General features: G+C 47.5%; 2 protein-coding genes across 2 annotated transcripts; both read right to left on the reverse strand.

The window, feature by feature from the left end:
* Nucleotides 1-28,308: 28,308 nt before the first annotated feature.
* On the reverse strand, nucleotides 28,309-32,126 carry LOC123069138 (uncharacterized). Its single transcript, XM_044491907.1, has 4 exons — nucleotides 31,878-32,126; nucleotides 29,427-30,594; nucleotides 29,180-29,347; nucleotides 28,309-29,033 (listed from the first exon to the last, which is right to left on the reverse strand). Exons 1-4 carry the CDS (start codon nucleotides 32,084-32,086, stop codon nucleotides 28,653-28,655), a joined length of 1,926 nt encoding a protein of 641 aa, XP_044347842.1. The 5' UTR covers nucleotides 32,087-32,126; the 3' UTR covers nucleotides 28,309-28,652.
* Nucleotides 32,127-32,335: 209 nt separating this feature from the next.
* LOC123069139 (ubiquitin carboxyl-terminal hydrolase 2) lies at nucleotides 32,336-35,723 on the reverse strand. Its single transcript, XM_044491908.1, has 3 exons — nucleotides 35,531-35,723; nucleotides 33,560-34,998; nucleotides 32,336-32,754 (listed from the first exon to the last, which is right to left on the reverse strand). Exons 2-3 carry the CDS (start codon nucleotides 34,977-34,979, stop codon nucleotides 32,342-32,344), a joined length of 1,833 nt encoding a protein of 610 aa, XP_044347843.1. The 5' UTR covers nucleotides 34,980-34,998; nucleotides 35,531-35,723; the 3' UTR covers nucleotides 32,336-32,341.
* Between the last annotated feature and the right edge of the window lie 36,366 nt (nucleotides 35,724-72,089).

The raw sequence follows: 72,089 nt of genomic DNA on the forward strand, positions 1-72,089 counted from the left end.
GCGATATCATTACGCGCTGAAGTTGTGTTTGATATTTTTGGCCTAGTGAACAAGGGCAGAGATGCCATGAAAGCTTTAGGTAAAGGGGGGCTGAAGGCAAAAGTGAAGGTGCCGAGTCGTTTCATAGATTCGAGTACGAATGAAATAATGATAGACCAGCTTATACAGGACATCACTACTAGTGGATTGTATGATGATGATTTCCTGCGTCGAATTGTGTTGGTTCTTCTAGGCACTGTTCTTGCACCACACTCCATGGTAGAAGTTCCTAATGCTTTTTACAAGCTAGTGGAGGATGTGGAGAGCATTAAATCATTTAACTGGAACGCGTTTACTTTACGTGTTTGCGTCGATGGCATCACGAAGACTGTATCAGATCTTACAAAATTTACATGGCCAGTGGGAAACCTTGCCCTCATACAGGTAAATTGTATGTTATATATTTTATTTCAAACTATAGGTTGGACTGTTAAGATTGCTAATATATTTCATGTTCATGCAATACTTCTTTTGGGAGAAAGTGCAGCCACTTGATGACTAGACATTTGATCCACTGGCGTATGAGTATCCGCTGATGCTTAACTGGCCAGAAGTCGAGGCTATGAAGCGTGATGCGTACGACACATCATATGGCCGCGGGAATGGGAGGGTAAGTATTTATGGTTTGCATGAATAGAGTTATGGAACATTTTTCATGGTGAATAATTTAAAATGATTTAACATGGCACAGGCTGATGACATAATAAGAGAGAAGCACAAACAGCTGATAATTTGTAACACCCACGATGCGGCTATATCTCCCACGTGTCGGAGCACGACTTAGAGGCATAACCGCATAGTGGTTTAGTCGCAAGAAGGGTCATCTTCACACAATCCCATGTAATGAACAAGAATGGGATAAAGAGAGTTGGCTTACAATCGCCACTTCACACAATACATAATTTAAGTTCATACATCATTCAAAGTACACTCATAGACCGGCTACGGTCAAGTTCAAATGAAAAGAAGACAACCCCAAATGCTAGATCCCCGATCGCCCCAACTGGGCACCTCTACTGATCATCTGGAAACGATACATAGTAACGACCAAGGGCCTCATCAAATTCCCACTTCAGCTCAGTTGCGCCATCTGCGCCAGTATCCTCGGCACCTGCATCTGTTTTGGTAGAATCTGTGAGTCACGAGGACTCAGCAATCTCACACCCGCGAGATCAAGACTATTTAAGCTCATAGGTAGGAAAAGGTGTAATATGGTGGAGCTGCGGCAAGCACTAAGCATATATGGTGGCTAACATACGCAAGTGAGAGCGAGAAGAGAAGCAACGCGTCGGTCGAGAAGCTAGAAGCGATCAAGAAGTGATCCTGAAACTACTTACGTCAAGCATAACTCAAACCGTGTTCACTTCCCGGACTCCGCCGAGAAGAGACCATCACGGCTACACACGCGGTTGATGCATTTTAATGAAGTCAAGTGTCAAGTTATCTACAACCGGACATTAACAAATTCCCATCTGCCTCATAACCGTGGGCACGGCTTTCGAAAGATTATATACCCTGCATGGGTGTCCCAACTTAGCCCATCACAAGCTCTCACGGTCAACGAAGGAATAGACCTTCTCCCGGGAAGACCCGATCAGTCTCGGAATCCCAGTTCGCAAAACATTTCGACAATGGTAAAACAAGACCAGCAAAGCCACCCGATGCACCGACAAATCCTGATAGGAGCTGCACATATCTCGTTCTCAGGGCAACACCGGATGAGACTAGCTATGAGTAAAACCATCCCTCAAGTTTCCCCGAGGTGGCCCCGCAGGTAGCTCATTTTGGACCAACACTCGAAGGAGCACTGGCCCGGGGGGGGGGGTTAAATAAAGATGACCCTTGGGCTCGCAAAACCCAAGGGAAAAGGGCTTAGGTGGCAAATGGTAAAACCAAAGTTGGGCCTTGCTGGAGGAGTTTTATTCAAAGCGAACTGTTAAGGGGGTCCCATAAATCACCCAACCGTGTAAGGAACGCAAAATCAAGGAACATAACACCGGTATCACGGAAACTAGGGCGGCAAGAGTGGAACAAGTCACCAGGAATAAGGCCGAGCCTTCCACCCTTTACCAAGTATATAAGGTGCATTAATTTAAACAGGAGATATTGTGATATCCCAAAATATCCATGTTCTGACCAGGAACAAACTTCATCTTCACCTGCAACTAACAATGCTATAAGAGGGGCTGAGCAAAAGCGGTGACATAGCCAAACAACGGTTGCTATGACAGGATGGTTAGAGGTTTAACATGGCAATAGGAGGCATGGTAAACAATGACAGGTATGGCTAACATAGCGAAAGAGCGAATACTAGCAAGCAAAGATAGAAATGATTTCGAAGGTATGGTCATCTTGCCTGCAAGGTTCTCAGAGTTGTCGAAGGCTGGATCCTCGTTAGCGTACTCAACGGGTTCCTCGTGCACGTACTCGTCTCCCGGCTCTACCCAAAGCAAGAACACAAGCAAGGAACCACAATAAATCACGGTGCAATGCACAAGCAACATGATGCAATACATGTCATGATATGCGAGATGTGATATGCAATGCATATGCGTGCTTCGGGAGGAAAAAAGAATGAACAAATCATCAACTTGGAAAACCAAGTATGCCGCTGGAAAGATGAGATGATTTCGGCTGAAATCGATATAAAGATCACCGGGAACGGATGCACGGTTTGCAAATGACAAGCAAAACAAGAATGGCACAAAGCTGCGATTAACAGCGCGATGCTACTTAGCATGCAACAAGAAACTATGCTACAGCACCCCAACATAAAAACAAAGCATATGGAAATGATCTACAGGAGATGCTTTACAAAAGAGGAACACTGAGCTACGGCTAAATCACATCATAACAGGTTCAAACAAGCATGGAGAAAGTGCAAAAATATTATCAGGTTGGACATGGCATAAATAACAGCACGAAGCAATGTTCAGAGCAAGTTATCAACATGCTACAGGAACTTATAATAGCAAACTAAGGCATGGCATGAATCTACTCAAAGCATAGATCAAAAGTCCCTTACTGACCATAAGCCAAAAAGGATCAGAAAATATGATGGCACCCACGTAAACATAGCAAGTTTCGTTAACAGATTCAGCAAACAAAGCATGGCATTAAAATAATTACGAAGGCACCTTCGTGAGCTCGATGCACTCACTACAGAGCATTTCATGATAAACTAAGCATACATCCATCAAGAAGACATGTCATAGAAGCTATACATGGCAAGAAACAACATCATAGCATATCCGGACCAACTACAACAACCTCGGCCAAATTGAATAACATGTAAACAATCTGCCAGGAAACATTTTGAAGCAAAAGTAGAGCACGAAAATGGCATGCTAGACTACTCCATAATTGCCACCAGGACCATGGATGGATAGAGCAAAACCATGTTTTCAAAATACCCTTACTGAAGTATCTCAAATTATGCATGGATCTCTCTGTAGCAACATGTTTACATGGCATCAAAATTACAGCAGAACAGGGACTAAAAACAGCGTTAACATGAAGCCTAGTTTGCATGCTTGTGCTAGTCACCACATTGATCACAAAAATACATGTTAAGCACCTCTGTAAAGAAGACATAGCCTAGTTCAAAACACATTTAGGGACCAATTTCATAGGATGCACACATCAATCATGGCAAAAATGACAAAAGAGCTCGTTCTGATAAGAATCTGAAACTAACAGTATGAAGCCCTCTTCCAACAGCATTTCGGGCATCAAGATGATCTCAAATGTAAATGATGCAATGGAATGAAATGATGTACTCTTCGAGACGAACAATTCGGTATATTACACGCACGAAACGGAGCTACGGGTGCGAAGATGTGATGCGATGAACATGCAACAATTTTAACAGCAGTTTAGGACTTAGAGAAAAACGGGGGGGGGGGGGAATCAACCCTGGATCTGGATCTGGCCGGATCGGAAGCCGAGGTTCGCCGGAGTCGGGGTGCTCGTCGGAGGGAGGAGAGCTCGGAGCGTCCGGAGGCTGGGCGGCTGGGGCGGAGGCCGGCGACGGCGGCGTTCGCGGGCGGCGGCGAGGGCGAGCCGCGGGCGACGGGGGCCGGCGCGGTGACCTGGCGGCGGAGGACGACGGCGGCGGCGGTCGGCGGCAGAGGACGGCGACGGAGGACGGCGGCGGCGCGGGAGATCCGCGGCGGCGGCGCTGCGGGACGAGCGCGGGGGCGGCACGGGCTACGGGGGCCGGGAACGGGCCTCGTGCGGGCCTGGCGCGGCCGGCGGCGAAGTGGGCGCGGGCCTGCCACGTGGCGGCACGCGATTGGACGGGCGGCGGCGGACGGACGCGTCCGGTCCGATCCGGACGTGTCCGATGGCGCGGAGGGGGAATTTCGCTAGGGTTTGCCCGGATTTGGAGGGGGAGATGCATATTTGTAGGTAGAGGGAGCTAGGAGTGTCCAAATGGGGTGTAGTTTTCGCCCACACGATCGTGATCGAACGACCAAGAGCATGGAGGGGAGTTAGATGGGTTTTGGGCCACTTTGGAAGGGGTGTTGGGCTGCAACTTAAAAGAGGCCTTTGCGGATATGCGGATAACCGTTGGACTACCAAACGAGCTCCAAATGACCCAAAACTTGACAGGTGGTCTACCGGTGCTATATCAGGGCCACTTGGCAAGGCTCGGTCCATTCCGAGAACGTTCAACACCCGCACACGAAAAGGAGACAAGAGGGGTGCGCTGGTGCATGTGGGAGTGTCGCATTGCGAAACGGACAACGGGGAAAATGCTCGGATGCATGAGACGAACACGTATGCAAATGAGATGCACATGATGACATGATATGATATGCATGACATGAATAAAATGCAAAACAAAAGACAAAACCCAACCACGGAGGGAATATCATATCACATAGCCGAAAATGGCAAGAGTTGGAGTTACAAAGATGGAAAGTTACATCCGAGGTGTTACAACACTCCACCACTACAAGAGGATCTCGTCCCGAGATCTAGGACTGAAAGAACTCCGGATATTCGGAACGGAGGTGATCCTCGCGCTCCCAGGTGGCTTCTCGGTCGGAATGGTGTGACCACTTCACTTTCAGGAATTTGATTGACTTGTTGCGAGTCTTGCGCTCGGTTTCTTCGAGAATAGCAACGGGGTGCTCATGATAAGAGAGATCTTCTTGGAGGTCGATCTCTTCGAAGTTGATAGTGCATTCAGGAGTCCTGAAGCACTTGCGAAGCTGTGACACGTGAAACACATCGTGCACGTTCGCAAAGTTGGATGGAAGCTCAAGTTGATAGGCGAGGTCGCCTCTTTTGCCAATGATCTTGAAAGGACCCACGTATCTAGGGGCAAGCTTCCCTTTGATACCGAAGCGACGAGTGCCTTTCATTGGAGAGACGCGGAGGTAGACATGGTCTCCGATTTCAAAAGCCAAATCACGGTGCTTGCTATCATAGTAACTCTTTTGGCGCGATTGCGCGGCTTTGAGATTCTCACGAATGACTTTGCACATTTCTTCGGCTTCTGTGATCAAGTCGTTGCCAAGAAGTTGGAGTTCACCTGTCTCAGACCAGTTGAGAGGAGTACGACACTTTCTGCCATAGAGAATTTCGAATGGGGCCTTGCCCGAACTCGCTTGGAAGCTGTTGTTGTAGGAAAACTCGGCATATGGAAGACAATCTTCCCACTTCATACCGAAAGAGATGACACAAGCCCTGAGCATATCTTCAAGAATTTGATTGACTCGCTCGACTTGGCCACTTGTTTGAGGATGGAAAGCTGTGCTGAAACGAATGTTGGTGCCCATGGCCGTCTGAAAGGAGTCCCAGAACTTAGAAGTGAAGATGCTTCCACGATCTGAAGATATCAATTGTGGAATGCCGTGCAAGGAGACAATTCTGGAGGTGTATAGCTCTGCCAGCTGAGCTGCTGTGATAGATTCTTTGATAGGAAGAAAATGAGCCACTTTGGTAAGCTTGTCAATGACAACGAAGATAGCATCATTTCCACGCTTGGACTTAGGAAAACCAGTCACGAAGTCCATCTCGATATGGTCAAACTTCCATTCCGGAATAGCAAGAGGTTGGAGGAGACCAGCTGGTCTTTGGTGTTCTGCTTTCACTCTTCTGCAGACATCACATTCATTCACGAATTGAGCAATCTCTCGCTTCATTCGAGTCCACCAATATGACTGCTTGAGGTCATGGTACATCTTTGTACTTCCAGGATGAATGGATAGGAGGGAATTGTGTGCCTCATTCATGATGACTTTTCTCAGATCACCTTTTGGAACCACAATTCGATCCTCGAAGAAAAGAGTATCTTTGTCATCCAAGCGATAGCACTTGTATTTGGGAATGCCCTTGTCAATACCACGTTTCACCTTCTTCACCATGGTATCCAGGAGTTGTGCCTCACGAATTTGATCTTCCAAAGTAGGAGAGACTATGAGGTTGGCAAGAAAGCCTTGAGGAACAACTTGAAGATTCAGCTTGCGGAAAGCCTCACAAAGATCCGGTTGAAACGGCTTGAGAATTAGACTGTTGCAATAAGCCTTTCTGCTCAGAGCATCTGCAATCACATTCGCCTTGCCAGGAGTATATTCGATACTCGGATTGTACTCTTGAATCATTTCGACCCATCGAGTTTGCCTGAGGTTAAGGTTGGGTTGAGTGAAGATATACTTGAGGCTCTTGTGATCGGTGAAAATGTCCACTTGCCTTCCCAATAAGAGATGTCTCCATGTTATCAATGCATGGACAACTGCCGCCAACTCAAGATCGTGAGTGGGGTAGTTCTTTTCGTTGGGCTTCAACTGACGAGAGGTATAGGCCACAACTTTTTTCTCTTGCATCAACACAGCACCGAGACCTTGAAGGGAAGCATCACAGAAAACTTCGAATGGCTTGGATTCATCAGGAGGAGTCAAGACAGGAGCTGTGACTAGCTTCTCTTTGAGGGTGTTGAAAGCGACGTCACACTCAGGCGTCCAGACATACTTGACATGCTTCTGGAGGAGGTTGGAAAGAGGCTTTGCAATCTTAGAGAAGTTCTCAACGAATCTTTGGCAATAGCTTGCAAGACCAAGAAAACTGCGGAGCTGTTTGACATTCTGAGGAGTTCCCAATTCACAACTGCAGAAACCTTCACGGGATTAACAGCAATGCCCTTGGCAGAGATGATGTGACCAAGATAAAGAATTTCATCAAGCCAGAACTCACATTTGGAAAACTTCACATAGAATTGATGCTCTCTGAGCTTGTCGAGCACCAATCGCAAATGTTTGGCATGATCCTGCTTATTCTTGGAGAAGACCAAGATATCATCGAGATACACCAGAACAAATTCATTGGTGTAGGGGTTGAAGATAAAGTTCATCATGTGAGAGAACGTTGGAGGAGCATTGACAAGGCCGAAAGACATGACAGTATATTCATAAGAACCATAGCTTGTTCTGAATGCTGTCTTGGGAATATCTTGTTCACGACTGCGAATCTGATGATAACCCATACGAAGGTCAAGCTTGGAGAAGACTTTAGCACCTTTGAGTTGCTCGAAAAGCTCATTGATGTTGGGAAGTGGATATTTGTTCTTGATTGTCTTCTTGTTCAATGGACGGTAATCGACGCAAAGTCGGTCCGTGCCATCCTTCTTCTGGACAAAAAGAACTCCACAACCCCATGGGGAAGAACTCGGTCTGATCAAACCCAGACGCTCTTGTTCATCGAGCTGCTTCTTCAATTCCTTCAGCTCCTTGGGTCCAAGCTTGTATGGACGCTTGCAAACGGGTTCAGTTCCAGGCTCAAGATCAATAACGAACTCGACTGGCCGATGAGGAGGCATACCCGGAAGCTCTTCTGGAAAGACATCTTGGTACTCACAAACGACTGGAATTTGAGAAATAGCATCCAATTCGCCTTTCTCATTGAGAGAAAACAACCGAATGGTTTCATCACGAGCGGCATAGATGATAACATCCTCAGAAGGGTGAGTCAATTGAATTTGCCTGGCAGCACAATCAAGCTGAGCCTTGTGCTTAGAAAGCCAGTCCATCCCAAGAATTAGATCAATATCAGAGTCGCCAAGAACAATGGTTAGAAAGAAATTTATAGTCGCCCATCTTGATAGAAACATCCGGAATCATTGTGGTAGCCCTCATAGAAGAGCCCGGAGAAACAACTCCCATGGGTTTTTCCAACATTTCTGAAATGAAATCATGCTTTGCAACAAATGATCTAGACATGAAACAATGCGAAGCACCGGTATCAAATAAGACTTTTGCAGGAATATCATTAACAGGAAGATTACCAATTATCACATCAGAAGAATCCTCTGCTTGCGCTGCATTCATCATGTTCACCTTTGCAGACTTTGGATTATGCTTGACCACTGCATTGCTTGAAGATCTCACAGGAGGAGGAGGAGGAAGGCGCCTTTGATTTAAGCATTTGTTCACGTAGTGGCCTTTCTGCTGGCACTTGTTGCAAGTCACTTCAGAGAGCGGACGGTGATAAGGAGCACTTCACCTTGGAGCTTGAGGCTGAGACTTGTTCTGATAGCTTGGGTTGGGTGGGTGGGAAGATCCACGACCACCTGAGTTCTTCTATTGGTAAGGCTGACGAAACGGAGGAGGAGGCAGGTAGAAATTCTGCTGCTTAGCTGCCACTTGTGAGGAAGAAGAAGATTGCACTACATCTCTGATTCTCTTCTTAGAAGCCTCACACTTGAGCTGAGCACCTTCTTGATTGAGTGCCATATTGTAGAATTGATCAAACTGAGTAGGCTCGACAAGAACGAGAGCTAACTGCAGATCCTCTCTAAGGCCACCTCTGAACTGATAGATCATACTCTTCTCATCTGGAACATCTTGCTTAGCAAAGCGAGCAAGTTTCTGAAACTGCTTGTTGTATTCATACACTGACATGTTGCCTTGCTTGAGATCGCGGAACTCCTCGCGCTTGCTCTCAACAACACTGGTAGGAATATGGTGAGCTTTGAAGTCCCGACAGAAATCAGTCCAAGTAATCACTCGACCACCTCTGGAATCCTTGTATTGCTGGAACCAATCAGCTGCCTGATCCTTGAGCTGAAAAGAAGCGAACTTGACATAGTCCTCAGGCCTGACATTGCTGCATTCAAAATGCTTGTTGATATCCACGAGCCAATCATCGGCGTCTGTGGCCTCGACACAATAGCTGAAAGACTTCGGCTGATTTGCAAGGAATTGGTTGAGGGTAGGAAACTGAGGCTGATGATTGAACTGCCCTTGACCTTGATTCCCTTGGTTGCCTTGGCCTTGGTTGCGCTCTTGCATGAGCTGGATCATCATCTGAGCATGGGCGTTAGAGGCTGCCATCAAAGCTTGCCATGCCTCCGGAGGCGGAGGTGGAGGTGGAGGGTTCGCCTGACTCCCATCATTGCGATCCGGATTCAGACGCGTTGGCGGAGCCATCCTGAAGAGGGTGACATCCGTTAGCATCTTGATAGACAGATAGACAAGTTGAATCAACGGATAGAAATTGCAACATATAGTCTTCACAATAAACATTCGAACAAGGATGAACGAATGAATTCCAAAGTAAACATCACACGTCCATAAAGGTGAGAAGCCACTTGAATAGAGATTGATGAATGAAATAAACAAGGTACAACTGGAACAAATAAGTGGTAAGGATTACCCAATCATGAACCAAATATCTGCGGAAGAAATGCTAGAGCTACTTGAATCCCACCTATAAACTCCCGAAATTTTCTGGTTATGCAATCTGGTGTTGGGGATACAGGGGAAGCAATATATCTCACCCAAACTAACAATCCCTACATCCAGCTGTATCCATCCATCAACACATAACCAAGAAACCTTCGGAAATCGTGTACCTCAACCTTCGAAAAGCATCCGTTATACGAGTTATGGCAATACTCCCGAGCTCGCCCCAGTACTGGGTTATCGGGGTTATCTCACCAACAACTGCATAAAAGAGATTTTCGATGTCGGCAAAACTCAGGTATTCCAGAACTGCAACGATAAAATTGTGACGACAACACCTCAGAGCTCGACTCCCCGGGTCAAAGCCACAACCAAATAGACAGGAGGCACCAAGAACAATGTTCTCGTCACAAAACCATCGAAACGATTCCAAGATACCCGCGTGATCCTAAAAAAAATTTAGTGAAATTTGAGAAGAGGATAGTCAAAACATCTACGTCAGGAGACCTCACCAGAGCGACGAAGGGACTGAGGAGTAAAAAGAATCCTACTCTCCGATATATATAATCCTAAGACTCAAAACATTTTTGTTCTAGACTCAACATCGCCAGCAAACAATCAAGCAGGGGGCTCCTAAGTCGGGGATGGCTCTGATTACCAACTTGTAACACCCACGATGCGGCTATATCTCCCACGTGTCGGAGCACGACTTAGAGGCATAACCGCATAGTGGTTTAGTCGCAAGAAGGGTCATCTTCACACAATCCCATGTAATGAACAAGAATGGGATAAAGAGAGTTGGCTTACAATCGCCACTTCACACAATACATAATTTAAGTTCATACATCATTCAAAGTACACTCATAGACCGACTACGGTCAAGTTCAAATGAAAAGAAGACAACCCCAAATGCTAGATCCCCGATCGCCCGACTGGGCTCCTCTACTGATCATCTGGAAACGATACATAGTAACGACCAAGGGCCTCATCAAATTCCCACTTTAGCTCAGTTGCGCCATCTGCGCCAGTATCCTCGGCACCTGCATCTGTTTTGGTAGAATCTGTGAGTCACGAGGACTCATCAATCTCACACCCGCGAGATCAAGACTATTTAAGCTCATAGGTAGGAAAAGGTGTAATATGGTGGAGCTGCGGCAAGCACTAAGCATATATGGTGGCTAACATACGCAAGTGAGAGCGAGAAGAGAAGCAACGCGTCGGTCGAGAAGCTAGAAGCGATCAAGAAGTGATCCTGAAACTACTTGCGTCAAGCATAACTCAAACCGTGTTCACTTCCCGGACTCGGCCGAGAAGAGACCATCATGGCTACACACGCGGTTGATGCATTTTAATGAAGTCAAGTGTCAAGTTATCTACAACTAGACATTAACAAATTCCCATCTGCCTCATAACCGCGGACACGGCTTTCGAAAGATTATATACCCTGCAGGGGTGTCCCAACTTAGCCCATCACAAGCTCTCACGGTCAATGAAGGAATAGACCTTCTCCCGGGAAGACCCGATCAGTCTCGGAATCCCGGTTCGCAAAACATTTCGACAATGGTAAAACAAGACCACCAAAGCCACCCGATGCACCGGCAAATCCCGATAGGAGCTGCACATATCTCGTTCTCAGGGCAACACCGGATGAGACTAGCTACGAGTAAAACCATCCCTCAAGTTTCCCCGAGGTGGCCCCGCAGGCAGCTCATTTTGGACCAACACTCGAAGGAGCACTGGCCCGGGGGGGGGGGGGGTTAAATAAAGATGACCCTTGGGCTCGCGAAAACCCAAGGGAAAAGGGCTTAGGTGGCAAATGGTAAAACCAAAGTTGGGCCTTGCTGGAGGAGTTTTATTCAAAGCGAACTGTTAAGGGCGTCCCATAAATCACCCAACCGTGTAAGGAACGCAAAATTAAGGAACATAACACCGGTATCACGGAAACTAGGGCGGCAAGAGTGGAACAAGTCACCAGGCATAAGGACGAGCCTTCCACCCTTTACCAAGTATATAAGGTGCATTAATTTAAACAGGAGATATTGTGATATCCCAAAATATCCATGTTCTGACCAGGAACAAACTTCATCTTCACCTGCAACTAACAATGCTATAAGAGGGGCTGAGCAAAAGCGGTGACATAGCCAAACAACGGTTGCTAGGACAGGATGGTTAGAGGTTTAACATGGCAATAGGAAGGCATGGTAAACAATGGCACGTAGGGCTAACATAGCGAAAGAGCGAATACTAGCAAGCAAAGATAGAAATGATTTCGAAGGTATGGTCATCTTGCCTGCAAGGTTCTCAGAGTTGTCGAAGGCTGGATCCTCGTTAGCGTACTCAATGGGTTCCTCGTGCACGTACTCGTCTCCCGGCTCTACCCAAAGCAAGAACACAAGCAAGGAACCACAATAAATCACGGTGCAATGCACAAGCAACATGATGCAATACATGTCATGATATGCGAGATGTGATATGCAATGCATATGCGTGCTTCGGGAGGAAAAAAGGATGAACAAAGCATCAACTTGGCAAACCAAGTATGCCGCTGGAAAGATGAGATGATTTCGGTTGAAATCGATATAAAGATCATCGGGAACGGATGCACGTTTTGCAAATGACAAGCAAAACAAGAATGGCACAAAGCTGCGATTAACAGTGCGATGCTACTTAGCATGCAACAAGAAACTATGCTACAGCACCCCAACATAAAAACAAAGCATATGGCAATGATCTACAGGAGATGCTTTACAAAAGAGGAACATTGAGCTACGGCTAAATCACATCATAACAGGTTCAAACAAGCATGGAAAAAGTGCAAAAATATTATCAGGTTGGACATGGCATAAACAGCAGCACGAAGCAATGTTCAGAGCAAGTTATCAACATGCTACAGGAACTTATAATAGCAAACTAAGGCATGGCATGAATCTACTCAAAGCATAGATCAAAAGTCCCTTACTGACCATAAGCCAAAAAGAATCAGAAAATATGATGGCACCCACGTAAACATAGCAAGTTTCGTTAACAGATTCAGCAAACAAAGCCTGGCATTGAAATAATTACGAAGGCACCTTCGTGAGCTCGATGCACTCACTACAGAGCATTTCATGATAAACTAAGCATACATCCATCAAGAAGACATGTCATAGAAGCTATACATGGCAAGAAACAACATCATAGCATATCTGGACCAACTACAACAACCTCGGCCAAATTGAATAACATGTAAACAATCTCCCAGGAAACATTTTGAAGCAAAAGTAGAGCACGAAAATGGCATGCTAGACTACTCCATAATTGCCACCAGGACCATGGATGGATAGAGCAAAACCATGTTTTCAAAACACCCTTACTGAAGTATCTCAAATTTGTTGGGGAACGTAGTAATTTCAAAAAATTTCCTACGCGCACACAGGATCATGTGATGCATAGCAACGAGGGGAGAGTGTTGTCTATGTACCCAACGCAGACCGACTGCGGAAGCGATGACACGACATAGAGGAAGTAGTCATACGTCTTCACGATCCAACCGATCAAGCACCGAAACTACGGCACCTCCGAGTTCGAGCACACGTTCAGCCCGATGACGATCCCCGGACTCCGATCCAGCAAAGTGTCGGGGAAGAGTTTCGTCAGCACGACGGCGTGGTGACGATCTTGATGAACTACAGCAGCAGGGCTTCGCCTAAACTCCGCTACAGTATTATCGAGGTATATGGTGGCAGGGGGCACCGCACACGGCTAAGGAATAGATCACGTGGATCAACTTGTGTCAACTTGTGTGTTTAGAGGTGCCCCTGCCTTCGTATATAAAGGAGGAGAGGTGGGGAGGCTGGCCGGCCAAGGGGGGGAGGCGCAGGAGAGTCCTACTCCCACTGGGAGTAGGATTCCCCCTCCAATCCTAGTCCAACTAGGATTCCTCGGAGGGGAAAAGAGGAGGAGGGGGCCGGCCACCTCTCCTAGTCCTAATAGGACTAGGGGAAGGGGGGGGGCGCAGCCCATCTGGGGCAGCCCCTTCTCTTTTCCACTAAGGCCCACTATGGCCCAAATAGCTCCCGGGGGGTTCCGGTAACCCTCCCGGTATTCCGGTAAAATCCCGATTTCACCCGGAACACTTCCGATATCCAAATATAGGCTTCCAATATATCAATCTTTACGTCTCGACCATTTCGAGACTCCTCGTCATGTCCATGATCATATCCGGGACTCCGAACAACCTTCGGTACATCAAAATGCATAAACTCATAATATAACTGTCATCGTAACCTTAAGCGTGCGGACCCTACGGGTTCGAGAACAATGTAGACATGACCGAGACACGTCTCTGGTCAATAACCAATAGTGGGACCTGGATGCCCATATTGGCTCCTACATATTCTACGAAGATCTTTATCGGTCAGACCGCATAACAACATACGTTGTTCCCTTTGTCATCGGTATGTTACTTGCCCGAGATTCGATCGTCGGTATCCAATACCTAGTTCAATCTCGTTACCGGCAAGTCTCTTTACTCGTTCCGTAATACATCATCTCACAACTAACATATTAGTTGTAATGCTTGCAAGGCTTATGTGATGTGTATTACCGAGAGGGCCCAGAGATACCTCTCCGACAATCGGAGTGACAAATCCTAATCTCGAAATACGCCAACCCAACATCGACCATTGGAGACACCTGTAGTACTCCTTTATAATCACCCAGTTACGTTGTGACGTTTGGTAGTACCCAAAGTGTTCCTCCGGTAAACGGGAGTTGCATAATCTCATAGTCATAGGAACATGTATAAGTCATGAAGAAAGCAATAGCAACATACTAAACGATCGGGTGCTAAGCTAATGGAATGGGTCATGTCAATCAGATCATTCTACTAATGATGTGACCTCGTTAATCAAATAACAACTCATTGTTCATGGTTAGGAAACATAACCATCTTTGATTAACGAGCTAGTCAAGTAGAGGCATACTAGTGACACTCTGTTTGTCTATGTATTCACACATGTATTATGTTTCCGGTAAATACAATTCTAGCATGAATAATAAACATTTATCATGATTATAAGGAAATAAATAATAACTTTATTATTGCCTCTAGGGCATATTTCCTTCAGTCTCCCACTTGCACTAGAGTCAATAATCTAGTTCACATCGCCATGTGATTTAACAGCAATAGTTCACATCACCATGTGATTAACACCCAAAGGGTTTTTACTAGATTCAGTCATCTAGTTCACATCGCTATGTGATTAACACCCAAGGAGTACTAAGGTGTGATCATGTTTTGCTTGTGAGAGAATATTAGTCAACGGGTCTGTCACATTCAGATCCGTAAGTATTTTGCAAATATTTATGTCAACAATGCTCTGCACGGAGCTACTCTAGCTAATTGCTCCCACTTTCAATATGTATCCAGGTTGAGACTTAGTGTAACTTTTACAACAAACTCTTTTATCACCTCCATAATCGAGAAACATCTCCTTAGTCCTTACTAAGGATATTCTTGACCAATGTCCAGTGATCTACTCCTAGATCACTATTGTACTCTCTTGCCAAATTCAGAGTAAGGTATACAATAGGTCTGGTACATAGCATAGCATACTTTATAGAACCTATGACTGAGGCATAGGGAATGACTTTTCATTTTTTTCTATTTTCTGCTATGGTCGGGATTTGAGTCTTACTCAATTTCATACCTTTGCAACACAGGCAAGAACTCTTTCTTTGACTGTTCCATTTTGAACTATTTCAAAATCTTGCCAAGGTATGTACTCATTGAAAATCTTATCAAGCGTCTTGATCTATCTCAATAGATCTTGATGCTTAATATGTAAGTAGTTTTTACTAAGGTCTTTTCCTTTTAAAGAACTCCTTTAAAACACTCCTTTATGCTTTGCAGAAAAATTCTACATCATTTCTGATCAACAATATGTCACTCACATATACTAATCAGAAAGGCTGTAGTGCTCCCACTCACTTTATTGTAAATACATGCTTCTCAAAAAGTCTGTATAAAACCATATGCTTTGATCAACTCATCAAAGCGTATATTCCAACTCCGAGAGGCTTGCACCAGTCCATAGATGGATCGCTGGAGCTTGCACATTTTGTTAGTACCTTTAGGATTGACAAAACCTTCTGGTTGCATCATATACAACTCTTCTTTAATAAATCCATTAAGGAATGCAGTTTTGTTTATCCATTTGCCAGATTTCATAAAATGCGGCAATTGCTAACATGATTCGGACAGACTTAAAGCATAGATACGAGTGAGAAAATCTCATCGTAGTCAACACCTTGAACTTGTCGAAAACCTTTTTGCGACAACTCTAGCTTTGTAGATAGTAACACTACTATCAGCGTCCGTCTTCCTCTTGAAGATCCATTTATTCTCAATTGCTTGCTAATCATCGGGCAAGTCAACCAAAGTCCAAACTTTGTTCTCATACATGGATCATATCTCAGATTTCATGGCCTCAAACCATTTCGCGGAATCTGGGCTCATCATTGCTTCCTCATAGTTCGTAGGTTCATCATGGTCTAGTAACATGACTTCCAGAACATGATTACCGTACCACTCTGGTGCGGATCTTACTCTGGAAGACCTACGAGGTTTGGTAGTAACTTGATCTGAAGTTTGATGATCATCATCATTAACTTCCTCACTTATTGGTGTAGGAATCACTGGAACTGATTTCTGTGATGAACTACTTTCCAATAAGGGAGAAGGTATAATTACCTCATCAAGTTCTACTCTCCTCCCACTCACTTCTTTCGAGAGAAACTCCTTCTCTGGAAAGGATCCATTTTAGCAACGAATGTCTTGCCTTCGGATCTGTGATAGAAGGTGTACCCAACAGTTTCCTTTGGGTATCCTATGAAGACACATTTCTCTGATTTGGGTTTGAGCTTATCAGGTTGAAGCTTTTTCACATAAGCATCGCAGCCCCAAACTTTAAGAAACGACAACTTTGGTTTCTTGCCAAACCACAGTTCATAAGGCGTCGTCTCAACGGATTTTGATAGTGCCCTATTTAACGTGAATGCGGCCGTCTCTAAAGCATATCCCCAAAATGATAGCGGTAAATCAGTAAGAGACATCATAGATCGCACCATATCAAATAAAGTGCGGTTACGACGTTCGGACATACCATAACGATGTGGTGTTCCAGGTGGCGTGAGCTGTGAAACTATTCCACATTGTTTTAATTGAAGACCAAACTCGTAACTCAAATATTTGTCTCCGTGATCAGATCGCAGAAACTTTATTTTCTTGTTACGATGATTTTTCCACTTCACTCTGAAATTCTTTGAACCTTTCAACTATTTCAGACTTATGTTTCATCAAGTAGATATACCCATATCTGCTCAAATCATCTTGTGAAGGTCAGAAAACAACGATGCTTGCCACGAGCATCAGCACTCATTGGATCGCATACATCGGTATGTATTATTTCCAATAAGTCAGTAGCTCGTTCCATTGTTCCGGAGAACGGAGTTTTAGTCATCTTGCCCAAAAGGCACAGTTCGCAAGCATCAAGTGATTCATAATCAAGTGATTCCAAAATTCCATCAGTATGGAGTTTCTTCATGCGCTTTACACCAATATGACCTAAACGGCAGTGCTACAAACAAGTTGCACTTATCATTATTAACTTTGCATCTTTTGGTTTCAATATTATGATTATGTGTATCACTACGATCGAGATCCAACAAACTATTTTCATTGGGTGTGTAACCATATAAGGTTCTATTCATGTAAACAGAACAACAATTTATTCTCTTACTTAAATGAATAATCGTATTACAATAAACATGATCAAATCATATTCATGCTCAACGCAAACACCAAATAACACTTATTTAGGTTCAACACTAATCCCGAAAGTATAGGGAGTGTGTGACGATGATCATATCAATCTTGGAACCACTTCCAACACACATCGTCACTTCACCCTTAACTAGTCTCTGTTTATTCTGCAACTCCCGTTTCGAGTTACTAATCTTAGCAACTGAACTAGTATCAAATACTGAGGGTTTGCGATAAACACTAGTAAAGTACACATCAATAACATGTATATCAAATATACTTATGTTCACTTTGCCATCCTTCTTATCCGCCAATCACTTGGGGTAGATCCGCTTCTAGTGACCAGTCCCTTTGCAGTAGAAACACTTAGTCTCAGGCTTAGGATCAGACTTGGGCTTCTTCACTTGAGCAGCAACTTGCTTGCTGTTCTTCTTGAAGTTCCCCTTCTTCCTTCTGCCCCTTTTCTTGAAACTAGTGGTCTTGTCTACCATCAACACTTGATGTTTTTCTCGATTTCTACCTTCGTCAATTTCCGCATTACGAAGAGCTTGGGAATCGTTTCCGTTATCCCTTGCATGTCATAGTTCATCACGAAGTTCTACTAACTTGGTGATGGTGACTAGAGAATTCTGTCAATCACTATCTTATCTGGAAGATTAACTCCCACTTGATTCAAGCGATTGTAGTACTCAGACAATCTGAGCACATGCTCACTAGTTGAGCGATTCTCCTCCATCTTTTAGCTATAGAACTTGTTGGAGACTTCATATCTCTCAACTCGGGTATTTGCTTGAAATATTAGCTTCAACTCCTGGAACATCTCATATGGTCCATGACATTCAAAACGTCTTTGAAGTCCCGATTCTAAGCCGTTAAGCATGGTGCACTTAAACTATCAAGTAGTCATCATATTGAGCTAGCCAAACGTTCATAACGTCTGCATTTGCTCCTGCAATAGGTCCGTCACCTAGCGGTGCATTAAGGACATAATTCTTCTGTGCAGCAATGAGGATTTAACCTCAGATCACGGATCAAATCCGCAACATTGCTACTAACATTTTTCAACACAATTTTCTCTAGGAACATATCAAAATAAACACAGGGAAGCAACAACGCGAGCTATTGATCTACAACATGATTTGCAAAATACTACCAGGACTAAGTTCATGATAAATTTAAGTTCAATTTAATCATATTACTTAAGAACTCCCACTTAGATAGACATCCCTCTAATCCTCTAAGTGATCACGTGATCCAAATCAACTAAACCATGTCCGATCATCACGTGAGATGGAGTAGTTTCATCGGTGAACATCATTATGTTGATCATATCTACTATATGATTCACGCTCGACCTTTCGGTCTCCGTGTTCCGAGGCCATATCTGCATATGCTAGGCTCGTCAAGTTTAACCTGAGTATTCTGCGTGTGCAAAAACTGGCTTGTACCCGTTGTAGATGGACGTAGAGCTTATCACACCCGATCATCACGTGGTGTCTGGGCACGACGAACTTTGGCAACGGTGCATACTCAGGGAGAACACTTCTTGATAATTTAGTGAGAGATCATCTTATAATGCTACCGTCAATCAAAGCAAGATAAGATGCATAAAAGGATAAACATCACATGCAATCAATATAAGTGATATGATATGGCCATCATCATCTTGTGCTTGTGATCTCCATCTCCGAAGCACCGTCATGATCACCATCATCACCGGCGCGACACCTTGATCTCCATCGTAGCATCGTTGTCGTCTCGCCAATCTTATGCTTCCACGACTATCACTACCGTTTAGTAATAAAGTAAAGCATTACATCGCGATTGCATTGCATACAATAAAGCGACAACCATATGGCTCCAGCCAGTTGCCGATAACTCGGTTACAAAACATGATCATCTCATACAATAAAATTTAGCATCATGCCTTGACCATATCACATCACAACATGCCCTGCAAAAACAAGTTAGACGTCCTCTACTTTGTTGTTGCATGTTTTACGTGGCTGCTACGGGCTTAAGTAAGAACCAATCTCACCTACACATCAAAACCACAACGATAGTTTGTCAAATAGACTCCATTTTAACCTTCTCAAGGACCAGGCGTAGCCATACTCGGTTCAACTAAAGTTGGAGAGACAGTCGCCCGCAAGCCATCTATGTGCAAAGCACGTCGAGGGAACCGGTCTCGCGTAAGCGTACGCGTAAGGTTGGTCCGGGTCGTCTCGTCCAACAATACCGCCGAACCAAAATATGACATGCTGGTAGGCAGTATGACTTGTATCGTCCACAACTCACTTGTGTTCTACTCGTGCATATAACATCAACATAAGTAACCTAGGCTCTGATGCCACTGTTGGGGAACGTAGTAATTTCAAAAAATTTCCTACGCGCACACAGGATCATGTGATGCATAGCAACGAGGGGAGAGTGTTGTCTACGTACCCAACGCAGACCGACTGCGGAAGCGATGACACGACGTAGAGGAAGTAGTCGTACGTCTTCACGATCCAACCGATCAAGCACCGAAACTACGGCACCTCCGAGTTCGAGCACACGTTCAGCCCGATGACGATCCCCGGACTCCGATCCAGCAAAGTGTCGGGGAAGAGTTTCGTCAGCACTACGGCGTGGTGACGATCTTGATGAACTACAGCAGCAGGGCTTCGCCTAAACTCCGCTACAGTATTATCGAGGTATATGGTGGCAGGGGGCACCGCACACGGCTAAGGAATAGATCACGTGGATCAACTTGTGTCAACTTGTGTGTTTAGAGGTGCCCCTGCCTCCGTATATAAAGGAGGAGAGGAGGGGAGGCTGGCCGGCCAAGGGGGGGAGGCGCAGGAGAGTCCTACTCCCACTGGGAGTAGGATTCCCCCTCCAATCCTAGTCCAACTAGGATTCCTCGGAGGGGAAAAGAGGAGGAGGGGGCCGGCCACCTCTCCTAGTCCTAATAGGACTAGGGGAAGGGGGGGGGGCGCAGCCCATCTAGGGCAGCCCCTTCTCTTTTCCACTAAGGCCCACTATGGCCCAAATAGCTCCCGGGGGGTTCCGGTAACCCTCCCGGTATTCCGGTAAAATCCCGATTTCACCCGGAACACTTCCGATATCCAAATATAGGCTTCCAATATATCAATCTTTACGTCTCGACCATTTCGAGACTCCTCGTCATGTCCGTGATCACATCCGGGACTCCGAACAACCTTCGGTACATCAAAATGCATAAACTCATAATATAACTGTCATCGTAACCTTAAGCGTGCGGACCCTACGGGTTCGAGAACAATGTAGACATGACCGAGACACGTCTCTGGTCAATAACCAATAGCGGGACCTGGATGCCCATATTGGCTCCTACATATTCTACGAAGATCTTTATCGGTCAGACCGCATAACAACATACGTTGTTCCCTTTGTCATCGGTATGTTACTTGCCCGAGATTCGATCGTCGGTATCCAATACCTAGTTCAATCTCGTTACCGGCAAGTCTCTTTACTCGTTCCGTAATACATCATCTCACAACTAACATATTAGTTGTAATGCTTGCAAGGCTTATGTGATGTGTATTACCGAGAGGGCCCAGAGATACCTCTCCGACAATCGGAGTGTCAAATCCTAATCTCGAAATACGCCAACCCAACATCGACCATTGGAGACACCTGTAGTACTCCTTTATAATCACCCAGTTATGTTGTGACGTTTGGTAGTACCCAAAGTGTTCCTCCGGTAAACGGGAGTTGCATAATCTCATAGTCATAGGAACATGTATAAGTCATGAAGAAAGTAATAGCAACATACTAAACGATCGGGTGCTAAGCTAATGGAATGGGTCATGTCAATCAGATCATTCTACTAATGATGTGACCTCATTAATCAAATAACAACTCATTGTTCATGGTTAGGAAATATAACCATCTTTGATTAACGAGCTAGTCAAGTAGAGGCATACTAGTGACACTCTGTTTGTCTATGTATTCACACATGTATTATGTTTCCGGTAAATACAATTCTAGCATGAATAATAAACATTTATCATGATTATAAGGAAATAAATAATAACTTTATTATTGCCTGTAGGGCATATTTCCTTCAAAATTATGCATGGATCTCTCTGTAGCAACATGTTTACATGGCATCAAAATTACAGCAGAACAGGGACTAAAAACAGCGTTAACACGAAGCCTAGTTTGCATGCTTGTGCTAGTCACCACATTGATCACAAAAATACATGGTAAGCACCTCTGTAAAGAAGACATAACCTAGTTCAAAACACATTTAGGGACCAAGTTCATAGGATGCACACATCAATCATGGCAAAAATGACAAAAGAGCTCGTTCTGATAAGAATCTGAAACTAACAGTATGAAGCCCTCTTCCAACAGCATTTCGGGCATCAAGATGAGCTCAAATGTAAATGATGCAATGGAATGAAATGATGTACTCTTCGAGACGAACAATTCGTTATATTACACGCACGAAACGGAGCTACGGGTGCGAAGATGTGATGCGATGAACATGCAATAATTTTAACAGCAGTTTAGGACTTAGAGAAAAACGGGGGGGGGGGGGGGGAATCAACCCTGGATCTGGATCTGGCCGGATCGGAAGCCGAGGTTCACCGGAGTCGGGGTGCTCGCCGGAGGGAGGAGAGCTCGGGGCGGCCGAGGCGGAGGCCGGCGCCGGCGGCGGCGAGGGCGAGCCGCGGGCGACGGGGGCCGGCGCGGCGACCTGGCGGCGGAGGACGACAGCGGCGGCGGTCGGAGGCGGAGGACGGCGACGGAGGACGGCGACAGCGCGGGAGATCCGCAGCGGTGGCGCTGCGGGCCGAGCGCGGGGGCGGCGCGGGCTGCGGGGGCCGGGGACGGGCCTCGCGCGGGCCTAGCGCGGCCGGCGGCGAAGTGGGCGCGGGCCTGCCACGTGGCGGCACGCGATTGGACGGGCGGCGGCGGACGGACGCGTCCGGTCTGATCCGGACGTGTCCGGTGGCGCGGAGGGGGAATTTCGCTAGGGTTTGCCCGGATTTGGAGGGGGAGATGCATATTTGTAGGTAGAGGGAGCTAGGAGTGTCCAAATGGGGTGTAGTTTTCGCCCACACGATCGTGATCGAACGACCGAGAGCATGGAGGGGAGTTAGATGGGTTTTGGGCCACTTTGGAAGGGGTGTTGGGCTGCAACTTAAAAGAGGCCTTTGCGGATATGCGGATAACCGTTGGAGTACCAAACGAGCTCCAAATGACCCGAAACTTGACAGGTGGTCTACCGGTGCTATATCAGGGCCACTTGGCAAGGCTCGGTCCATTCCGAGAACGTTCAACACCCGCACACGAAAAGGAGACAAGAGGGGTGCGCCGGTGCATGTGGGAGTGTCGGATTGCGAAACGGACAACGGGGAAAATGCTCGGATGCATGAGACGAACACGTATGCAAATGAGATGCACGTGATGACATGATATGACATGCATGACATGAATAAAATGCAAAACAAAAGACAAAACCCAACCACGGAGGGAATATCATATCACATAGCCGAAAATGGCAAGAGTTGGAGTTACAAAGATGGAAAGTTACATCCAGGGTGTTACATAATTGCTCAAGAGGGGAAATTTGTGGAGGAAGAATCTGAGCCAGTTGATAGAACAGGTCGTTCGCGGAAAAGGAAGGATAATAGAGACGAGGCTTCATCGAGCAAGGACACGACCTTAGATCAAATTATGAAAAGCATCAAAAATATGCAGAAAGAAATTCGCCTTGTCCCTAAAAAATGTGCTGAGGTAATTAGTGATGTGTTCTTCAAATTACATGAGATTATTCATATTCTTTGCATGTACTTAATGCTTCCCATGTGTTATTGCAGATAGTACTGGAGGAGCTGGAGAACAAAGGTCTTGTCTTCAAGACAAATAGAGGGTTTACTGATGTTGAGTTTGTGGAGCACAGTGAGAACTGGATGAGGAGGTATGGTCCGTCAAAATATTTTCCGGATGTAAAATCAACTCCTGCAAAGGACGATATGGACAACGGGGTGGAGGCATCCTTCACCAATGGGAACGGGAAGAAGTCTACACGTGACAAAGGTATGCATCTCAACACACCCGGTACAGGATATGAAGGGGACCCCTTCGTTATTGACGAGAATGGTAATTCAACCGACCCATCTTTTGCAACGGTAGACACGAATGACTTTCCAGCAGTTACTTCAACCCCCAAGAATATAAATGCAGTGTCAGACGGGTCTAGCGCCGATAATTCTGAGGAGATTAGTATGGATAGTCTGAACACACGTATAAAAAATGCGAAAGAAAGTGGCACTGAGGAGAATGATGGGAAACGCAAGAGAAAAAAGTCAAAGTATGTTCTTTCACCCTTCCAGCAGATCGGTGGACGTAAACGTCCAAAGAAAAGTAAGTGTTATGTACTTTGTTTTGAAGATATTTCAGTCCTTCCATGCACAAATTATTTACTCATTGTTTGATTATATTTTAGGTTTGTTTGGTATAAGAGACGTTCTGATTAATACCGATTACATTACTGAGGATCACGTAGAGGCCGCAAAGGTTTATATCCAGACACTATCAGACTCGGAGAAGCTTAGTAGGAAAACTGTCGTGCACATGACAGGAATTGCTGGGGAAACATGTACACCTGATATGCTTCAAGCCATCATTGCAAAAAAATGGTTGCATGGCGGTGTAAGTATTACAACAATTATATGAAGTTGTACATGTCATATTTAATTTTTTTTTCTAAGAGGAGTATTGCTGTTATGTTATTTTCAGGTCATCAATAGTTATTGGAACCATATGCAGACCCATAATCCTCGTGCTGACCGTCACATTTTATCATCTTGGGTGTCACACTGGCTTATTCTTCGTGCTGAAGGAAAGGTTAAGAACTCTAAGCACCATTTTCTGGAGCATTTCACAAACCAATCTAAAATGGTGTCTAGAGTTAATGATGAGTATTTCATTACAGATAAGGTACTTCACTTTTGTATGATCCTTCGTAGTACATAACTATTTGTGTGTCCAAGAACTTGAATAAACTTTGTTGTAGGCATACTTTCCTTTTCATGTGGAAGAAAATCACTGGATAACAATTCTCATGCATACCTTCTACTTCCTATAAGTTCCTCCTCTGGTATCTTTTTCTGCGCTATTATGTTGTCCAGACACTTCATCAACTCGTCAAACAAGAAGGGATTATTTGCTGCAACATGAGCTGCCTCTGCGTTTTTTATGCTTATTTGACTATACCGGTCTCTCTCTAATGGCCCTAACCAACCCCATCCAAAAATATCACTCTTCCGCTGCACAGGCAATCCATCTCTCGCATTTTTTGACAACCGATGAAGGACACAACACTTTGGTATTTCAGTTATGCTCAGATGATGGAGAACAAAAAGAATGTGTTTGCATGGCAGGCCTTTCCGAACCATCCTAAGACAACTGCATGTTATAGTTTCTTCTGAGTTACCTGGTTCATAAACAACATTGTACATGAACTTGTGGTTGTCCTTCCATGTCACCATATATGTCTGACGCTCAATTCCCACGAGCGTCTCAAATATCTCCAGCTGACCCATCTTGTGCAAATCATCTTGTAGGATGTAAAATTTAGTAGGTGTGAATACTTTGGCGGCATGCTCCTCAAGTGCCTTATATTCAGTAACCGACGGTGGTTCTTTTTGGTGTGCCTCACAGTCATCGTACGCCTCATTCTCACGCAGGCGAACTATACAGTTCTCATAATGCACAACCAAATCAACTATTGTCATACCGTAGTCCAGGTGTAGGTGAAGGCATGAGTTGAGGCTTTCGCTTCTCTGGTTACTTCGCATACCAAGGAAAAAACCATCGGGAAGATATGAAGCTGCCCAAAGTCTCTTCTTCCTGTACATCCTATCAAGCCACTCTTTAGTTCTATCCATCTTCCACTTATTATAGAAAGCGATCCATCTCTGCTCAAAGTTCGCTTGAGAGGTGGCATAGTATAGGAGCGATCTGAACTCATCCAGTGACTTGTAATGCAGGTACCTCTGCATATTTTTCTCGATATGCCAGGAGCAAAGACGGTGGAAAACATCTGAAAGCACAGTCCGAATAGCCCGGATCATTGCAGCGTCACCATCTGTGATTATTGACTTTGGCTTCACCTGATAATTTGCCTTCATAAATGTCTGCAGCAGCCACACATATGTCCCTTCCGTTTCGTCAGCAATTATGGCACATCCAAACACTATGGTGCAACGGTGGTTGTTAACTCCGACAAAGGGGATGAACGGCATACCATACATGTTCATCTTATACGTGCTATCAGACACAACCACATCTCCGTAGTCCTGATAGTCCCTCCGCGACTGTGCATCACACCAAAACATACTCTTCAGTCGCCCTTCCTTGTCATGCACATACTAAAGAAAAACTCAGGGTCCTTCTCCTTCCTGCTCCTCATAATGCCAACTGCCGTTTCTGCGTCACCTTTTGCAATGAGCTTCATTTTTTTCTCTGCAACATAGATTGTAAATATCCCTCCTGATAAGCCCGCACTTATCGTACGAACCGTATCTACTGAAGTTGTCCATTATTATATGCTTTCTTATCCCGGCAGCTTCCAACGCCAATATCTCAGCCCTCGTGCCTTCTCCAATCCGTCTGTGAGACCACAGAAAACAAACCTCGTCGAGCCTAGCCATCGCGTGGTTGTGATCATCCACGAATGACGCGACGAACCAAACACCACGTTCTCTGTCCAGCTTCACCACCATATGTGCACCGCAATCGCAACGAGTCTCCGGTCTAAGCCTGCGCTTGCGGCCCTCCATGGTTATAAACTTGCTCTACCTTCTACCTGCCCTGGAGCAAAGAAATCTCCGGTACCGTATCATTCCTGAAGCACCTCGTTTGACCTTCTGTTTTCTGATGCTAAACCCGTTCTCTTTGGCGTGATTGTTATAGAATATGTATGCATCACCTTGCGACCGAAAGGTAATAGCCATCACCTTCCAATGTGTATCCACCATTTGCTGTTGCCTTCGAGCCTCCTCAATGTCGATCTCTCCCTCATCGTGATCACCGCTAATACCATCTGACTCCTCCTACAAAATTCATATAAAAATGTATATGTTAATTACTATCATTTAATTCATAATATTCATCGATGTACAACATCTATCTACGAACCTGGCTCAAGTTATCCGCGAATGATTCCTGTAAACTATTTTCCACATTGTCAACATCCACATCTTCCTGCAAATTTGTACACATAGAGAAATAGTTAGCCATGCCATACATTGCAGGTTCAAAGATGAAATCAAAATATACGGCACTTACGTTTTCACTATTTGCGCCATGTTCATTATGATCAAAATCCTCCGGAGGCAAGATATCAAATGACGACACGGAATCGTTGTCGCTGCTGTCATCTTCATTAAAAATATCATTATCATTCCGAGTCGCCTTATTAGTACCATTATCATCCCCCATCAATGCGGTTTGTTCATCCATGGCAACACGCCTAACTGACCAAACTGCATAACATTGTGAATTCATCACGTGTTAAGTTTCTACGGTGGATCATGCCCAAGTGCAACTCTATCTGCCTACAACATGCGGTCGTCCGGGGAGGCGCCGCTGCGACGACATGTTTACTCAACCATAAACCCTAGATCACTATGTGTGACTCATATCATCTAGCATGCTAGGTTTAGACGAGGAGATTAGATGGCAAACCTTGGGCCGCGGAGTAGACAGCGGCGACGTGCAAGACGAGGGTTAGATGGAAGACGGCGGTGACGTGGAAGACGAGGGCCGCGGTGTAGACGTCGCCGACGTAGGTCGACGCAGGGCCGGATCCGCGGCGTGCGGACGACAGCGCGGTCAGTCGCAGCCGACAAGCCGTCCGACGACGACGTGCAAGACGAGGGTTAGATGGAAGACGGCGGCGACGTGGAAGACGAGGGCCGCGGTGTAGACGTCGCCGGCGTAGGTCGACGCGGGGCGGATCCGCGCCGATGTTCAGATGCGGCGTCGGATGGGGTTCAGTCGGCGGCGATCGCACAGTTAGAAAATGGACGTGATCGACGTGCGTGATCGTCGGACAGGCGAGAAGATCGTGCAATTGACTTTTTTCCTCTACACGCGCGGCGATCTTTTTTTGTTTTTTTGATTCGTCAAGGTATACGGACGTCGGTCTATACGGTATGATAGGAGGTGGGCATACGATTTCTTCCGTAGCTCTTCTACGTTTTGTTGTGGGGGGGGGGGGGGGGGGTGTTTCTACGGAAGCAAGACCCTTCGTGGTAAAGAAGTGAAGATAGAATCTGATGACCTTTTCGCGCCTACGGTCGTGCGTTGAGCTGTCCAAGATGATAATGCTGGCAACCAAAGAAGATGGCATCGGGATAACATTAACGGCGGCCGAGAAAATGCGGCGGAGAACATCAGATTCCATAAACCTTGCCTTTCCTCCCGCTTTGAGCATGAGGTCGGCATCTGATTCCATGATCAGGGGATGAAGCTTGTGCCACGTACGGAACGTGCGGCCCAGGGCCAGAAGCAACCAAGCAGCCGCCACCGCCGAGCCGCCAGCACACCACAAAGCTGCTCGTTTCAACACTGAGCAGGCTAGCATTTCAGCACATAAACAGCGACAGGAACCAACTGTTGAGCACCTCAGTTATAAAAAAAAAGGTAATTAAGAAACGAAATCAGCTTCAGCCTACCAGTTCTTCAGTAAGGCAGCACGTTCTCAGAGCATGCACCCAATCCAGAAAAAAGAAAGTTCAGAACTCTACATGCTTATTATTTTCAGGGGTATATCTAATCGCAGAATGCTGCCCATCACAAAAAGTATTCACTGTTCTCCTACCTATACAATGTTGTTCTAACAAAAAGGTAGGGTATTCAGTGTCCAACCTATCCAATGTCGTTCTGACAAAAATTACTCTGTTCAATGAACAGAAAAAATGGTTCTCTCCAGCTGACTACGCAACAAACTACTGCCTACTGCAAGCGCAATGGTACACTTGGCATCAAAACAATGCTTTCTAATCTCACCCTTCTGCTTCTTTTGTCAGGACCCTTCTGATTGATTGGTGGGTAGAATACCAGGCATGCATGCATCAGGGCTGCCGGTAGATCTCCCCATGGGCTGCCACGGGAAAGATAAGTCCTGATCCTCCATGCTTTATATAATCATAATCAAGGTGATTTTTCAGGATTAACTTCCCACTATCCAAAAGGCTTATGATTAGCTCAATGTCAGAGTCATGCAACCAGGGCAGGCTGTGCTGGTCTTGCTCCTCTGTGCTTCCAGCAGAAAACACTACGACTATCTTGTCCAGTGAAGAAGATATCTTTAAAAGCAGAAGCAGCAAATATATCTCGGCTTCATTCCAGGAGAAATTGGTCAGTTTGATCAGTTTGAGTTTATGTAGGACACGCTCTGACACTACCACATGACTGCCAAGCTGCGATGGAGTTACACCTCTCTTTGCTGGGAGCTGCAACAACGAATTTATCATTATTAAGAACATTTTAAACAAATCTACAGCTTCTGAAACTCAGATTAGGACAGTACACTGAAGTTTTAATTTCTATGAGTTACGATGAAAGGATAGCCATATATGCATGAAAGGCTAAGAATTACCTCCACAAAAAGTCTCTGAAGCATATCGAATTGCCCATTTTGCATGAGGTAAGTAAAGGACGCAAGATTGTCCCGACTCTGTTCAAACATCACGATTTGAAGTTCTCGGACATTCTGGAAAGACCAGTCTATAGCCATTTTGTGCGGTTCGCTCAAGCAAGTCACCACCTAACGATGTCACTTGGTTAGTGAACAGTTTACTAACATTCAACATTGAACAGCACAGCCAATTACCAAAAAAACATACCTTCAGACTATTGCTGCAGATGGTTAGAGTACTCAAGGCAGTGGAGTTCAGGGTGCACTTGCTGAACATGTTTGATAACAATCCTTGGGAGCATAATTGGTCTCCGGTCCTTGTATAGCAGAAGTAGAGCTTGCTGATTTCTGCATCTGGCGGAAAGTACAAACTGGTGAGGTAACATCCACTGAAAGAAACCGACAGAAGATCTGGAACCAATCGCAGGTCAATCGAATCGACACCACTACACTCCACCACAGTTATGTTAAGGAGTTTGAGTCCAGAAACAGAATCACTTATGCGCTCAAGGTGATGGCAATAACCCAGCTCTAGCACTCGCAGAGCCGGACACTTGGCTAAAATTTTTCTCAATGTCCAGTCACTTACTGTAACGCCCCACAGTTTGATAGCAACCAATTCACAGAAGTCCTTGCATCTCTTGAAATATCTTGAAGAGTTTGCCAGGGTTAATCCTCGAAGAGACAGGCGCACAAGCTGCTTGCTTGCTCTTGGGAAACTGAACCGTAAAGCCAAGCATGGTGGCCGACGCTCAAGATATAGATCCTTGATTCCAGAACGAGCAATGCATTCGAGGCATCGCCTGAACAGCTTCTCAGACATATCCTTTGATTCAATCACAAGACATAGAATGTCTAACCGATTCCCATTGGCTTCTTGGCTTTCCAGCATTTGTAGCATCTCACATGGAAGAAAGGAATTCTCACCAACATAGTAACTATTTGACTGCAAATGAATGTCCCACTCTCTGTTCCAGTGACGGCTCAATGACGACACACGGATGGCTGTTCGGTGTTCAAGTCGGGAGAATATATTGAGAAGCAAATCATCACAGAGCTCGCTGGGTCCCTCGGTGAGGAAGGGTCTGTCACCTTCGTCCTTGTCTTCCACCATGTCATCCACCTCCTTGTCTCTTGTCTCACCCTCCTCTATCCTCTCGTAGAAAAGAATGTACGCCTCACACCTGACAACTTGTTCTATGGAGATTTCCTTGATGTTGCGGTCATCTGCGCAAATCCATGAGGAAGAACCACTGCTCCGATGCTTGAGACCTGCCCCCCGCACATAAGCAACATAATGCCCTGTATGCAAGTTGTCACCACGGTGCTCAATGACACCAACTAGACGGTACCTGGAATTGTCTTTCTCCTCGGAACTGAAGGAAAGAGAAAATCAAGTTAGTTAAACAATATGTAAGGATTTAAGTTAGCAAGAAACTGATGGCATGCCTTTCTTGAAAACTACAAAATGCATACTGTATCAGATAAAGAAAATAATACGGTAAACTGATTATGTAACTAATTGGAATACCAAGAAATTAAGGCCATAGTGATGTCAAGTTGTAAACCAGACGCTGCAAGATGTATATCCATCCAACACTAAAAATACTAATCCAGAATTATAATTACCCATAGAAACTTCAACAAAAATAAAAGGTCACTGGTTTCAGCGTAACCACCAACAGACAAAAAAAGTGTTACCATAATAATGTTTCATGATATGATAACTTTAAAAGTTAAAACATAACAATAACTTCGCTGGCGATACACTGCTATGTTGAATAGAGTTTGTGGCAGACAGCCAGTACAGCTGATATGTATCCAAATGTTATGATATCGTATACAAAAAACTACTCCCTCCGTTCCTAAATATAAGCCCTTTTAGAGATTCCAATATGGACTACATACGGAGCAAAATGAGTGAATCTACACTCTAAAATATGTCTATACACATTGTGTTCAAAAGCACAAATTAACATTGTATGCATGTTCTACAAATTAACAATGCCGTCGGAGGGAATGCAGTTTACACTGATGCAGCTTTAGGGTATGTATGTCTTGATTGTGACCAAAGTGAAACCGATTAATTTTCTGGCCATGTAAAAAAAATTGGTCATGTTTGGATGGCTGCCAAGTTTAATTTATTTTTCTAGCCAGTGTTGGCCAACTCATGGGCAACCGAAACCTAAACCAATATTTTGGCTAGCCAATCTTCTAGTAGGGCAACCTTGGGAATAATCCAAACATTCCCTTAAGTTGTCTTGCTGATATGCATAACAAATCTTTCGCTGGTAACTATAACGCTGGTTTTGTTGCATTTCTTTAATCTAACTCATGTTACTCTGCCAGTGAGAAACAAGAGTGAAGATATCCTAACCTAACTCTGATAAGGAAAATTGAGATGATCATGCCAGGAAATTACCACCATGTGTGCCAACATCATAAAAAATGTAATATCTGAATGATCCTTTGATCTACAATGCCAGTGTCTTTTGAAGCTCTTAATTTTTCTTTCAAAGAGAAGGCATTCTATTGCTAGTAGGAAGAAACTATGAAACAAAGTAGTTATTGTCTTACTGATAAAGATCGGAAACTTATCAGAACTGACATAGAAGAAAGGTATAAGATATGACTGTGTAGAAACGTGAGAAATCGGTACCTGGGGTCCATGAATGGTCCAAGATGAAGAATCTCCTTAAAGCTCACATGTCCTCTCAGTTTAGACAGATCATTTCTGTATCTCTTAAATGGAATAATCAATACAGGTGGTAACTTGTTAATCAACTGTGTTTGAATTGCACAACCGTTGCCATCTTTCTGCTCATTTTGGTTTTCCTCCATTTTTTGGGCAGTATGATCATCCAGCATTGCCTGCTTCGCACAAGCCTGATTTTGAGTGCTGGTATCCGGACTATCCTGGGCACTGAACAGGTCAGTCTGTTTATCAGTTGGAAGCCCAGCTTCTTGTACACCTTGATCACTTTCACCTTTTTCACCACAGCTCGTCCCTGAAGTGATTTCTTCAGTAGTTATGTTTTCATAGAGTATAACTTGATCATGTACATCTGAATGATATGGTTTCCTTCTTGGAGATTCTACGGACAAGTTATTACAGTCACTAGATCACTCACTTGGGCATGTTTTCCTACCTGACAGCTCAGTCTGATCTCCATCAACAGTCGTATTTATATTGGTGCTTGCCATGATCTGTTCAGCAACCTTGGAACAGTTCTCACAACGTTCCTTCACTCGATGGGCAAACAGTTCCAGGCAGTCCTCAATCGACCCAAGAGAGTTCATATGTTTGGCCTCATCATTAACAATATCACTGCTCTGAGCTTCCCCCTTATCTTTGGCAGTAACTTTTACTGAGTAAGTCGTCTCCTTATCTTCTGGATTCCGAGAATCTGTTGTTGCTTCCTCCATTCTTTCAGTGTCATCAAATAAGTCAGGAATGAAATCCAAAATTTCTATTGGGACATCATTCTTCTGAGTCTGCATATGACTGTGTACAACATCCTTCACTTCGCTAGAATCTGCAGATTCAAACATACAGGGCTTAGCATTATCTGCATTAGCAAGACCATGCAACCAGAAGCACTCACTCATCCTTTGCATAGAATCTTTATTGTGCACACTTTAAGCTGTTTATCTTTTTCGACAGTATCCAAACACGCTTAAGTTAACCAACCATTTGGAATGACACCAACTGTATGATGGTAAGAACTCAAGACCCTGGGCTTCCCATGGCAGTTTGAACTACTACACTACATGAACACCTTTGCCATGTTAAAGACCGCAGAAACATCCTGTCGGATTTTATGTAGCCACCCCAAAGGTTTTCCTGCTATTTCTTCTATCCATGTGTAAAACGTCCACAACAATTACCATCATAACAGTTGTGCACACTTTAAGCTGTTTATTTTTTTCGACGGTATCCAAACACGCTTAAGTTGACCAACCATTTGGAATAACACCTACTGTATGATGGAAGGACTCAAGACCCTGGTCTTCCCATGGCAGTTTGAACTACTACGCTACGGTGAACACCTTTGCCATGTTAAAGACTGCTGAAACATCCTGTTGGATTTTATGTAGCCACCCAAAAAGATTTTCCTGCTATTTCTTTTATCCATGTGTAAAACGTCAATAACAGTTCTCTACTTAGCTAGTAATGAAGCTCCATTCCAAAAAGTACCATTTGCTTGTTTTCAGAGAAATAGCAAATAATACTAGTAGATCACACAATTCCGCATGTTCCTGCATTCTTTCCTCAAAAGTTGTATGATCTCAGATGTTCACCATTGCTTTTAAGTTGAGTACAGGAGCGCATAAACTTACCAACTTGCAAAGGCCTGGGGGTTTTCTCCATTGCCCCATCTCCCAATTCTGAACCGGGAAACTGAGAAGTGCTGCCTGGAGCAGCTGTTTGCATCTTATTATCCCCATCACTCTTGTCAGTTTGAGATCCGTGGCTTTTATTCCTTGGTGTTGATGCAACGCTTCTGGCTGGAGGATCCTTCTCTGGAAGTGACAAATAGAGTTCACCGAAATCAACGGTTTTAGTATCATTATACCAGCATCTTTGGCAGGACGTTGTCTCGAACAGCTGGCCTCTGAAAAGAGAAACGTTAAGTGTAGGGAATACTTCACCCCCTTTCAAGACATGCATTCTGTTTTGCTGCTCCACCTCCGCATCCACAGCATTGAATAAAGACATAAGGAACTCATGGCTGTCTTCCATATTCCAGACCAAGAACCGATTCGGATAATGCTCATGCATAGCTTGCAGTATCATCCGTGGGTTCAGCGTGTGTCTGGCATCATTCACAAGTGTCTCTTGGAAAAACTGCTGCAGGTGCAGACCAATGCTCCCCAAATGAGCAGCCGGACTTTGAATCATTGTCCTCAGCTTACCAAGGGCAAGGAGGCACTGCAGCGTTGCATTCATGTAACATGTTTGCCCAAGGTTCGGTATCCCTCTGATAACGTAACCATCGCCATTAGCATACCCAGACGCATCATCGTCCATTGCAATGCTGGGCACCCTTTGCCAGTCATCCTTTCTAGCGGTGGCACATAGATCATTTGCAAGGCTAGCTGGCTCCATGGCGGACTCATCCTTTGAATAGCTAGTCTCTGGTTCCCACTCGCCCTTTGCAATGCCGGACCCCGTTCCCCAGCCATCCTTTGCAACGCTATCCCCCAGCCCTTGCTGATCCTTTTCCTTTCTGGCCGCCACTCGATAGCCATCTTTGGTCAGGTCAGTGAGCCTCATAAGGCGTGCACACAAGAAGCAGTATCCCAAATTCGGTTCATCGCATCGCTGAGCAACCCAGTGCTGGTTCTCGCCGGCGTGCCAGAGGGCATGTCCCTGCGGACTTTCCCTCTCCACCGACCACCCAGAGCAAAAGAACTTGGAGCAGTCTATGCACTTCATGATCCCTTCGTCGCCATTCCAGGTCGTCTTGCACTTAGGCAGAAGGCAAGTCCGTCTCACCGCCCGCTGCTCGGTGAGATCATACACGGCCCTAAGCAGGAGGTCGCGGTCCAAACTTATGTGCTCGCACCGCCCGCTGTCGCCGGTACTGTCGCTGCTGGTCCCCGCCTCCGCTTCCCCGGCCGATGGCCACTCGCTCGACTCCGTCGGCGACGCTGGCGCGTCGCTGCATCCAGAACCAGCCGCAGCCAGCGGGTCCAGGCGCGGGGATTTCTGCGAGCTCTCGGACGCCTCCTCCGCCCTCTCCCTCTTCTCTACCATCACGCCTGTCGCCTGGAAACTAAGAAACAACAAGAATGAGTCCAGTGGATTCTGAAAACCGAAAATCGCAGCGAGCATCAAGAGTTAGCGGCGCCATGAAATTTGTTGAAGCAAAAAACCCTGAAGAATCGAAGAACCGGAAAAAAAAAAACTCCACCAACAAATCGAACATTCCGCTAGCGAGCATCAAGAGTTAGCAGCGCCATGAAATTTCCTGAAACGAAAATCCTGAAGAATCGGAGAACGAGAAAAACCTTCACCAACAAGCCGAGAAGAAATCGAACATTCCGGTAGCGAGCATCAACCATCAAGAGCTTCGCAACTTAATTACGGCGCAAAAGCAACCGAGAACGCCAGCGAGTCGGAGGACAAGGAAAACCTTCACCGTCAATACAGGAAGAGTCCGAGCATTGCGGCGGAGAAACACACAAGAGCGGCGCCACGGATCCGATTCCAGCAAGCAAGCAAGCACGCGCGCACCCAGCGAGGCGGCGGAGCGGGATTCGGGGGCGCGGGGGGGAGGGGGAGGGGGAGCGGGAGGGGAGGCTTACCAGGAGACGGGGAGGGAGAGGGCCTCGGAGGAGAGGCGAGCAGCCGGCGGAGGCGTCCGCGACGAGGCCGAGAGAGGGTGGAGGAGCGGAGGAGGGAGGGAGGAGCGGGACTGCGGGAGTCGGTTTCGCTGGCCGGGGACGGTGGCGCCGGGGCGGGTTTTGGGGAACCGGCTCCTCTACCGTGCCGCTGGGCACGGCAGAGTGCCGTGCCTTCTTACGCACCAGCGTCCACATTATCTTAACAAGCCCAGCCGTTCACCCGATGCATCACGCGGCTGCACAAGTCAATTAATTAACGATTTCCTTGATTCTAAAAAAAACAATTTCCGTCAACTAAAAAAACCAATTGATGATTTTCCGTTGCTAAAAAGCCAATTAACTATTTTTGAACCCCTAAAAAAATACTATTTCCCCTACAAAATACTAATTTACTATTATTGTCTCAAAAGACTAATTACCTATTAGTTAATATACATGAGCAACATGCGCAAAATGAAAACGAACTCATATTATAAAAATGGTTTTATTTGTATTTTTTGTCTCAATGATTTATTTAAATAATTCTTTTAGCCAATATGTTTGTATCGAAATAGGCCCTTGTCCCACTTTATATATAAAGCAGCACCCAAATAGAGTACATGGTCGAATGATACAAGATGGAGGGGCAGCTCCCATACAATGTCGAGCCACCCGCGCCACCATGAGGTCTCCAGGACAAGCGCGACGAGCCCAACACCACAGGTCCGGATCAGGGCGTCACCAATGCCGATGAGAAGAGCAAACGCCCGAGCCACCCGCCGATACACCTCTCGCCGCCCACACGACCGAGAGGGTGCCCACCACCACCACCATGGAGCCCGGGGATGTAGAGAAGCACCGGCGCCCACGCGAGGAAGAAAGAGAGGCCCCACAACAGCAAGCGACGACCAGGCTTCGCCTCACTGCACCCCCCGGCGACGGCAAGGGAGGAACATAGTGTTGTGCACGGCCGATGAACTTGTGACTGTGAGCGTGCGATCGGTGGACATGCTGTAGTTACACAAGTAGCATGAAAAAAAGAATCCACCAAAATAAAAATATACCAATAAAACTGATAAAAAATAAAATAAATTAAGAAACCATTTTTTATGAAAATTAGTTGTAGAAATTTAGTACATGTATGGGCAAACATGTTAGCTAATATGAGTTCATTTTCATTTTTTAAATGTTGCTCGTGTATATTAATTAATTAATAGGTCCTCCCAAAAATATTAATTAATAGGTAATTAGTCTTTTGAGATAATAATAATACATTAGTATTTTATAGGGGCAATAGTTTATTTAGGGGTTAGGAAATAGGTAGGAAAATAGTTATTTTTTCATTCTACCTGTGAAGCCGCGTGATGCATCAGATTTTTTTCTTTCAGAAAAGCATGATGCATCAGCTGAACGTCTGGGCTAGTTAGGATAGACTTTCGGGCAGGAGGTAAGCCTTTCTGGCCCATATCAATGTGCACGCTGGTGGTGCGTAAGAACTAAGAAGGCACGGCACTCTGCCGTGCCCAGCGGCACGGTAGAGGAGCCGGTTCCGGGTTTTGGTGGGCTGTGTGAGGAAGTGAGCCCGTGCGTGCCGCCGTATGGTTTGGACCCCTTTGACGGTGCTAGCTCCGGTGACCCATGTCCAACTTGGGGCGAACAATTAATGAGCCAACTTTTCCATAAACAGTATTTTAAGAGTAAATTCTGATTTTTACCCTTTATTTGGACATTTTTTACACTAATTACCCGTTTTCGTCCGTTTTACCCCATTTAACAAAAGTTTTGGCACATTTTACCCTATTTAATTTTTTTGTGAGCGTTCTGACCCAAATGTTCCAATTGTCAGGTCCAGCTGGCATTGCCACATAGACGGTTTTTTCCTCCTATTTTTCTCCCTGTTGAACCAGTTCTCGCAACTTCTGCCGGCCGATACAGCCTGATGGTGGTCGCTCGCATCGTGTCCAACACACAACGCCCGAGTGGCGAGCACCACGCTCGCCTCTACTCGGTTCTCGCTTGCGTTGCTCATCCCCAATCCATTGCATCACATGTCCAGGCTTCCGACTACATGCACCCGTCAGGCTCGCTCCAACCTAGGGTTAGGGATTGTCAGGCAGCGGCGACAATGATGGCGGCAGTGGCGGGTGCTAAGGTCCCGCCCATGCGATTGCATACCTCCTCGAGCAGGGTTGTATGTCCACAACAGGAACCGACGGTTCCGTCAAGCTCGCTGACGTCGGCGTAGTCCTCTGAATTTGATATACTTCAAAAACGGATCATGTATGTGACCCCATCAGGCTGTGCTCAGTTCTTCTTCCTACTTTGGTGACATAGCAGGGAGCCAGGGACCCTATTAGACTGTGCCTAGTTGATGGCGGGTCTATGGCGGCGGCTGGTCCAGTAGATCAATGAGGTTGGTGAACAAAGGAGCCCTCTCAGTTGTACTCCCATTCCACATGATTTTGACCATCTCTATCATAGCAATTTGTGTATTCTAAATTTTTTCCCGACTCATGCATTGGCTGGTTAGGCGTTTAATTCTGAAAAAATTAAAATGCTTATTATAAGATCACATGTATACATATCACCCTTCTGCAACTGAGGTACATTGATTTAAAGTTTTTTTTTCAACATTTTGAATATTGATGAAATTCTTTTACTTCTTCAGTTTGATAAACCTTTGTCAGAATTGATTTCAGAGTAACCCAGATCTCCTCCAAGTCCTAGTAGGTTTCCACCAAGGAGAGGGGGAAGGAAGGAGAGGGAGAGAGATGGAGAAGGAAAGGGGGGGGCATCGCCCCCCCTTCCCTTGTCCTATTCAGACTCAGGGGGCGTGTGGCTAGCCCTCCTGCGGCCCTCCTCTCTCTCCACTAAGGCCCATCGAGGCCCACTAGTTCCCCCGAGGGGGGGGGGGGTTAACCCTCCGGCACTCCGATTTTATCCGAAACTTCTCCGGAACACTTTCGAAGTCCGAATATAGTCATCCAATATATCAATCTTTATGTCTCGGCCATTTCGAGACTCCCCGTCATGTCCCTGATCACATCCGAGACTCCCAACAACCTTCGGTACATCAAATCACATAAACTCATAATACCAATTGTCATCGAACGTTAAGCGTGCGGACCCTACGGGTTTGAGAACTATGTAGACATGACCGAGACACGTCTCCGGTCAATAACCAATAGCGGAACCTGGATGCTCATATTGGTTCCTACATATTCTACGAAGATCTTTATCGGTCAAACTGCATAACAAGATACGTTGTTCCCTTTGTCATCGGTATGTTAATTGCCCGAGATTCGATCGTCGGTATAATCATACCTAGTTCAATCTCGTTATCGGCAAGTCTCTTTACTCGTTCTGTAATACTTCATCCCGCAACTAACTCACTAGTCACAATGCTTGCAAGGCTTATAGTGATGAGTATTACCGAGAGGGCCTAGAGATACCTCTCCGAAACACGGAGTGACAAATTCTGATCTCGATCTATGCCAACCCAACAAACACCTTCGGAGACACCTGTAGAGCACCTTTATAATCACCCATTTATGCTATGACTTTTGATAGCACACAAAGTGTTCCTTCGGTATTCAGGAGTTGCATAATCTCATAGTCTGAGGAACATGTATAAGTCATGAAGAGAGAAGTAGCAACGAAACTGAAATGATCATAATGCTAAGCTAACGGATGGGTCATGTCCATCACATCATTCTCCTAATGATGTGACCCCGTTCATCAAATGACAACACATGTCTATGGTTAGGAAACATAACCATCTTTGATAAACGAGCTAATCAAGTAGAGGCATACACTACTAGGGAAAACCCTAGTAGTAGCGCGGGTTTTGAGGCTAGCAGCAGCACGGGCAGTCGCGCTACTACTACGATGCTACAGCTAACTGTTAGTAGTAGCACGGTCCGCACCCGCGCTACTACTGTTGACTATATCAGCAGCAACGCGCCACTATTAGTTAGCTGTAGCGGTTTCCCAGCCCCTCGCTACTGCTATATCTTTCATCATTCCCCCCCGCTTCCTACCCCGTTTCGGTTTCAATAAACTGCAATTTGCAGATACTAGGTACTACTAGATATCAATTTCATAAAGCATTATAGGTACTAGGTAGTACTCCCTCCATTCCAAATTACTCATCGTGGTTTTAGTTCAAACCATGACGAGTAATTTGGAACGAAGGGAGTACTAGATAACAATTTCATATATAGTCAACATGCATCCTCAAGCAGTACTAGGTGATATCGACGACGATCATCATATGTAGTTCTAGATGATATCGACGACGATCATCATATGTAGTTCTAGATGATATAGCCACACACGCATATGTAGTTCTAGATGATATCAAAGACGATCATCATCCTCAAGCCTGGGCGGTTGTTGTTCCTGATAGTGATTAGGATGGCATGAACACGAAGATTCTTGCCATCAAGGAATCTCTTCCACCCAACCGAGTTTAAGTGTGTGCGACTGTCCATGTCCACGCGGTAAGTACAGGTTGTGACGGAGCCCCTTGTGGTAAGGCGTAGTCCAGCTGAGCCTTCTTCGTCAGGCTCGATACCATAACTCATAGATAGGCTCTTTGCCAATTTCTAAATAAGAAAAACATATCAGTTAATAAATAGCCTCGCACATACTCTTGCAAATAAGTATATATGGATTATCTACACTATTAATAGTTCCTTAGATTCTACACTAATAAGCATGTGATCAAACTCTACACTAAAGCGTATCATCGACTAGATTCCACACAACATATCATTGGACTCTACACTAAGCATATCATCGGATAATTTGCATTTGTAAGTATAACATACCATATCATGTCGATCGACCATGGTACTTGTCAGGCGGGTCACGAATGGCACCCCGACAAAGTCAGCATGTGGCGGAATTATGTCTCATAGGTTGCACACCTCCTCCTCGCTCAGCCTCATTCTTTGAGCTACGATGGCTTCATGAAGTGGGTCCTCATCATCTTCATCGAGTGGGTCCTCATTATCTTCATCATCTTCATCATCTTCATCATCTTCCACCAGGTTGATATAAATGACAACCAGCTTGGGTCTTTCTGCTCTGAAGGAGAAGCTGATCAACTCACCACCAGTAAGACGCATGCGGGCGAGGAAACGGGCCCATCCATCTCCTCCAATCTGTGACATATTGCGTCCTTTCTCGACCTCTGTAGTGTACGACCCCTCAAGAGCCTCAAATGTCACAGTGTCTCCTGTCAGCTTGTTGAATTTCAACCTCACATTGCATGGGACGATCTATGTAAAAAAAGCAAAATGACACAATGCAGTAATGCCAACACTAAAAATAAAATAGTTGTTGCATTTCATATAATTTTTTACCGCCACATGACGAAAACTCGGCTCGAAGTAGATGCCGAACAGCTTGCTAGTTGCAAGGCTGCTGGTGCACCTTGACTTGCACAATCGATATGGTGGTGGTGGTGGTGGCGCCATTTTCCTAAATCAATATGAGCTAAGGATTAATGATCCACTTCATAGGAAAGGAAAACAGTATCATGTGATTTTTTTGGTTCTTCTTCAGTTATATTTTCATAGCTTACTAACACCTTCTAGAATAGAACCAACAGCTAGCAGGCAAATGCCAAATGTTCTATAAATCAACTAAATCAACTTGCCTACTAAATCAACTAAATCAAAATGTTCTAAATCAACTAAATCAACTAGCCTACTAAATCAACTAAATCATATGAACTAAATCAAAATGTTGCATATGAACTAGCCTACTAAATCAAAATGTAGCAGGGAGAAGGGTTGTGGATGGAGGAGGGAGGAGGGAGAAGGAGGGGCGACTAGAGGAGGGAGGAGAGAGTAGGACGGAGGAGGAAGGGCGGAGCGAGGAGGGGCCGGCCGGTAGCGAGTCAAGGGAGGACGGAGGAAGAGGGCGGTACCGAGTCCAGCGAGGAGGAGGAAGTGACGGCGACACAAAGGGAGGAGGGGTTGGCGATGACGGCTGGCGGGGGCGACGGCGGCCGACGCGGGGGGGGGGGGGGTTGAGGGGGAGATCGAGTGAGTGTGAGTGTCAGTGTGGATCAGATAAAGGAGAGCGTGGGTGGTGGGAGATAGCTAGTTTTAGCAGTAGCGCGCTATAGGTAAAAGCGCTACTGCTAAACTACCTAGCAGTAGCACACTTCAAATTAACGCATTGCTGCTATAACTAGCTTCGCGGCGGGGTCATGGGAATTATAACAGTAGCGCGGCTTAATGGAGGCGCGCTACTGCTACTTTTATTTCAGCAGCGAGTTCTGCTGGAGCGCGCTACTGCTACATTGCAGCAGCGCCTTATTTTAAAATGCGCTGCTGGTAAGATCCTATGTATAGGCTTTTCCCTAGTAGTGATACTAGGGACAATATGTTTTGTCTATGTATTCATACATGTACTAAGTTTCCGGTTAATACAATTCTCGCATGAATAATGAACATTTATCATGAAATAAGGAAATAAATAATAACTTTATTATTGCCTCTAGGGCATATTTCCTTCAGTCTCCCACTTGCACTAGAGTCAATAATCTAGTTCACATCGCCATGTGATTTAACACCAATAGTTCACATTTGTATGTGATTAACACCCATAGTTCACATTGCCATGTGACCAACACCCAAAGGGTTTACTAGAGTCAATAATCTAGTTCACATCGCTATGTGATTAACACCCAAAGAGTACTAAGGTGTGATCATGTTTTGCTCGTGAGAGAAGTTTAGTCAACGGGTCTGTCACATTCAGAGCTGTATGTATTTTGCAAATATTCTATGTCTACAATGCTCTGCATGGAGCTACTCTAGCTAATTGCTCCCACTTTCAATATGTATGCAGATTGAGACTTAGAGTCATCTGGATCGATGTAAAAGCCTGTATCGACATAACTCTTTACGACGAACTCTTTATCACCTCCATAATCGAGAAATATTTCCTTAGTCCTCACTAAGGATAATTTTGACTGCTGTCCAGTGATCTACTCTTAGATCACTATTGTACCACCTTGCCAAACTCATGGCAACGTACACAATAGGTCTGGTACACAGCACAACATACTTTATAGAACCTATGACGGTGGCATAGGGAATGACTTTCATTCTCTTTCTATCTTCTGCAGTGGTCGGGCTTTGAGTCTTACTCAACTTTACACCTTGTATTACAGACAAGAACTCCTTCTTTGAATGATCCATTTTGAATTCTTTTAAAAACTTGTCAAGGTATTTACTCATTGAAAAATCTTATCAAGCGTCTTGATCTATCTCTATAGATCTTGATGCCCAATAGGTAAGCAGCTTCACCGAGGTCTTTCATTGAAAAACTCTTATTCAAGTATCCCTTTATGCTATCCAGAAATTCTATATCATTTCCAATCAACAATATGTCATCCACATATAATATTAGAAATGCTATAGAGCTCCCACTCACTTTCTTGTAAATACAGGCTTCACCGCAAGTCTGTATAAAACCATATGTTTGATCACACTATGAAAGCGTTTATTCCAACTCCGAGAGGCTTGCACCAGTCCATAAATGGATCGCTGGAGCTTGCACACTTTGTTAGCACCCTTTGGATCGACAAAACTTTCTGGTTGCATCATATACAACTCTTCTTCCAGAAATCCATTCAGGAATGCAGTTTTGACATCCATCTGCCTGATTTCATAAAATATGGAAACTGCTAACATGATTCGGACGGATTTAAGCATCGCTACAGTTGACAAAATCTCATTGTAGTCAACACCTTGAACTTGTCGAAAACCTTTTGTGAAAAGTCGAGCTTTGTAGATAGTAACACTACTATCAGTGCCCGTCTTCCTCTTGAAGATCCATTTATTTTCTATGGCTTGCTGATCATCGAGCAAGTCCACCAAAGTCCACACTTTGTTCTCATACATGGATCCCATCTCAGATTTTATGGCCTCAAGCCATTTCACGGAATCTGGGCTCATCATCGCTTCCTCATAGTTCGTAGGTTCATCATGGTCTAATAACATGACTTCCAAAATAAGATTACCGTACCACTCTGGTGTGGATTGTACTCTGGAAGACCTATGAGGTTCGGTAATAACTTGATCTGAAGTTTCATGATCATCATCATTAGCTTCCTCACTAATTGGTGTAGGAATCACTGGAACTGATTTCTATGATGAACTACTTTCCAATTCAGGAGAAGGTACAATTACCTCATCAAGTTCTACTTTCCTCCCACTCACTTCTTACGAGAGAAACTCCTTCTCTAGAAAGGATCCATTATTAGCAACGAATATCCTGCCTTCGGATCTTGTGATAGAAGGTGTACCCAACAGTTTCCTTTGGGTATCCTATGAAGATGCATTTCTCCAATTTGGGTTCGAACTTATGAGGTTGAAACTTTTTCACATAAGCATCGTAGCCCCAAACTTTAAGAAACGACAACTTTGGTTTCTTGCCAAACCACAGTTCATAAGGCATCGTCTCTATGAATTTTGATGGTGCCCTATTTAAAGTAAATGCAGTTGTCTTTAATGCATAACCCCAAAACGATAGTGGTAACCCGGTAAGAAACATCATAGATTGCACCATGTCTAATAAAGTGCGGTTATGACATTCAGACACACCATTATGCCGTGGTGTTCCAGGTGGCGTGAGTTGTGAAACTATTCCACATTGTTTTTAAAATGAAGGCCAAACTCGTAACTCAAATATTCAGCTCTACAATCAGACCGTAAAAACTTTATTTGCTTGTTATGATGATTCTCCACTTCACTCTAAAATTCTTTGAACTTTTCAAATGTTTCAGACTTGTGTTTCATTAAGTAGATATACCCATATCTGCTCAAATCATCTGTGAAGGTCAGAAAATAATGATACCCGCCATGAGCATCAACACTCATTGGACCGCATACATCGGTATGTATTATTTCCAATAAGTCACTAGCTCGTTCCATTGTTCTGGAGAACGGAGTTTTAGTCATCTTGTCCATAAGGCACGGTTCGCAAGCATCAAATGATTCATAATCAAGTGATTCCAAAAGTCCATCAGGATGGAGTTTCTTCATGCACTTTACACCGATATGACCCAAACGGCAGTGCCACAAATAAGTTGCACTATCATTATGAACTTTGCATCTTTTGGCATCTATACTATGAATATGTGTATTACCATGATCGAGATTCAATAAACCATCTACATTGGGTGTATGACCATATAAGGTTTTATTCATGTAAACAGAATAATAATTATTCTTTGTCTTAAATGAATAACCGTATCGCAATTAACATGATCAAATCATATTCATGCTCAACGCAAACACCAAATAACATTTATTTAGGTTCAACACTGATCCCGAAAGTATAGGGAGTGTACGATGATGATCATATCAATCTTGGAACCACTTCCAACACACATCGTCACTTCATCCTCAACTAGTCTCTGTTTATTCTACAACTCCTGTTTCGAGTTACTAATCTTAGCAACTGAACATGTATCAAATACCCAGGGGTTACTATAAACACTAATAACGTACACATCAATAACATGTATATTAAATATACCTTTGTTCACTTTGCCATCCTTCTTATCCACCAAATATTTGGGGTAACTCCGCTTCCAGTGACCCATTCCTTTGCAGTAGAAGCACTTAGTTTCAGGCTTAGGTCCAGCTTTGGGGTTCTTCACGGGAGTGACAACTTGCTTGCCATTCTTCTTGAAGTTCCCTTTCTTTCCCTTTGCCCTTTACTTGAAAATAGTGGTCTTGTTTAATCATCAACACTTGATGCTTTTCCTTGATTTCTACCTTCGTCGATTTCAACATCACGAAGAGCTCAAGAATTTCTTTCATCATCCCTTGCATATTATAGTTCATCATGAAGTTCCAGTAACTTGGTGATGGTGACTAGAGAACTCTGTCAATCACTATCTTATCTGGACAATCTGAGCACATGCTCACTGCTTGAGCTATTCTCCTCCATCTTTTAGCTATAGAACTTGTTGGAGACTTCATATCTCTCAACTCGAGTATTTGCTTGAAATATTAACTTCAACTCCTGGAACATCTCATATGGTCCATGACGTTCAAAACGTCTTTGAAGTCCTGATTTTAAGCCGTAAAGCATGGTGCACTAAACTATCAAGTAGTCATCATATTAAGCTAGCCAAACATTCATAACATCTGCATCTACTCCTGCAATAGTTTTGTCACCTAGCGGTGCATCAAGGACATAATTCTTCTGTGCAACAATGAGGATAAACCTTAGATTACGGACCCTGTCCGCATCATTGCTACTATCATCTTTCAACTTAGTTTTCTCTAGGAACATATAAAAAACATAGGGAAGCTATAATGCGAGCTATTGATCTACAGCATAATTTGCAAAATACTATCAGGACTCAGTTCATGATAAATTAAAGTTCAATTAATCATATTACTTAAGAACTCCCACTTAGATAGACATCCCTCTAGTCATCTAAATGATCACGTGATCCAAATCAACTAAACCATGTCCGATCATCACGTGAGATGGAGTAGTTTTCAATGGTGAACATCAGTATGTTGATCATATCCACTATATGATTCATGCTCGACCTTTCGGTCTCTAGTGTTCCGAGGCCATATCTGCATATGCTAGGCTCGTCAAGTTTAACCTGAGTATTCTAAGTGTGCAAAACTGGCTTGCACCCGTTGTATGTGAACGTAGAGCTTATCACACCTGATCATCATGTGGTGTCTTGGCACGACGAACTGTAGCAACGGTGCATACTCAGGGAGAACACTTATACCTTGAAGTTTAGTAAGGGATCATCTTATAATGCTACCACCGTACTAAGAAAAATAAGATGCATAAAGGATAAACATCACATGCAATCAAAATATGTGACATGATATGGCCATCATCATCTTGTGCTCATGGTCTCCATCACCGAAGCATCATCATGATCTCCATCATCGCCGGCGCGACACCTTGATCTCCATCGTAGCATCGTTGTCGTCTCGCCAACTATTGTTACTACGACTGTCGCTACCGCTTAGTGATAAAGTAAAATAATTACATGGCGATTGCATTGCATACAATAAAGCGACAACCATATGGCTCTTGCTAGTTGCCGATAACTTTGTTACAAAACATGATAATCTCATACAACAATTTATATCACATCATGCCTTGACCATAGCTAGACGTCCTCTACTTTGGTGTTGCAAGTTTTACGTGGCTGCTGTCGTGGTTCTAAGTCTGACAGTAGAAAGGGGGGTAGGTATGGAGAGGCAAGATCTTAGCTATGGCGAAGATGTACACACGAGGTTTTACGAGTTCAGGCCCTTCTTTGAGGAAGTAACAGCCCTACGTCTCGGTGCCCGGAGGCGGTCGATTGGATTATGTGTGTTGTGTTACAAGGGGTGCGAACCCTTGTCCCAGAGGAGGGGGTGGCTTATATAGAGTGCGCCAGGACCCCATCCCACCTCCATTACAAGGAGCTTAATGTACATAAAGTAAGGCCATTACTGGTAACGACAGTCTTAAATACTCTTAATGCTCATGAAGACTAAGGAGTGAATGCCCGGCCGTTGAGCATTCTTCCGACTCCTGGTCTTCGATATAGTCGAGTCATTCCCCATACGGTCGAGTGAAAGTGGGGAATGACGGTCGAGTGATTATACCGTCGAGTGGATTCTTGGTCTTCTTATCTTCTGGGGTAGTGACCTTGGGTAGGACATATATGTCAGGCCTATGACCCTACCCCAGGTCTGTACCCTCATCAGTAGCCCCCAAATGGATTAAGGTGCGAGTGCAAAATAGACTGAAATTAAACTTGTCCTGAGCTTTGGGATCTCGCGAGTGCTTTCTGCAAGTCTGAGCACCCGCGTCGATGTTTGGTGCCGACTCAGTCGCCTTGATCCATTCAGTGGACAGTCTAGTGAACTGTTGATCTTATGTGCCGAGTGTCGTGTTGGAGAGCGGGATCCTGGGCGCCATTGTCTGCAGTGTATCTCGGATTCCACGGGATACGAAATTTCGGGGAAGCGCGCCAGACGGGGAGTGCCGAAGCGGGCGGAGCGGATAAACAGTGATTCCTCGATTCCCGCGCCGCCTTTTTCACCACGTACGCTGCGCACGACTGTTGTGGGATTTGACAGGATTGCCTGGTCCCACATGTTAGTCACTCGGAAACGATCTCTTATAAGGTGTCCGGACCGAGGCGTCTATACTGTGCACATCTCCTCTTCCTTCTTCTTTCTCCGCTTCTCTGCCGCACCTTACTCTTCCGCTCCGACGCTGCTGCCCCGTCGCCATGGTGAAGGACAAGACGGCGGTGCTAGAGCATGCAAAGAAGACGAAGGAGGTGGCGAAGGGCAGGAAGCAGCAGTGCGGGTCGTTGTCACGCGCGAGGCTGCCGCCGGGCTGGATCCAGGGCGATTGGATCCGGTCTTCGATTTGGCAGGCGGACCCGGATGAGCTGGCGGAGTCGGGGTTGATCACCAAGGGAGCGGCAAGGCTGCCGGAGGGAGAGATGACTCCTCAGCCTCAACCGGGTGAGTGCGTTCTGCTCACCACCCACGTCGACCGCAGCTTTTCGCTTCCCCTGCACCCTTTCTTCTGGGGATTTCTGAACCTTTTTGGTGCTCAACTCCACCATTTCTCCCCCAACACCATCACGTATTTAGCTGCTTTCGTGTCGATGTGCGAGAACTTCTTGGGGTGTCGACCGCACTGGGGTCTTTTCAAGCACATCTTCACCATTCGTTCCCAATCGGTAAAAAAGGCGAAGTCGAGTGACTCAAAAACCCATGTCATCTAGATGTGCGGGGGTTTAGGTATCCAAAAGAGGAAAGGGAGTGCTTTTCCTGCTATGACTCTTCCTGATTCTGTTAGAGGCTGGCAATCGACTTGGTTCTATTGCCAAGATGTCGCAGCTCCAGGTCAGTCGACCGGCTTCCCCCACTTCTCGTTTAACCGAGTCCAGACTCCTGCTCCACTGAAAGTTACGACTGGTGAGACCATGGAGACGAGGATGTTGGTAGATAGGGTGGTTAAGCTTATCAATGATGGTGTTACGGGTCTGGATTTGTTGGAGGTGTTCCTCAGTCGACGCATCCAGCCTCTCCAGGCCCGCGATCACCCGATGTGGCTATATTCCGGACCGGACGACACCGCTCGGGTTCATCCAGAAGAAGTACCGTCTGCAACAGTAGCTTTGTGGTTGAGGAGCATCACAGGCAATCAGGACAATCCCAGAAGATCTAGGCGAGTCGTTCCCTTTAGCAGCAACAACCCGCCCGACAAGGTACGCTTTTCGCTCCGACTGTTTCTCATTCATGCTCCGACTGCACTTGAGATCGACCGATTCTCGTTCGACCAATTTGTTCTGCAGGTCTTCACTGAGATGCATTCGATGCCCAACGGTGAGCAGGCTTTGGAGCAGGCCCAGGAGGGGGAGGACATCGCTGAAGATAGTGACGAGTGGGATTCTCAGGAAGACGACAAGGAGGAGGAGGAGAGCGAGGAGTCGGACGAGGAGGAGGAAGTCGACTCACTGCCATGCTCCGAACATCGATCCAAACAGCAGCATGACCCGGCCGGCGGGCGCGGGAAAGGTGTGGGTCCGAGTGCCAATACTCAGAAGCGCACTCGGACATCGACTCCGGAGCCGATGGAGAAGGTGGCCAAGCAGCCTAAAGTTGCTCCCTCCAAGGCCCGGAAGACACTGCCGCGCATCAAGATGGACGTCCCCGTTGCCTCAGGGTGAGTATCTTGTTTGTGTTTCCGTAAGTCGACTGGAGATTTTCTTGATCTGACCGACCAATCCTTGTGTCTTTCCAGCCCCACCTCTGCCGCCACTGACATGGACGTCGACAAGGCACCAGGAGACGTAGAGGCCACCTCATGAGCTGGTAAGTTCATTCGACTGAGTTCTATTTAGTCGAGTGGATGGCCCATTGACTGAAAACTTGACATTTCTCTTCTTATGTAGCTCCACAATATATCGTTGTGCTTCCTGATGACGACGAAGAAGAAGTGCCTCTACAGGAGAGGAAGAAGAAGAGCGGAAGCTCAAGCAGGAAGAAGCTTGAAGTCCAGGTCCCTCAGTCGACACCGGCGCCTGAAGCGATAGTCGGGACCAACGTCACATTCGCTAACCCGTTGACGACTGATCGTCCATTGGGGTCGACTGCACAGACACCTGCTGCACTGGTGCAGCTCCACTCATCTGACCCAGCAGCTACTTCGACCCCTCTGGAGCCATCCCTCTTTGCTACATATCAAACTCCAGACGACTCGCCGGGTGCTGCTAGGGAAGCTCTTCGCCAGGCAAACCTTGTCATGGAGTAGGTGAAAGTGATGCATGAAGCCAGTCAGATAGCTTACAACGCCAACACTGCTCTTCAGACCAACGTTCAGGTCAGCAAAATTCCGACTGAAATTTTTGAATGTCGCTTTATATCTGATCACCCACGGGGTGTTCCTTCGTATAGGACGCAGGAAATCTTCAATTCTGCACTTTTTGAATCAGTGGGGGCACATCGAGTGCACCCACTGGGTGTAGTCCTCGATACCACGGTCGGCTGCAGGCAGTCGACTGAGGTCTAATGATGTGTCTCCCTTTCTTTTTTTCTTTTTTTTGAACTCATGCTGAGTATTGATCTGATCCAGTGGGGGCACGCTAAGTGCACCCACTGGGTGTAGTCCCCGAGACTACTATTGAATATTTGATTCGGCAGTAGTCTTAGAGCAATTCTTTGCTTTCACTCGGCACTTCGATCTGTCGACTGACATGTCTATCTTTCTGGCTGCAGAGGTCTTGTGATCTTGGAGCTCGGCTCACCGAGTTAAAGAAGAAACATATCAGCATTGAACTTGACCTCGAACTTGCGAAGAAGAATATGAAGACTGCCCAACAAGAAACGACCATCATGGGAGGTAATCACTCGACCATCCTGTCTGTTTTGTAGCTTCATACTTCGCGCTAGTTTTTCTTTCAGTCTCTTTGAACTGAGTGATTTCACACGATCAGATGTGCGTAGTGAAAATCGTCAACTTCAGTCTCGTCTAAAGAGTGTTGTTTCTTTAGAGAGGATTAAGGAGGCTTTGGAGAAGAAGGATCTGGATCTGGCAGCCGCTCGGAAGGAAGCACGCGAGAAGACGAAGCTTGCAGACTAGAAGCTGGCTTCGGTCAGCAAACTAGAGGAGGAGAACGCGAAGCTGAAGGCTGCCATCTCAGACGCCAATCAGGAAGTCATGCAACTGAAGAAGGACAAGGAAAACCTGACCACTGAAGTTGGAGGCCTTAAGACCAAGACCGACAAGCTAGAGTCCTATCTGGAGCAACTCGCCACCAAACTTGTTCTAAAGCTTGAAGGTATGATCAGTCGACTCATCACTTTGTTGCTGTTTGAACTTTGTTATCTCGTCGTCGATTCATCACTTTTGGCAATGGGACAGAACTGTGTCAGGACTTTGAGGCTGAAACTGGGCGGGTCGAGACAGGTCTCGACCCCATCAACTGTCCCATGAAAGATGAAGTTGCGATGAACTTGCTTCGACTGGAATCACGCTTGGACGATGCTGTCGACTATCTGGCTCGGCTGAAGGCGGCGATGGCCCGAGTGGACACCGAGCTCTGGCCTCGGGAGGAAGTGTCTCAAGACCTCGAGTCCTTCATGACTCGGCTAAACCAGATTCCAAGTCAAGTGCAAGAGTGGAAGAAATCTTCTGCCCGCTATGTTGCTGATGTCGCTTTGTCTCTGGTCCGAGTGCACTGTAAGGAGGCTAAGGAAGACAAGATGGCAGCTCTCAAAGTGGCAAACACTAAGAAGCACTCCTTCCAAGACTTCATGGACACTTTCCTCGAGGCAACCACTCACATCGCCGACAGCATCAACCTCGACAGCTTCTGCGACCCGGCCAGTCCTTCTCCCGCCGAGTGATAAAAAACATTATGCTATCACTTTTATTTGCCTCGAAATGCCGATTGAATTTGTAACCGTTAAAACTCCTTCGGGCCTGGTGCCCGAGCACTTTATTCTGCAGTTAAGAAACTTTGGATTTGTCATCTCATAAATTGCGTCTATCTTCGAACGAAAATCGTTTTTCCCTCGAATAGTTGTCTATTTGCTTAATGCAGCTTCTGGAGAAGGATGGCCAGTCGACTGATCGGGCAGTCCTTGAGCAACCTTGATCAGCTCATCAGCGAGGCGTTCAGCAAAGGTCTTAGCATTCCAGTCGACTGATCGAGTGATCTTCGAGTAGCATTGATCAGCTCATTAGCAAGGCACTCAACAATGGTCTTGACGTTCCAGTCGGCCGATCGGGTGATCTTTGAGTAGCATTGATCAGCTCATCAGCAAGGCACTCAGCGATGGTCTTGCTGTTCCAGTCGGCCAATCGGGTGATCCTTGAGTAGCATTGATCAGCTCATCAGCAAGGCACTCAGCAATGGTCTTGACGTTCCAGTCGGCCGATCAGGTGATGCTTGAGTAGCATTGATCAGCTCATCAACAAGGCATTCAACAATGGTCTTGACATTCCTGTCAACCGACTAGGTGATCCTTGAGAAGCATTGATCAGCTCATCAGCAAGGCACTCAGCAATGGTCTTGACGCTCCTGTCAACCAACCGGTAAGGTTTTTCAAACTTAGGCGAGCACTGGGCTGTAGCTAAGCCTCCGAGTGGGAGGATTGCTCACCACCCGGTAGGATTTTTTAAACTTAGGCGAGTGTGGGACTGCAGCTAAGCCTCTGAGTGGGAGCTTTGCTCTCCACTCGGTAGGATTTTTCAAACTTAGGCGAGTACGGGACTGCAGCTAAGCCCCCGAGTGGGAGGTTTGCTCTCCACTCGGTAGGATTTTTCAAACTTAGGCGAGTACAAGACTGCAGCTAAGCCCCCGAGTGGGAGGTTTGCTCTCCACTCGGTAAGATTTTTCAAACTTAGGCGAGTACAAGACTGCAACTAAGCCCCCGAGTGGGAGGTTTGCTCTCCACTCGGCAGGATTTTTCGAACTTAGGCGAGCGCTGGGCTGCAGCTAAGCCCCCGAGTGAAAGGCAGACTCATCACTCGGTAGGATTTTTATCACTTAGGGAAGCACTGGGCTGCAGCTAAGCCCCAGAGTGAGAGGCAGACTCATCACTCGGTAGGATTTTTGTCACTTAGGCGAGCACTGGGCTGCAGCTAAGCCCTCGAGTGAGAGGCAGACTCATCACTCGGTAGGATTTTTATCACTTAGGCGAGCACTGGGCTGCAACTAAGCCCCCGAGTGAGAGGCAGACTCATCACTCGGTAGGATTTTTATCACTTAGGTGAGCACTGGGTTGCAGCTAAGCCCCCGAGTGAGAGGCAGACTCATCACTCGGTAGGATTTTTATCACTTAGGCGAGCACTGGGCTGCAGCTAAGCCCCCGAGTGAGAGGCAGACTCATCACTCGGTAGGATTTTTATCACTTAGGTGATCACTGGGCTGCAGCTAAGCCCCCGAGTGGGAGGCAGACTCATCACTCGGTAGGATTTTTATCACTTAGGCGAGTACTGGGCTGCAGCTAAGCCCCCGAGTGAGAGGCAGACTCATCACTCGGTAGGATTTTTATCACGTAGGCGAGCACTGGGCTGCAACTAAGCCCCCGAGTGAGAGGCAGACTCATCACTCGGTAGGATTTTTATCACTTAGGCGAGCACTGGGCTGCAGCTAAGCCCCCGAGTGAGAGGCATACTCATCACTCGGTAGGATTTTTATCACTTAGGCGAGCACTGGGCTGTAGCTAAGCCCCCGAGTGGGAGGCAGACTCATCACTCGGTAGGATTTTTATCACTTTGTCTTAGGCAAAATAGATTCGCAGCTAAGGTAACTCGTACAAAAGAAATAAACAACAATCATTCGGAAGAAGTAAATTATGTCTTTTGATAGTCGAACTAAAAGGTATTTCTTATTACATCTCATCATTCTAAATATTTAAGAACAGAAAGGGCGGAGCAGATCCGCATTCCAGGCGCGTGGCTCATGTTTATTATGTTCGACGTTGAAGAGACGGTACGCTCTGTTGTGGAGAACCTTGGTGATGACGAAAGGGCCTTCCCAAGCAGGAGCAAGCTTGTGAGGTCTTTGCTGGTCCACTCGAAGAACCAGGTCTCCTTCTTGAAATGCTCGACCCCTCACGTTTCTAGCATGAAATCTACACAAGTCTTGCTGATAAATGGTCGACCGGATCAAGGCCATCTCTCTTTCTTCTTCCAAGAGGTCGATTGCATCTTGCCGAGCTTGTTCTGCTTCTTTTTCTGAGAAGAGTTCGACTCGAGGTGCATTGTGGAGCAAATCACTGGGGAGCATAGCTTCAGCTCCATAGACTAAGAAGAATGGAGTCCTTCTAGTCGACCGGTTTGGGGTTGTCCTCAACCCCCACAGCACGGATGGGAGCTCGTCGACCCAGGCTCCCGCTGCATGTTTCAGGTCACGCATCAACCGAGGCTTCAATCCTTTGAGAATCAATCCATTCGCCCACTCGGCCTGCCCATTCGACTGAGGATGAGCGACCGAAGCATAGTCGACTCTCATGCCTTGGGAGGCGCAAAAGGCTTTGAATTCTTCAGAATCGAAGTTCAAGCCGTTATCCGTGATGATGCTGTGTGGAACACCATATCTGAATATAAGTTACTTGATGAAACTCACAGCTGTGCTTGCTTCAAGTCTTTTGATGGGCTTGGCTTCGATCCACTTGGTGAACTTGTCGACTGCTACCAGCACATGAGTAAATCCACTCTTGCCTGTCCTCAAAGGTCCAACCATGTCCAGTCCCCAGACGGCGAAAAGCCAGACGAGCGGAATTGTTTTTAGAGCCGGCGCAGGTTTATGAGACATGTTGGAGTAAAACTGGCAGCCTTCACACTTGTCCACTATTTCCTTAGCCATCTCGTTGGCCCGCGGCCAGTAAAATCCAGCTCGATATGCTTTGGCCACGATGGTCCAAGAGGTCACGTGGTGATCACAGGTCCCCGAGTGAATATCATTGAGGATCACTCGACCTTCCTCTGGTGTGATACACTTCTGGAAAACTCCAGTTGCACTTTCTCTGAACAACTGGACCTTTATCACAGTAAAGGCCTTAGATTGCCGGACGACCTGTTGAGCCTCTTCTTCTTCCTCCGGAAGTTCTTTCCTAAGAATGTATGCGATGTATGACACCGTCCAGTATGGAGTGATGACCAGAACCTCCATGACTAAGTCGACCACGGCTGGGATGTCAACTTCAGTCGGATCTGTAGCACTCTTGGGCTGTGGTGACTCTTCTGTGAAGGGATCCTCCTGAACCGAAGGTGAATGAATATGTTCCAGAAACACATTGCGGGGATGGCCTCTCTCTTGGAACCTATCTTCGAGAACTCATCTGTAGCTTGATTTTTCAATCGGCGCACATGGTGAAGTTCCAACCCCTCAAACTTCTTTTCCAGCTTCCTGACAGTGTTGCAATAACCAGTCATGGCTGGACTTCTGACATCCCATTCCTTCATCACCTGGTTAACCACCAAATCTGAATCGCCATACACCATGAGGCGACGGACGCCGAGCGAGATGGCCATACGCAACCCATATAGAAGTGCTTCGTATTCTGCTTCATTATTGGAGGAATCAAAGTGAATCTGGAGAACGTAATTGAGCTTGTCTCCACGGGGGGACACCAATACTACTCCAGCACCTGACCCGTTTAGCATCTTGGAACCATCGAAGAACATAGTCCAATGTTCCGAGTGAACTTGAGTCGGTAGTTGCTGTTCAATCCACTCGGCAAGGAAATCCGCAATTGCTTGGGATTTGATAGCTTTCTTTGCCTCAAACTTGATGTCCAGTGGAAGGAGTTCAATCTCCTATTTTGCGAACTCGACCAGTTGCATCTCTGTTATTCAGGATCTCAGACAACGGTGCGTCACTAACGACTGTAATAGATTGATCAGAGAAGTAATGTGCAACCTTCTTCATGGTCATGTAAATTCCATAGACAAGCTTCAGAGAGATAATAAACTGGGCGTTGAACCTTGTACACTTTTCCTTCTTCTTCTCGCTCGGCCGTGAGTACTGTATAGACAACTTGTCCAGTGGCTGCAATGTAAAGCAGTAAAGGCTCTTTGCTGATTGGCGCAGCGAGCACCGGCTGGGTGGAAAGCAGGGCTTTGAGCTATGCAAACGCTGCATCAACTTCTTCAGACCACTCGAACTTATCAGATTTCTTCATCAATCGGTAAAGAGGCAAGGCCTTTTCACTGAGACGAGAGATGAATCAACTCAAGGTGGCCAAACAACCAGTCAGCTTCTGAACGCCATGCACTCGCACGGGGCATTTCATTCGGAGGATGGTATCAAATTTTTCTGGATTGGCGTCGATCCCTCGTTTGGAAACGAGAAAACCGAGCAGCTTTCCTCCTGGAACTCCGAATGTGCACTTTGACGGATTAAGCTTGATATTGTACCTTCTTAGGTTGGCAAAAGTTTCTGCGAGATCAGTCAATAGGTCGGAACCTTTGCGAGACTTGATCACGATGTCATCCATGTATGCCTCCACATTCTAACTGATTTGGGTGAGCAAGCACTTCTGGATCATTCTCATTAACGTGGCTCCGGCATTTTTAAGACCGAATGGCATGGTGACATAGCAAAAGCACCCGAATGGGGTGATGAAGGCTGTTTTTATTTCATCGGGACCATACAGTCTGATCTAATGATACCCGGAATAGGCATCCAAAAAAGACAAGCGCTCACACCCTGCAGTTGAGTCAACAATCTGATCGATACGGGGGAGAGGGAAGTGATCTTTCGGGCAGGCCCGATTGATATGCTTGAAATCAATGCACATGCAAAGTGAATCGTCCTTCTTTGGGACCATGACGACATTGGCAAGCCACTCAGAGTGGTAGATTTCACGGATGAACTCTGCTGCCAAGAGTCGAGCCACTTCTTCGCCAATTGCTTTTCTCTTCTGAACGGCGGACCACCGAAGGTGCTCTTTGACGGGTTTTACCTTGGGGTCGACACGCAAATGGTGCTCAGCCAGTCCTCTGGGTACACCTGGCATGTCAGAGGGCTTCCATGCGAAGATGTCCCAGTTCTCATAGAGGAACTGGATGAGCGCTTCTTCCTATTTGCTGTCGAGCGTTGTTGATATATGAGTCGGTGCAGCATTGGGATCAGTCGGGTGAATATGAATCGGCTTTGTGTCACCACTCGACTGAAATGCAGAGTCTATCGTAGGCTTCTTGGCTCGGAGCAAATCACTCGGATCCGCACTCTTCTGATACTCTTGGAATTCAACCGCCGCCATCTGTGCATCGGCGATTTTGGAACCTTTCTGGAAACATTCTTCTACTTTATGTCGATTGCCAGTGACCGTGATCACACCTTTGGGACCAGGCATCCTCAGCTTGAGGTATACATAACATGGTCGAGCCATGAAACGCACGTATGCCGGTCTCCCCAGGATGGCGTGATAAGCACTCTGGAAATCCACGACTTCAAATGTCAACTTTTCTTTTCGGTAATGCTTGGAGTCACCAAAAACCACATCGAGAGTGATCTGGCCGAGTGACTCGGCCTTCTTTCCGGGAATAACACCGTGAAAGCTCATGTTGCTCTCGCTAAGCTTGGACATCGGGATGCCCATCCCCTTCAAGGTTTCAGCATACAGGATATTCAGGCCGCTACCTCCATCCATCAGCACTTTAGTCAGTCGAGTGCCGCCAACCACTGGGTCGACCACCAGCGCTTGCCTCCCAGGGGTGACTACGCGAGCAGGATGGTCTGACTGGTCGAATGTGATGGCTGTCTGAGACCATTTCAGGTACGTGGTCATCGTTACTGGAGCAACCATATTCACTTCTATATTGATGACCTTCAACCGACTCTTGCTCTCAACATCGGCAAAAATCATGAGGGTGGAATTGACCTTGGGGTAACCGTCATCCTCCTCTTCCTCCTCATCTCTGTCTGACTCCTTGTCCTTCTAATTGGGCTATTTCTCCCGGAACTGTTGGATCAGGAGCCGACATTGTCGAGTGGTATGCTTTGGGTAAATCAGATTACCTTCCTCATCTTTCTTCGTGTGGATGTGACACGACAAGTCCAGCACATCATTTCCTGCTTGGTCTTTCACCTTCTTAGGAGGCCAGGGCCCCTTAGGTTTTCCCTTAAACTTTCCTTGAGCCACTGCTACGATCTCCCCAGGTGCCGCTGGCTCGGCTTTACGCTTTTGCTTCCGACTGGAACCACCTCCACCGGCCTCTTGGCCGACTGGTTTACTCTTCCCGCTTCGGAGTCGATCCTCTTCGTCACCGTTAGCGTACCAGGTGGCTATCTCCATCATCCTGGTCAGAGTCATATCTCCAGTCCGATCGAACTTCAGAACCAACTCTTGATACTTGACGCCTTCCTTGAAAGCGCACACCGCCTGATGCTCCAAAACATTCTCCATGGTGTGATGCAAAGTTGTCCACCTCTGAGTGAATTCCCTCAAAGTTTCATTCGGCTTCTGCACATAGTGCTGCAACTCGGGAAGCCCTGCTGGCCGCTTGCATGTGCCCTCAAAGGTTCGTACAAACACTCGAGATAGCTCCTCCCAGCTGTGTATACTATCTGGGGCCAACTGAGTCAACCAGGCTTGGGCTGACCCTTCCAACATTAGAGGGAGATGCTTCATTGCTATTTCGTCATTTCCGCCTCCAATCTGCACAGCCACTCAGTAATCTTCAAGCCAAGTTTCAGGCTTGGACTCCCCGGTGAACTTACTGACTCCTGTTGCCAATCTGAAGTTGGGAGGAATCACTGCTGCCCTGATGGCTCTGCCAAAACACTCTGGGCCTGAAACATGTAACCTGCTGCCACTCAAACGATCTCTGCCCAGATCTTCTCTGTGTGCTCTATTCCGGTCGACCAGGCCTTGAACGAGAATGGATCTCGCATCGAAGCCTAGTTCTCTTGGGTCGACTGGAACTCTGCGCTCGTCCCTGTGACGGCGTCTGTCATTGTTCTGCCGAGGCATGTACGAAGCACTGCTCGGAGGAGGCGTTGGCACTTGACGATGATTGTCGCAGTCGAACTAACGATCATACTGCCCACGACCTTCACGCCACGGAGGCGATCTTGGGCTATGGGCCGATTGAACTGTATCTGCCACCACAGATCTGATGTGTATCCTATTCCGTGACTGAGACACCACAGAATTCTGCTCTCCTGCCACTCGGAGCAGGGCCCTGATCTGCTCCAACCCTCGGCCAACCTCTGACTGAGAAGGTTGAATCGACTCTGCAATTCGGGCCGCAGCAGTGAGGTTCTGAATCGGAGTATGGTATACCTTAGGTGGAGGTGGAAAAAGCTGCCATCGACTAGAATCAGGAACTTGATCCTGGGCTCGCTTGTCGAGAGCGCGCTGCAGGTTCTCCAGTCGAGTGCGCTCAGCCAAGTTAGCCAAGCGTGCCTCCTCCAAGGCCCGAGCCTCGGGAGTTTCCCCAACGATGGGCGTGTGAAGTGCGTCCCTGTTGCCACGACGAAGATCCTCTCTCTGCTGCGAAGAGAGAGGTTCGGGACGGTACTCCTCGTGGACACGTGATGGATCGCCGCCAGCTCCATCGCCGTCCTCACGACGAAAGTCAGGTGGGCTACGCGGACCACCGACCATCAGGACTTCAGTCGCACGATCACTGCTATCGCACTCGGACGACGTCTCCCCAGAGCCAGTCGATAGATCGGACAGATCGTGGAGGGTTTCGTCAGGCTCAATTGCCGCAACTTGATGGGTGGTCAAACGCCGAGCCACCGCGTGCTTCACCCACTGCTGAAGTCGCGACCGACCAAATCGCTTGCGGCGGCGCACAGCAGGGAGGGAAGAGGTTGCCGCAGTCGACTGATACTGGGTCGACGGCTGCCGGAGAAGGACGCCTCGAACGCACGCGCGAAAGTGCGTCGCCCCTCGCACGGGGAGCACCTCGGCATCAAGTGGAGCTTCCTGGAGCCATGCTGAGTCATCGGCGACGAAAACGAGCGCGCCAAGACGGATCTTGCGGCCCACAACCATCTCGCCGCCGGAAACCATGATGATGATCGGAAAATAAACTTGCAACTTCACCAACAAGTTGCTAAGACAGCGGCCCCACGATGGGCGCCAACTGTCGTGGTTCTAAGTCTGACAGTAGAAAGGGGGGTAGGTATGGAGAGGCAAGATCTTAGCTATGGCGAAGATGTACACACGAGGTTTTACGAGTTCAGGCCCTTCTCTAGGGAAGTAACAACCCTACGTCTTGGTGCCCAGAGGCGGTCGATTGGATTATGTGTGTTGTGTTACAGGGGGTGCGAACCGTTGTCCCAGAGGAGGGGGGTGGCTTATATAGAGTGCGCCAGGACCCCAGCCCACCTCCATTACAAGGAGCTTAATGTACATAAAGTAAGGCCATTACTGGTAACGACAGTCTTAAATACTCTCAATGCTCATGAAGACTAAGGAGTGAATGCCCAGCCGTTGAGCGTTCTTCCGACTCCTGGTCTTTGATATAGTCGAGTCATTCCCCATACGGTCGAGTGAAAGTGGGGAATGACGGTCGAGTGATTATACCGTCGAGTGGATTCTTGGTCTTCTTATCTTCTGGGGTAGTGACCTTGGGTAGGATGTATAGGTCAGGCCTATGACCCTACCCCAGGTCTGTACCCTCATCAGCTGCTACGGGCTTCTAGCAAGAACCGTTCTTACCTACGCATCAAAACCACAACGATTTTTCGTCAAGTGTGATGTTTTAACCTTCAACAAGGACCGGGCGTAGCCACACTTGATTAAACTAAAGTTGGAGAAACAGACACTCACTAGCCACCTGTGTGCAAAGCACGTCGGTAGAACCAGTCTCGCGTAAGCTGGAAGGATCAATATAGTTGACTAGATGGGGGGGGGGGTGAATAGGTAAGTAACAATTTTTAGCTTTTCTTTACCAAATTAAACTTTGCATCAAAGTAGGTTGTCTAGATATGCAACTAGGTGAGCAACCTATATGATGCAACAACAATAAGCACACAAGCAAGCAAAGGATAGAACACAATATATCTTGCACAAGTAAAGGTAAGAAATAACCAAGAGGGGAACCAATGAAGACGAGGATGTGTTACCGAAGTTCCTTCCCTTTAAGGGAGAGTACGTCTCCGTTGGAGCGGTGTGGAGGCACAATGCTCCCCAAGAAGCCACTAGGGCCACCATATTCTCCTCACGCCCTCACACAATGCGAGATGTCGTGATTCCACTATTGGTGCCCTTGGAGGCGGCGACCGAACCTTTACAAACAAGGTTGGGGCAATCTCCACAACTGAATTGGAGGCTCCCAACGACACCATGAAGCTTCAGCACAATGGACTATGGCTCCGCAGTGACCTCAACCGTCTAGGGTGCTCAAACACCCAAGAGTAACAAGATCCGCAAGAGATTAGTGGGGGAAATCAAATTTCTCTTGGTGGAAGTGTAGATCGGGGCCTTCTCAACCAATACCTAGAAAATCAACAAGTTTGATTGGCTAGGGTGAGAGATCGGGCGACTCGGGCGGGATCGCAAACCCTAGCCGCCGGGGGCTCCCCTCCTTCCATCCCTCCCTACACCGCCGCCGAAGGATGCCGCCGGCCTATAGCCCGGGGGCTGACGGCGGTGGCGGGGGCCTTCCCTCTATCGTGTGCCATGGGGGTGGTGCGGAGCCTGCGGCGTGGGTGGCACAACCGTGGCGCAGCGGGCCTGCCTTCTGGCGGCGACGCGGCGGCTGCCTCAGCCTAGGGTGGTGATGGTGGCGGGTGCGGCGGCCGGCCCTACTTCGGGCAGCGGCCTTGGCGGCGTTCGGCAGCGGCGGCCGGGTCTGCAGCGACAGACCATCTGACCTTGGATCGGCGGTGGAGGCATGGAGAGCCTGGTGGTTGGGTCGGCACCATGCGTGTTGTGCCCTCCGGACAGATCTGATCTGGCTGGTGCGGCCTGCTCGATGTGCGGCGGCTCAGATCGGCGGCGACCCGTGCACACGATGCTTGGTGGAGGTTCTTTGAGCGGATTCGGGTGAAAACCTCGTGCTCGGCTTGATGCCAAGACCGGCGTTGGTGGCACCCTTTTATGTCATTACTTTCTTGAAGGCATCACAGTGGAGAAGCTCCAGACCTCTATCCGCTACCTCCGGGGGAAATCCTAGATCACTAGATCGGATGACGGTGGCACGTTGGTGTTGTTTCCTCCTTGGGGGCGTCATTCTTGGAGGCGTACACGGGATCAAGGAACCAGTGGGCGACTTTTTTGGTGGAGCGGTGCTTCATCCTACACATTGATGACGACGGATCTCGGCGGCATGGTGCAGTGGAGACTCGGCGCTTGATGCGCGGTGATGGACTCGTGCAGGAGGAGGCAGTTGTCTGGCGTCATGGTGGCGTCGATGGCAGAGTGGCCTGACAAGGTAGAAGGCTCAATATATGCTCTGAAGATGGACCTGTGGAAGATGGCGGCGATGACACATGTGAGTGCGTCAGACTAGTTTATGCCTCAGACCCGGTATGTGGCTCGGCTGGGGCTTCTGGCTTTTGATGATAGGCTTAGGTGAGTGGTCCGGGTATTTGGCCCAGGTAGCACCCCTTCATCATATGGATAGGAGTAGTGGCATATGTTGCCAAGATGGCGGATTCAGGCATATTGTTGTAATACTTTGTAAGGTCATCGAGAATAATTAGTAAAGTGGCCGTATGCATCTCCCAGATGCAGAGGCCGGGGGTCATCCTCCTTTTCTTAAAAAAGGGAGATTGATCGGGTGAAAATGGAGTTGGAGCAACAATGGAGCTTAGGGATGGAAGAGGTGGTCAACTAGAGGAAGAAGACACCCCTTTTATAGTCAAGGGACAATTCCAACCGTTACCCACCACTCAACCCGCGACCCGCGGTACTACCGCACCACTAAGCGGTACTACCGCACGGACCTGCAGTACTACCGCGTTGGTCCGCGGAACTATCGTGGGCGCGGCAGGGCCTGGACTCGTTCTGATGAGCACCGACACGGGGCGATAGAACCGCTGGCACGGTACTACCGTGCGTGTTGGGGATATAAGTATTGGTATGACCCGCCCAGGAGGGGCCGGGTTATACTTACAAATATTGTTGAAGCCCAAGACCCAGGATAGAGATGGCGGTTCAGTTAAGGGCCCAAAGCCCGGAGGTAACTTAAGGCCCGTAGTGATAAACCACCATGTATACGTGACTTGTATTGTAAGGCAAGAATAGTTAAGAGACCGAGCTAGACACTATTTATGAGCCGGTCGGGACTCTATAGAGCCGCTGGGCGTCGACCTCTGTATATAAAGGGACGACCCGGCAGCGGTTCAGGGCAAGTAACATCAACTCGAGAGCTAGGTCAAGCGATTCGCTCCCTGGTTATCGAGACATAAGCAAACCCACTCAAAACTGGATCTTAGGCTTTTACCTTCATTGTAAGGGGCCGAACCAGTATAAACCTCGTGTCCTTTGTCCCGATTAACCCCTTTAAGCTTCCTAGTTGCAATGGCTCCACGACTACGTCCTTTCACTAGGACATCTGACGTGACAATTCCACGACAGTTGGCGCCCACCATGGGGCCAGCGCACGGTGGATTTGAGTTCTTGAAGGGAAGCTTCGAAGGGCTCAAGGGATATGCTGTGGGCCGGATGACCAAGAGTCGTCACGACAAGCACTACATCGATGACGCAGGCTGGGGCCCCGACGCCGGCTCAATTGAGTACGGGTATCGGGTCCCCTTCGGTGGAATTCACGTCTTCATCGGCAAGATCGGTGAGCCGGGCCCTGAGCCGGACATCTGCACTGACCTCATTGAAACAGCTCAGCGTGCGAGACCCGCCCGGGCTCCGCCTGCTGTGAAGTGTGCCTTCGTGGGGTGCATCCATGGAGGGCTCTCTGAAGGATCTACATATGACAGTGAGATGACCATCTACTCTGATGGCTAGTCATCCACAGGTGAGACACATTCATTGTATCAACTGCAAGATGGCGGGCTTGGGGGCTGTTCCGATGGCAGTAGTATTCCGGATTGCCTCTAGCCGCCGAGCAGGGTTGGAATCTTCATGGCCGGCACACAACCTATCCAAGACTCGACAAGTGTGGCGGCCATGACCTCCGGGTCAGCAGCAGCTGGGGCAGGAGGCCCTATGTGCTCGCTGGCTCAGGTGTTGATGGATCTCATAGATAATCTGACTGCTCTATTAACCGTCGTGGTCAACCCAGCGGATCAAGCTCGACATGATGCGGAAGTGGCATAGTTGAAATTGGATATGGTGCAGGCTAAGGAAGACCTAGCAGTGGAAGATGTCAGGATAACCGCAGAGCGGGCGGCTCTAGATGATCAGGCTCAGTGGATTCAGGCACAGACTTTCGGGCTCACGCAAGATCAGAACGCGTCTAATGACGTCATGAGGAGAAGACATCAGAAGACTCAGTCTCGACTCCCTTCGGTTTATGATCCTCAAAACCTCTTTCACACACCTGGTGTAGGGCTCAGTAACCCGCCGTGGCTCTCCCCGTGTACTGAGGCAGACCGGGTTGCAACACCCGGGGTCGGGGCGCCGGTTCAGCCACAGGTGATGGGGCCTCCCAGCGTGAACACTGCTCCACCTTAGTATGTACAACACCTCTGGGTCACTATTCTAACCCATTGGAGAACATGATAGCGGCGGCGGCACGGCTGGCGGCTCTCCCAATTGATGGCGACTCTCCAGCGGCGGTCGAAACCTGCCGGGTCAAAGAACTTCTTCAGACGGCCTTAGCACAATAGGAGGCGTACTCATACAGCTGAGACAGGATCCATTCGACCCCTCGTCCAAGCCGAAGCCCGAGTTATAGCAGGCACATGGACTCAGCGGCTGTCTCAAGCAACGTCCGGCGTCATAACCAGCCAGACGAGCATGACCTGACACGCCATGGAGCCTTTAACTTGGTAGATCAAGACAGAATATGTCAAGAGGCTGAGCGGGCGGCTCAGCAGGCGGCTCACACTACAAAAAAACACACATCCGTGACATTTTGGGCCGAACGAATTTTTTTCTGTCATACATATGACACTTCTATGACGATAATTGTGACAAAACCCGGTATCATCATAGATGTGGTGGGCTCCTACTTCTATGACAAAAAATCATGACAGAAAATGGGCTTTTCATCCTGGGTGGGCCGGAGACGCAGCTGCATGACATTCTTTGGGCTGTCCATGACAGAAAAACCGTGGTAGAAGCGAGGGCGAGGAAAATTTTAGGGAGTTACCGGTTACGGTGGGAGGTCGGGGGCCGAGCGATGCGCGTTTCTCTCGTACACGTGCGAGGCATTGGCTCTAATTGAACCCGAGCGAGGCATTGGGCTCTAACTGAACCCGAGCGATCGCACTGCAGGCTACGCATTACTGAACCCGACGATCGATCGATGGCTGTTAACTGAACCCGATCGAGCGATTCCTTCGCTACTGTTGCTAACTGAAGCCGATCGATTGGATGAACAGTGAGCTTTGCGGGGGAGGGGGGGGTTGGATGAACGGTGAGCGGTGGCGTTGCCTCTGGATGGACATGACCCCGTGGTGTGGAGGGGTGGATGAACAGTAGACGGTGGAGGGGTGCCCGTGGAGGGGTGGTTGAACAGGACCCCGTGGTGTGGAGGGCTAGATGAACAGTAGACGATGGAGGGGTGCCCGTGGAGGGGTGGTTGAACAGGACCCCGTGGTGTGGAGGGCTGGATGAACAGTAGACGGTGGAGGTGTGCCCGTGGAGGGGTGGTTGAATAGTAGCCGGTGGAGTAGCGCACGGTGGAGGCTGGATGAACAGGAGCCTGTGGAGGCTGGAGGAGGTCGACTGTAGCCCGTGGAGGCTGGAGGAGGTCGACGGTGGAGATGAACAATATCCCGTGGAGTCTCGTTTTGCAGTACGCCACACCCTCCCGATGAACAGGACCCCCGTTTCGACCGTAGGAGGTCCGTTTCGTCCATTTTGCGGTACGCCACACCCCTCCCGATCAACAAGACCCCCGTTTCGACCATAGGAGGTCCATTTCCTCCGTTTTGTGGTACGCCACACCCCTCCCGATCAACAGGACCCCGTTCCGAACGTAGGAGGTCCGTTTCCTCCATTGTGCGGTACGCTAGGCCTCGTTTCCATCACCTGTTCCGTCCAAGCCCTCCCGATGAACACGACCATGCATTCTGTTCCGACCCAGCCGGTTGGCTCCCACGCGTCCTGTTGCCTCCCGATGAACACGACGCATTCTGTTGCCTCCCCATGAACACGACGCATTCCATTGCCTCCCCATGAACACGACGATGACGTTGTTTCTCCGTTCCGACCCAGCCATGTACACGAGCCCTCGCCGTATGTATGCACGAGTAGGCGTTCGAGACCCCGTCCGTATGTACACATACGTGGCCGTATTTTCTTTCTTGCACGCTGGCCGCTGTACGTACGTGTACATGCTATGTGCGCGCCTCTACTATGACACATGCGTGCCTCTACATCCACCAGTATATATGTACGTACACGTTCGCGACCAGAATGACAACGCTACATACGCTTCGACCAGGTGGATCCCGACTGTCAAGCACTTCCTTGCCTACGAAGATGTAGCTGGTGGGTCCCAGCAGTCAGGGGGCGAATCGTTTTGTTTTTTTTGCCCGGACGCACTTCCTTGCGTGCGAAGATGTAGCTGGTGGGTCCCAGCAGTCAGGGGGGCGAATCGTTTTTTTTACCCAGATGCACTTCCTTGTGTGCGAAGGTGTAGCTGGTGGGTCCCAGCAGTCAGGAGGGAAACATTTTTTTCATGAAATACGGTGGCCCGTCCGGTGGGTCCCTGCTGTCAGGTGGAGGAATCATTATTTTCCGCATAATAAGGAGGCAGTTCCTTGCTGCGGCCGTGGACCCAGCTGTCAGCCTCTCCACGTCTAGTCCACATCCGACAGAAGTCGTTCCTTGACCACGTTGACCACGCCGTGCCGAGAGCACCAGGGCGGTGGACGACGGCGAGGCCTATGAAGGGGATGACACGGAGCCGGTGAAGACGCGGCAGTGGATGCCCACGCGGAGAGGAGTATGAGGGTTCACTCATTCGGCTGCGGTGTGAGGCTCCCGTCGCCGCAGGGCCTGGCCAGCGGTGGGAATAGTAGGGGCGGTGAGGCCTCCGCGGTAGCACAACCGGCCACGGGAGGCAGGAGCAGGCGACACGACCAGCGCTGCTTTGGGCGGCTGGAGCAAGAAGACCAGATGTTGAAGAAGCACTACGGACGTTGGATGGACATCGTACGGTCACTGGAGCTAGAATCGTTTATATTGACTAAGTTGACAAAGCCCTTCGTCCCCGTCAACTTAGTAGGCCCACAAGCCAGCCTCCCACCAAGGTGGGTCCCAGCTAGTAGGGGGAGTACTCACTACAGGAATCAACTACTTTGCCATCTGCCACAGCGGACGGCAAAGGCATGGATAGCGGACGGCAAAGGTCTTTGCCGTCCGCGGCGAACGACAAAAGTGGACGGCAAAGTACGGGACGGCTAAGAGCTACGTTGTCGTCTGCTTCGGGCGGCTGACGGCAAAGGTGCCTTTGCCACCAGCAGCGGACGGCAAAGAATGTAGACGGCAATAAATGCGCTGTTACTCCATTAGGTGGTTAATGGCAGGCCTTTGCCGTCCTCCGCTGACGGCAAACTTCGGAAGGCCTTTGCCGTCCGCCGAATGATGTCAGCTGTCGGTGTCAAAACCGGCGGATCTCGGGTAGGGGGTCCCGAACTGTGCGTCTAGGCGGATGGTAACAGGAGACAAGGGACACGATGTCTTACCCAGGTTCGGGCCCTCTTGATGGAGGTAAAACCCTACGTCCTGCTTGATTGATATTGATGATGTGGGTATTACAAGAGTAGATCTACCACGAGATCAAGGAGGCTAAACCCTAGAAGCTAGCCTATGGTATGATTGTTGTTCGTCCTATGGACTAAAGCCATCTAGTTTATATAGACACCAGAGAGGGCTAGGGTTACACAGAGTCGGTTACAATGGTAGGAGATCTACATATCCGTATTGCCAAGCTTGCCTTCCATGCCAAGGAAAGTCCCATCCGGACACGGGACAAAGTCTTCAATCTTGTATCTTCATAGTCTTGGAGTCCGGCCAATGATGATAGTTCGGTTAGCCGGACACCCCCTAGTCCAGGACTCCCTCAGTAGCCCCCGAACCAGGCTTCAATGACAACAAGTCCGGCACGTATGTTGTCTTCGGCGTTTGCAAGGCGGGTTCTCCTCCATACTCCATGTGTTTGTCGAATAGTGTCCGGTTTCCTTATAAATGCTGCGCTCCTTGGCTTCCACGTCCAATAATGGCCCTCTTCCACGTGTCGTATGAATGCGAAAAGCCAGGGTATTTTTACATTTTACCCCCCTAGCTGCGCGAATAAGCCGCCTATAAGAGAGGCAAGGATCCAGATCCGAACCACACCATCCTCCTCCCGCAAGTACTCATCGAAGCGCATCTGACAAAAATCCATTCCAACATGGACAGTCGATGCGGCTCCTCTTCTCGCGCTCCCAGTCCTCAGCCAGGAGACTGGAGGAGATGCTCAGTCCCGCATAGCGAGTTAGTGACGCTCCAAGCAGAGGGATACCTTCCCCCGGCCTTTATGGTTCCGGTTCGAGCCGGACTGGCCACCTACAAGGGTGGGAAGCAGGCGGAGAGCGTCCCCAATCCCTCCAAAGGAGAGCGGGTATGTTTCGTCCCCTACTTAATAAGGGGACTCGGATTTCCTATACATCCGTTTCTCCGGGGGCTTCTGGAGTCCTATGGACTCCAACTTCACCACCTCACACCTGCCTCCATTTTACACATCGCGGGCTTTGTAGCTCTTTGCGAGCTGTTCTTGGGCATCGAGCCCCATTTTGCGCTGTGGAAGAGACTGTTTTGCCTCGTACCCCATTCTCACAAGGGGTCGATATATCAAGTGGGCGGAGCCGAAATATGGCGCATCGCCGGGACCGGATATCTATCCGGAACCCCGAAGAAGGCGTCTGAAGACTGGCCTTCGGAGTGGTTCTATATGGAAGACGCCCCGCTGCCGGACCCAGTTCGGATTAGCCTCCCGGAGTTTAGCAACGCTCCTCTGAAGAAACGCCTGAGCTGGCACCCGCGGAGCCCTCAACGGGAAGATGATAGGAGCGTCCAATATCTGATGGGCCGGATACGGTTACTGGCCCATTCCGGATTAACCATGATTGGAGTCATGGCCACATGCATTATGCGAGGGGTGCAGCCGCTCCAATATAGGGGACACCCCATGTGGGATTTCAACGGGGAGAATGATGCCACCCGTCATGGCCGCAAGGGGCCGGGATCGGCCGCCGATCTGGTGAAGATCCTGTCCGGCTTGTACAAGGGGGAGAAGGAGGACTTCCTCCGCACGAGTCCATTGAATGGATTCTCCATGAATAACCCTCGAAGCTGGGTAAGCAGACGTTTATATATCTGATCCATGCTTTGAAAGATAAGTGTCTTACTTTATGATTTCGACACAGGAACTGCGCCGGGATGTGGAGGGAATAGAAAGCCCGACTCCTCAACCCGAGGATCCGGGAAGATCCCTTGATCCGGCCTCCAGAGAGGATTCAGACATAATGGTGGAACTGATTGACGGGGTGTTCCACCAGCTCAGCATAGACAATGCTCTAGTCACCATTACGGCTGACTACCCCGGTTTATCTCCGGCTTCCCAGGTGAGTACGACCGAAGTCCTGACACCGTTACTTTTTTAATGTTTATTTCTGATCACCGTGTACCAAAGGTGCTTCGCAGGAGGTGCCTTTACGGCGGGGAGCCGAGCCCACGGCGACTAACCAACCAGGGTCAGTGCGGCCCAACAGTCGGAAGAGGAGTGCGGCGCGAATCGGAACATCGCCGCAGAGGTATGGCGCACCCTTGTCCTTTAAGGGAAAGGCTCCTGGGAGGTACATTAATGCTCATGATTCTTCCAGGAGAAAGAGCGCTCGCCGGACTGAGCCCGGAGAGGTTGCCAACCAAGCCTCCGCCAGCCAGGCTCCAACGCCTGGTCCGGAGGGGGAGGCGAGCGCAAGGCGCGAGCTGGATGCTCCTCCAACGGAGGATGCCGACAGGTTGTCCGCCACCAGGTTTGAGGTGGAGAGCGCCATGAATCACAGGCGCCACCGGACAGTTCTTCGTGACGTGTGTTTCTCCCTAGAGGTGTTGAATGCCTTTAATGTGGGAGACGCGCACCTCTGTGCTGCTCAAGATGGTTTAACCAGAGCCATGGAGCAGTATGTAAAAGACATACGGGTGAGGAATTTTAATGGTTATATATGCCAGTAGCCCCCAAGACTTAAAATAGTTAAACTAACTGATTTAAGGATCATTTGTTATGCAGGATCTTACGGAGAAGAATACCCACCTGTACCGGGAGCTTCAAGAATGCAAGGCCCAACTTGAGGCCGCGCTAGCCGCTGCCCGGGGAGCCACAGAGACCCCCTCTGGTAATTCATATTTCGAAAAGAGAAGTAGTTTATGAAGTGCGGCGTGTGTGTATGATCTGACAATAATATTGCAGAGGGTGCCGGACTAGATCCGGACAAGCAACATCTGCTGTGCCAGCTTAAGGCCGGCGAGAAGGTGCTTACAAGGGTGCAGCAGGAGAGGAACAAACTCTAAGATGCCAACACCCAGCTGGGCGAAAAACTAAAAGGTGTTCGGGTCCAGCTGTCTAACTCCGTAAAGGAGAATCGACGGCTTCGTCGCGGCATTTACAGTAAGTGCTTGAGCAAACTCTTTTGAAAAGAAGAGTTCGGCGAGGAAGTCGATTGACAGAAATGTGTCTGTAGGTGTGCTCACGGGTCATCTGGCGGAGGAAATGCCTGGTTCTACGGGAGACCCTCTTCCCGAGCTGCTGCAACTGCACGAACGTGTTCGGCAGGCGATGAGCGGCGTCGTTCAGGCCTTATGGCCTTCCGCCTCCCTACCCGAGGGTCTTGGAGGGCTTGCTGAGAAGCTTCAGGGAGTACGGCAGTGTTTCCGTCTGTGGAAGATATCAGCCTGCCGTCAAGGCGCCAGGGAGGCCTAGGCCATAGTGAAGACGCGGTACACGAGGGCTGATCCAAACCACATGGCCGAGGTCGGACCTGTGGGGCCCGATGGGAAGGAGATCCCTGTGAGCCTGATGTACGGCCAAGTAGAGTTGGCCGCGAAATATTCCCAACGGGACTGTAAATTAGATAGCCTGTTAGATGGGATTGAATAGGAGTAGAATCAGTCAGTTTGACAATGTAATTTAAAATGACATGTAAAATGCCTTCTAGCCGGACTGTAGATCGTTTGTCTTTGCGGATCGTTTCGCTTCGACCTCGGGACCCAACAGTCCGGAGTGTGTCCGAATACCCTGACGGTTATACAAAAACCGGGGCATGCATGGAGACAAGGCATAGGGGTCATAAGTGCTTTATCAGACAAGTGCCCAACTAGCTATGTTATATTACATGGTTAGTAAGAAACATCTTCCAGGAGAATAGTTCCGTTAGGGGTTCCTTTCCCTGGGAGGCATGCCCTAAAGTGCATGTCCAGACTGCGAAAAGAGCAGAAAAGCATCTGGGGGCAGAGAAATAAATAAGTAATAAATCATCTTTCAGGTCACCGACCGAATATTCCCTTAAGAACGCTAGCTTTCGGCTTCACCTAGTCTGAGGTACACATCCGGCTGATCCGGTAGTAACAATCGCAGAGGTGCTCCCTTTACCTCCTAGCCGAACAATCGGGAACGTAGGGGTAAGCACAGGAGCCAGGCAACCCAGCTTGGCCAAAACTTAAGTCATATCAATGCATATAATGGTGAGTAAAAGGTACATGCGGAAGTATGACACATGTGTTGGGCATGAAGCCCGTATAGATAAGCTTATGTTAAAGAAGCCCCTAGGTATAACGAGTGCGAGTAGCACATCAAGTGAGTGTGAACAAAGCGCAGATCAACCCTCAAGAGGCTTGCACTGAAAGAGGGAGGAAAAAGGAGGGAAAACAAAGACAGCGAAAAAATATGAAAGGTGGACGGAGGAAGGAGACGAACTCTGAGTCCGACGCTAGGTGTAGAATCTTCGGAGACGGGCTACGTTCCATGGGTTTGGCTCGAGTCGGTTGTTAGATGCGTTGCGTAGACGGTATGCACCGCCGGTAAGGACTTGGTCGATGATGAAGGGACCTTCCCATGTGGGCTTAAGTTTGTCCTTTTTCTTGTCTGGCAGGCGTAGAACTAGTTCGCCAACATTGTAAGTTTTAGCCCGTACTTCTCTGCTTTGATATATTCGAGCCTGCTGCTGATAGAATGCAGAACGGGATTTTGCCACGTCGCGCTCCTCCTCTAAGGCGTCCAAACTGTCCTGCCGATCCAACTCGGCTTCTCTTTCTTCGTACATGCACACGCGAGGTGAGTCATGAATTATATCGCAGGGCAAAACTGCCTCAGCGCCGTATACCATAAAAATGGTGTGAATTTGGTAGTGCGGTTTGGCGTGGTCTGCAGCCCC

This window comes from Triticum aestivum, chromosome 3B, assembly GCF_018294505.1.
Source record: "Triticum aestivum cultivar Chinese Spring chromosome 3B, IWGSC CS RefSeq v2.1, whole genome shotgun sequence".
Lineage (NCBI taxonomy): Eukaryota > Viridiplantae > Streptophyta > Magnoliopsida > Poales > Poaceae > Triticum > Triticum aestivum.

Coding starts and splice junctions, on each gene's coding strand:
- LOC123069138 (XM_044491907.1), bottom strand. CDS start 32,086: ATGCTGGATGATCATACTGCCCAAAAAATGGAGGAAAACCAAAATGAG. Junction 30,595..31,877: donor GGACCATTCATGGACCCCAG/GTACCGATTTCT, acceptor TCTTTCCTTCAG/TTCCGAGGAGAAAGACAATT. Junction 29,034..29,179: donor TTCAGAGACTTTTTGTGGAG/GTAATTCTTAGC, acceptor TCGTTGTTGCAG/CTCCCAGCAAAGAGAGGTGT.
- LOC123069139 (XM_044491908.1), bottom strand. CDS start 34,979: ATGGTAGAGAAGAGGGAGAGGGCGGAGGAGGCGTCCGAGAGCTCGCAG. Junction 32,755..33,559: donor CCCCAGGCCTTTGCAAGTTG/GTAAGTTTATGC, acceptor TTGAATCTGCAG/ATTCTAGCGAAGTGAAGGAT.